The sequence below is a fragment of the Sphaeramia orbicularis genome, chromosome 8 (assembly GCF_902148855.1).
Source record: "Sphaeramia orbicularis chromosome 8, fSphaOr1.1, whole genome shotgun sequence".
Classification (NCBI taxonomy): domain Eukaryota; kingdom Metazoa; phylum Chordata; class Actinopteri; order Kurtiformes; family Apogonidae; genus Sphaeramia; species Sphaeramia orbicularis.
In genome coordinates this window covers 44,808,890-44,880,978 of record NC_043964.1, presented here as the reverse complement: position 1 = coordinate 44,880,978, position 72,089 = coordinate 44,808,890, and the positions used below count along the sequence as shown (strand labels likewise).

Here is a 72,089-nt window from a genome sequence, read left to right as displayed (position 1 = left end):
GCGGATGCGTACCCAGATGGAGAATACCAGCGGGAACCATGGCGGTAGAGGATCTGTTCAAAGAGCGACTGTGTAAGTTTGTGAAAAACTACTGACATATTTATGTGAACTACGCAGGGCTGGGCCTGTTTCCATCCTAATACTATGGAGGTAAGAAGCGGTTATTATTACTGACTTTCCTCTTCTCAAAAAACTTTACTCTTCTTCGTGGTATTTGTCCAGTATGGTTAATTCAGAGTGGCGCCCCCTGGTGGATTCATTGAGAGACGCTCATTCCAACACAATAAATGTCAGGAGCAGCACCTTGTTCCAGTCAGACTAATGACAACGACAATAAAGCACATTTACAAAAGGAACTAAGAACTGTAATGGGATTATTAAGTACTCGTATCAGTACTCAGTATCGGCAAGTACTCAAATGTAAGTACTCATCCTCATACTCGGTCTGGAAAAAAAGTGAGATCGGTGCATCCCTAGTTCTTATGTCAAGTTTTTTTTATAGGGTAAGCGGATTTCTACGACCAGAGGGAGAGGCAAAAGCAGGGGTAGAGGTAGGGGTTGAGGGAGAAGCTAGACTCCAGCTCCCCAGGAGACCCACGGCAGAGGAGGACAGAATCTCTGACTACGGAGACTTCAACGCAAAAGAGTGGATGTTTGTAGAATAACGTTTTACTATTTCTTTGTATTTTTTCCACATGCATATAGGCTATGCAAGTAGGCTTAAGGACTACATCACTCACTGTTTTGTGTGACTAATTTATGTTGTTTATATTCTAGCAACATGGGTCACTTGGTCAGGGAAACAGGGTGATTCCCAGCTGCTGTGTGACCCACATCAGAAACAAATTTCCTGACCTCCATGGACAGTACACAGGTTATAAACCTGGAGTATAAAGTTTGTAGATTTTTGTATATAGTGTCTTATATTTATATTCAATTGTAGATATATTGTAAAATTTTAAAAAAAAAGTTTTCACATGTGTGTCTATGTGTGTGGGGGACTGGAGGGGGTGTGGGGCTTGAGGGTGGAAGCTGGAGGGTATAGGAGGGTGGGCCTCCAGGTCCCCAGGTGCTTGGCCAGGGCATCAGGGTGCATACTGGCCCACCGTGGGTGGCTGTCTTTGGTGGCCTGGTTTCTCTGTGTGCTGGGTGGGGCCCCTGCCCAGGGGGCTTAGTGGCTCCTGGGTTCGTGGGCCTCTTGGACCTGCACCTTGCTTGCCCCTGAGTGGCCGGTGCCTGGCAGGGGTTTGTGGGCTGACGTCCCTGGCCCCCTGGGTACTCGGCTGCTGCCTCCAGCAGTGGTCCTTCCTCAGCCGTCTTTGGTGTGGGCGCACCATCACCTCTTGGGGGGGTGGGCTGGATCCCCTTCTCTGTGTTGTCTGCCGGTTGGCCAGGCCTTGGGATTCTCTTTGTAGGCCCCTGGTCCTTGGAGGGGTTGCAGTTGCATGGATGTGTTCATCACTGGGTACACATCAGTCTCTTTGCCTTGTTCTCTTTGTTTTGCACTGGTGCTGTCACTCTGTTACGGGGGATTGGTGTGGGCAGCTGATGTGGTATGGATCTGTTGCTGGTGTTGTTTGTGCTGTTGTTGTTTGTGGTATTCTATTCATGTTTTCTTCTCCTGTATTTCTCATTTGGCGGGTCCTATTTATCTAATTTTATTTTATTGAAATTTACTTTTTCTTCCTCTTCTTCTTCTTTTCCCTCTGCCCAGTTTGCTCAGTTCTTGTTCTGGTCATTGTTGCCATTGTGGTTATCACCATGATTGTTATTATTGGTATTGTTGGCCTTGTCCTGTGGGGGTCTTCGCCAGTTTCTTCTCCCTTTTTCTACCCCCTCTGCTCTCTCCTTCTCTCCTCCCACTTTTAGAACACATCTCACTGGAAAACGTAAACCGAACCACCATCACGCAACACCCAGCAATAGAGCCCCTCCCTGTTTGGTCCCCTCTCCTCATACACACACACACACACACACCAATGTATAATGATGAATATGTAATTAATATCTGTTTTTGTCTTGTCTTACTTGTTGTCATGTCCTTCACATGTTTTGTTATGTTTTCAACAGCAACCACTTAGCTGGCTTGTCCCACTGTCTTGTCTTATGTCTGTTTTGTTCCACTGTCTTGTCTTGTCCTGTCCCTATATGAGCCCTCCCTTTATGTATATGTATACAAGCAAGGAATTGATGAACATGTGAATATAAAGTTTGAGACTGTTACTTAAACACAAGCTGTAATTAAAAATAAAATTGTCCTCCAAAGAGGGGTGGTGGTGGTGGATTAAAAAAAAAGAAAAAGAAAAAAAAAGTTTTCACATGTTTATATATTTTGAGTTATTTATCCATTAAGACTGTTGTGTGGTATTGTTTATTCATTTGCCATACAGTTTAATAATGTATAAAATTTTCAAAAAGGCAGAATGAGCCACAATGTTAATGCCAAAATCGGTAAAAGGTCACAGTAAGTAAATATTTATTTTTACAAGTGTAAATATGTACAAAAACAAAAATTAACACAAGGCAGCCAAATGGTTGATTACTCCAAATCAGCAGTCTGGAGGGCACTTCCTGTAAAAGACAAAGCGCCGGATCTACTAAGGTCCCAATTTGCATGTACTAATTTGAGTGCACAATCTAGAATTTTGCATGTGGGGTTGAACCGCGGTTTGCGGGTGATATACATAAGATTGCTTGCGCAAATGTCAACAGGTGCAAAGTCTTGGAGACCGCCCTATTTAAATGAGGATTTTGCGTGCGCTACTGGAGACAATACGCTGAAAAAACTGCTCTGGGATATGCCAGCATTAATGGGAACAGTGCGCTGAATGATCCAGACGCACCGAAATGTAATGTTGAAGGAGTTTTGTCATAGAAGATATTGCATGACTCATTCATTCATTTATTATTCATTTTAGAGGTGGGGGGGCTGTGGGAGTTGTTGGATTGAATGACTGTCACACTGTAGCCTAATGTCGGTGCATATTTTTAATCACAATCATCAGATCAAGTGGAAAAGAGTCCCGTAAAGTGTGTGTGTGTGTGGGGGGGGACATACATCTCAATAATTTTTTCTTCTGTCATACTAAAAATATTCACACGAGGGTGAAAAATAAAAATGCATTCTCTGCATCTCTTTTCATCGTTTCAACCGCAGCCATGTGTGCACAAGTACGCATACAAACCATTTGCACCTCCCTTTGAGACGTGTTAAGTATAGACATCGTTGCTATGAGCAAAATTGCTTTCAGGTTTGATAAATCACTTTGCATGTGCTATATTAATATATTTACATTTTCTCCTCCCAGCACATGCACAGTTGTGTGTAAACACCCCATATTGCATGTTCACTGTGGCAAACGTACTAACTGGATGCAGACGTGTTATTTTGCACCTTTGAAAGACGCAACCCTTGGTGCACACTGTTAGTAAACCAGTTTGTAAATTTTTTTGCATGTGCAATGAGTTTGCACACGTTTTTTTACACGCAAACTTTAGTAGATCCAGCCCAAAGAGTAGAAATATACACATATGTAAGTGTCATGCCCTGCATGAAAATTGTCTTGGGTCTCACAGTTTAAACCATACAGTGGATGCACTTCAGTCGGTCTACAAACAGTCAATACAAATATTTAAAATGTTCAACTTTCGGGCAGCGTATGGCCTACAGAAGGTAATTGCTGAGACAAATAGGAAACCGAGGTCTCATAAATAACTCTGTTTCATTGCAAATATTATTACAACTCGCACTCCCACGGGAACATTTTCAGACACAAGTGACTAAGATGAAATCTTCATTCAGGCAGCCTGTATATTATAAGAAATGTGAACAAGTTGAAGAAACCACATGCAAAAATAGGGAAGAACATGAAAACGCTAGTCTATCTGCAGCACCAAGCGCTTTACATTATTGATCCATTATTCATTTGCTCTCGCGTTCACACTCAGGTGGTGGTAAGTAGAGCCTGACCGATATGGGATATTTGGGACCAATGCCGATACCAATATTAGGGTCTAAAAACAAAATGATATCCAATATATCGGCCGATATCCGATATTGGCTGATAATTGATATATTATGGCCAATATATGAAATAAAAACATTGATCTACACAGGATATAATAACCTTATATTAGATAATTGTGGACAGGTGGATTAACAGTTGCATAAATCTTTGTTTATCTCTCAAAGATAATTGACACATCTTTCAATCACTGTATAATAGTCTTATATTAGACTAGTATGTGACCCGTGGGAACCGTGGGTTCTACATGTAGTAGTTTTTATGCTGGGGAGAACAGACTTTTGAAAAAGATGTGAGTCTATATTTTATAAGTAGTGACATAAAAATTGTTTGGTAAATCATTCTTTAAAATGTAGGCGACACCTACCTTTAATTAGTCCAACTACAAAGTAAGCTATGCAATCACAAAAATAATTAGAGCAGAAAATATTACTTACCACACAATTATGTTTTCCCTCACAAATTTTAATGTGTCTGCCTCATAGCACTTCAACTTCCCATGTGGACAAAGGACTAAACTGAGCATGTGTAGAGTGAATTAGGTGAGTCTTAAGTTGTTCCTGATTGGAGCAATTGCCAAACAGCCCCTCCGACCACCACCAAACATTCATACACCAGTGTGAGTGACACTGGAGGCAAGGTGGATGAGATGTCTTGTCCAAGGACACAGCAGTACATGACTAGGACTGAGAGGGATTCGAACCACCAATCCTTTGGTTATTGAACAACCCTCTCAACCTCCTGAGCCATGGCCGCCCAAATTGCACCTTCAAACCAAAATGGCTGACTTCCTGTTGGTCATACTTTTAAGAGAGGCGAAGTCCAGCCTCATGAGACTGTATTATAGGGGAAAATGTATTACAGGTTAGATGCTGTCATTTATAATATGATGTTTGTCAGTGAATAGCTGTTAAATGCCTGCATGTCAGTCCTGCAATGAACTGGAGACACATCCAGGGTGTAGCCTGGATAGGCTCCAGGACCCCCACCACCCTCTCAGCAACTAAGTGGAAAAATCAGTCGGTGACAAAAATAAGTCAGAAAATAGATGCATTAATACTGTTAATTAAAGCAACACAATGGAACTAATGCTTGCAGGGTCCCACTAAAGTCAAGAAACGATATTGTCTGTAACAACTGTCATGAAATCTGTATCTTGGTAATACTCACGCATTTGTTGATAAGCCATTGATGCCAGCAAACTTCCTGAGGCAAGACAATTAACGTGTGTTCAACCATGTCTTCAGGCCAGGTAAAGTAGCCTTACAGCATTTTTTTTTTTTTTTTTAAATTATTGTTTTACTTATAAAAATATCAGAAACAAAAACCATTTAGCACATTAGCTACCGGCTTGATAAAACTGCGGAGGGCTACTGCTTGAATAACTTGATGTATGGGCATAAATGGAAGGCTATGATTTCAATAACACATAGTAAACTTAAATGCAGAAGATTTTACTGAAGAATTTATACTTACTAGTCCAACAGTAACACCACCAGGTCTCCATCAGTGGGGCATCCCTCATCTTCGTGCAGCTCACAGCAGTGAGTGAAAGCTGGGCCAATATTCACCCTAGTCCGACCTCTTATTTTATCAGTCACACTTTCTTTTCTCTGTCTCTTCGGACAACACCCTTACCCTCTTTACTTTTCTTGCTGCTTCAGCCATGACCGTTGCCATGGCCTATTTGTAGTTTTCCTTCACTTTAACTTCATTTACATGCAGATTTTCCCCCCAAAACGCACATCTAAACGTGGAATTAAAGGGTCATTCCAGAATTGGAGGACATTTGACGTCCCACCCATCAAATTTTAAATAATCCATGTACAAAATACTAAAACATGGAGTTTCTGTGTAAATTTACTCGTCCTGAGACCAAATCTAAAAAAACTGGGAGAAAAGAATGTTTGTAAATAGTTTTAAAAATACCAAATAAGTCTGGAGTACCCCCTAAAATGCCATTTTTCACTTGTCCCAACCCTCTGATGACCAAATTGAATCTCAAATAAAACAGTTAAAATGAAATTTAAATCTCTTTTTTTTTGGTATGACTAGTTTCATTGGTGTCTCTTGTAATTGCGGGAACATTTTTTTTAATAAACATAATATTTTAAATAATAATTATTATGCATGGAACCTGTGTCCCACAACATGCACTCAACCCTGTTACCCATAAACTTTTAGCATGGTTGAAGAAGAAGAAAGCAGTGAATCACATTATATGCTGGAATTGACATCATCAAACAGTCTTCCAAAAGAATGGGTAGAGCAAAGGTATGTCCTCTCTTCTATTTTTCATATTTTCATAAGATTGTGAGCCTTGATTGAATGTCTCACTCTACCTCACTCAACCCTGTTACCCATATTAATAGGATAAGACAAATTCTTTTAGATTTTTTCTTTACTTATTTACATAAGTAAGTGTGTCCTCTTTGTCAGCAGTAACAGCTAGCTAAGTAGCTAGCTTCTATGCCTGAGAAAAAGCTAACATTAGTCTGGATTTACAACCCTGTTACTCGCAACCCTGTTACTGTTATTAGAGTAACAGGGTTGCACTACATTAATGGGGTTGCATCTCCTCCAGTTTACTCAGACTTTACAAACTATTATTTATGGTTCCAGTCAATAATTTACATTATCTGAGATAGAATTTAGTTAATCTACATATTGTAAACACATTCCTGAATTTTCCAGACTGTATTGTTTCCTTTTATTTCCTAATGGTAGTCCAAATGGATTATGGTTGCAGCAGCTACCTTGATGGGATTATTAACTTGACATAAATCAAACTATATATAAACAATGAGTTACAATTCATAATAGGGGACACTAAATTAAGTTAGATAATTTTTTTTCTTACAGTGTGGCCCACCATTGAGTGCTGCTGAAAAGCAGAGATGCCATCGTGCCAAGCGTGATGCTGATGTACAGAGGAGACAACAGTGTTTACTAAAAGAAAGACAGAAATGAAGGAAAGATGGAGAAACAGGAAAGAAGTTGCTTTAAAAAGACCGCAGTGAGAGAGGACAGCGTGCCCAACGAAAAAAGTGGAGAGAGGCTCATAAGAGGAGTAAAGCCAGGAGAACGTTACCTGAAGGTTAATAATGGGGGGGGCTTAATATCAAATACCATATTAGCCCTGATTTTCTGATGCAACAAGATGTTCTAAGCACTCCTGTGTAATTTTTCTGAAATTTTCATCCAAACCCCCCCTACCCTGAAAATTATTTTTTAACTCTGAAAATTACAACTTTCCCAGCTTCTTCACTCTTTTGTCCGGTGCAGTGTATAAATCTGTTCATGATGGGCCATTTAATGATCTTATAAGTGCCATATTGTATTGTAAGAGTGCTTTGTACAGTGAAAAGTCTAATGTCAAGGTCATGTTGTAGGTTAAAGATCACCAAAACGCCTAGTTTTTTTCAAAAATTCATACCATTCTGACATTTTATCAAATCTGTCCTCAGTTCTGTTCCCTCTGGTTTCCTGGTGGGATCCCCCAAGGCCTTTGGCCCTTTAAAGACACATTAGAGACTAAATATTAAAACATGTACTTTACATTTGAATTTGCCGCCATTAGTGTGACGGGAAACACTAGCACACATTTAGGTCCAACACTTCATTCATTCATTCATTTTCTGAACCCACTTTATCCTCACTAGGGTCACAGGGGTCGCTTGGAGCCTATCCCAGCTACTTATGGGCGAAGGCGGGGTACACCCTGGACATTTCGCCAGTTCATCACAGACTGAACATATAGAGACAACCACTGTCACATTCACACCTATGGGTGATTTAGATTAACCAGTTAACCTATCAGAGCATGTGTTTGGATGGTGGGAGGAGTCAGAGTACCCGGAGAGAACATGCAAACTTCACACAGAAAGGTCCCACCCCCATCGACTGGTGTTAGAATGGAACCCAGGACCTTCTGTCTGTGAGGCACCAGGTCTATCCACTGCACCACCATGTCGCCCACAACAGGACATATACATGTAAATGTCAAAGTCATGTGAAACTACCGTTTGTTCTTTTTGACATGTCTGTATGGAGAATGCATGTGTGAATAGTTGTGTTTAATGTGTCTTATTGAATGTCAGTTGTGTGTGGTCAGTAGATGTGATCTGAGGAGAGAACCTGAGCCCAACATTTGGAAGAACCCATATTAACAGCTTCATTCCATCAAATATGCATTTGGACCATTTGGGTGACCTTTGACCTATAATTTGACCCTTGACACTACACCTTTTTTAGTGCAAAGCACTCTGAAGACATGACATGTCTCACAAAAAACATTTAAGGCCCAGCATGAGCAGATTGTTACATTGTACTTCATCAAAAGTGAAGAAGGTTTGAAAGTTTCCAAAAACCCCATGTTTTCAGGGCTGAAAAAGTAATTTTTGGGGTAGGGGGTAGTTTTTGGATGAAAATTAAAAAAAAAAAAAAAAAATACACAGGAGTGCTTAGAACATCTTGTTGCATCAGAAAAGCAGGGCTAAAGTTGAATCTGAAAATTTTTTTTGAAATAAGCCCCCCCATTATTATTATTATTGTTTTTTTGTTTTTTTTTGGGGGGGGGGGGTGTTATTTGAGAAACAGTGCTGACAGAAAGTATTAAAAGTTATTTAAATAATACTTTGGTGTCTTGAGCATTTGTCACTTTTATATAATAATCCATAATCAGAAATAATGTAGCTGTTACTTCATGCAACCCTGTTACCCTAATTTCAACCCTGTTACCATATCTTTTTAATTGAAAATAATCATAAATTACTTTCTCAGCTCAAAAGTGTTCAACCCATTGCCCTTTAAAGAGTTTATGTAATTATATGCAACATGTGTTAGAGTAAATATTGTAAAATAAATACTGAAATTGTTGAAGTGAAACATGCCAATATTGAAAAGTTGGCCGAGACAGATTTTGAAAGTTGCTAAAATTAATTTAAATCAAGTCATATGTGAAACCAAATGGTTATTCAGAGAGAATGTTACTTTCTTTACTTAATGGAAAAGGAATTACATTTAAGAAATTAATTAATGCACTTTTTTCAGGTTCCATAGTGTTGGTAACAGGGTTGCACCAAGTATTACAAACACCACATAAATCATGTAATAAAAATTGTACCATTGATGTGTAAGCTGAGCCAATCAAGCCTTTGATAGTTTATTACCTATTATTGATGAATATATAATGGAAAATTAGAAAAGTGAAGGTTTATTTTTCAAGAATTTTGAAGCCCAAATGTCCTCCAATTCTGGAATGACCCTAAAAGCGAGAACACAACGGCACTTTCGTGTTTTCAGTTCTGATCGTTACTGTCTAAACGTAACTTAAGTCAATATAACAGGGATACCCATGTCTTCTCCATAAGGAGGGGTAAATCGGTCACTTGACAGCACAGTAGGTAAAGCATCAGACTCCAATGCGGAAGGCCCAGGACCAATTCCCGGATAATGTGGTCATTTTCAAGAGAATCAAATACATATTTTAAGATTTTTTTCCTACTTATTACTCCTATGTTAAGACTTTAATTCTTGTAGCCCACTCAGTCAGAGACTAAAATTCCTAATTTAAAGTAATTCTGTCTAAAATGAGTGTGATTTTATTTTTTGTACTAAGCACTGTTTGCTGAAATTCTTGAATTTTTGTCTAGTTTTAAGGCACATTATGTTGTTGTTTTTTTTTGTGTGTTTTTTTTGTAGTTGGTAGACGTTTTTGCTTATTTTAAGAATTCTAGCCAAGAATTTTTTTCTTACCCCACTGGCAGATTTTTTTTTGCTCAATATGGTCCATTTGACCAGATTTAGGAATATTAGGCTTATTTCTGTCAGGGCATTTTTTGCAGTGGCATAGTGCCAGTGCAGGCGATACAGATGCTCTGGAGCAATGACAAAAGTGTAATTGAACCTATTGTGAGTTGTTTGACCTTGAAAATATAGTTTAAAGCAGGGGCGTGGCCAGGGGTGGGGCTGGGGAGGGACAAGCTCTGTCCCCCTGTGAAATGCCCTGTCCAGCCTGCCAGAGTTGAATGGACACTTGTTTGACAGTCATGGAGGTTTCCCCCCGAATGACAATCACAGACCCCCCCTCCCCCCTTTTATTTGGTCCCGATGTAATGATGTCCTGTTGTTCTAGTACATCTGAACCTGACGCATTTGTACATGTAAAGTACCGTATTATTTCAGCTGGACACACAAAATGATGCAAATGTAGACGTCACACTACTTGTATTTCCCAGTGTCCCTGATATACAAGTGTTTCTCAGAGATTTTTTCCCCTGAAATGTGAGATTCAGACACCTGCCCCACCTACTTTGTGATGTTAAACAGAAAAATGTGCGTAAAAGTGACACCTTTCATAAGTGAGTAAGTATAGACTCATTTAACCAAATAATTTAGGAAGGATACTTGCATATTATGTAATTACTGAAAGAATGAGGTTGTGAGTACAAGCAGCTGAAATGAGTTTCCTTCATATGGCGGCCAGGCTCGACCTTAGAGATAGGGTGAGGAGCTCGGACATTCGGGAGGGACTCGGAGTAGAGCTGCTGCTCCTCTACATCAAGAGGAGCCAGTTGAGGTGGTTCGGGCATCTAGTGAGGATACCTTCTGGATGCCTCCCTGGGGAGGTGTTCTGGACATGTCTGTCCAGGAGGAGACCTCAGGGTTGACCCAAGACACGCTGAAGGGATTATATCTCTCGGCTGGCCTGGGAACGCCTCAGGATTCCCCTGGAAGAGCTGGTGGAAGTGGCTGGGGAGAGGGCTGTCTGGGCTTCTTTGCTGAGGCTGCTTCCCCCGCGACCCAGATAAGCGGATGAAGACAGTACAGTACTTGCATATTATAGCAAGAAACAATGCATAAATCCAACAAATTTTATTTAGACTTAACCTCTATTTTAATGATTGAAACAAGTCTTATGTCTTTAAAGCTGTTTTAGGAGACATAAGTTGAAAGTGTGTGCTTAAAGGCTTTATGTGAAGTCCACTGGGTCAGCCTAGGCTTAAAATGTATTTGTTTAGATGTTCAAGAATATACAAGAACACACATAGTGCTGGAATCATATGACTGAGTGCGATCCCTACCTCAGATAGGACAGTTTGCAAGCAAGATCAGGGGAAATGCAGATTTCTATCTCTTTTATGGTGTGCTTCAGTACTGACGGTTGTGGATCATCGTAAGACCATTTGCATATATTTACATCAATAAAAGTAAATGTAAATATGGGAAATATGCACCATTAATTGAGATCAAAGATATTACAATTGGTGTTTTCACTTTGCAGATCATAATATACTTGTGTAACATACTTTATTTGGTGCAATTTCTCTGCTGTATACTGCATGATGGAATCAGTAAAACTGGTTTTCATGTTTTATTGTATTGTTTTTTTTTTTGCTTTAGTAGTTGCTTTAGTAGTTAAACTGTTCTCGTGTTTATGTTTCAGGCAATAATGTCACCGTTTGCTTTTCCAAGAAAATGACAACAGCATTTGCTCTTCAATGAAGGATTCCTGTTCTTTCAAATGGTTTTTTCTGTGTCATCTTCATAGCTGATGTACAGTCTTCTTTTCCCTGGAGACAAATCAGTCAAAAAAAAAAAAAGGAAACGTATGTATGAGGTCTTTATCAGATGTAGGGGATTCCTACAAACACTTTAAAGTCACAATATGACGTTCTAGTAGTCCTTAAAAAATCTGACTCTAGAGTTGTTAGTGTTTCCGTTTCATCTAACATGTCAGTGTAGGTTTCAATTTTCCAGCCAAAACTATTATGTGACTTCTTTCAGCCTCTGGGTGAATTTAGGTGTGGTTACTCCAAATAATTTTCTGTTTTCATAGTGAATGCATCATATAACAGCCTAGGCTGTAAATATAAATGTGACACCTCCATCCACCAACACCTGCTATTAACATGTCATCTCTTGATATATTGTGAAGCTTCAACTTAAGGGTATTTCAGGGGTTTGAACAGATATTACTTATTAATTTAAGTATCTGTATTAATCATATTATACAATAGGCATCTTAGGAATCATGGACAAAAAAATAAAGCAATGAAAGGGCAACCAAATATCTGTTGGACATTCTCAGATCTACTTCTTCAGGGTGAATTCTGTGAAATATACCACCATAGAGAAAGAAATGTTGCCAGTGAATCCTTGCTAGCAAGCATCAGAAAGAAATATAAGACAATATACAGAATTCAAGCCACTGGTTTTTGGTTTCAAGAATTCAAAGACTGCAGAGGAAGGCTGACACATAAACCATCTCAGCCATCATGAGGAATGTAGACAGACAGTCTTTTATCTCCAGGTCAAGAGACAAATGCCATTTAAACACACTAGCATTCGTGAGGCTCAATGACAATGTCAACAACTTGCACTTGATAGTGTAATATATAAGATTCACCTGTACTGTACTTGTGTTAGGTGTTGTTTGAGGAAAAGTCTTTAACCAATCCAGACAAACCGCAATACAATATGAGGTTCAGCTAGCATTTCATGTAAACACACAGTAGAAGTGTCTTTTAAAGGCTTTTTACTTTTATACTGTGTCTCAGAGCCTGTACTTTTTCAGTTTTCTGCAGTAAAATGCTGACTTTTGTACTGTGATATTCTATGTGGGGATATTTTGCCATTATGACAGTTTGAGATAGGAGACTACTCTGATTTTGATTGTTTTTATTTATTTTTTTTATTTATTTATTTATTTTTTGTGCAGTATTACATTATCATTATTTTCTCTGTTGTGGTTCCTGTCAATTAAACTGATACTGGTGATTTGTTTCCTTCACATTTTTACAATATTTAAAGGTTCCGTGTGTAAGACTCAGATGGATTTAAAGGATCTAATTGCAGAAATGGAATGTAATATAAATTATATTTTCATTGGTGTGTAATCACACAGCAATGAGAATTGTTATATATTTGTTACCTTACAGTGAGGCATTTACATCTACATATATGGAGTAGAGCTGAGTTGTCATACATACAGCTCACGGGCCAAAACCAGCCCGCCAAAGGGTCCAATCTGGCCCAAAGGATGAATTTGTGAAATGCAAAAATTACACTTGACATATTAACAGACAAGGGTGTCATTTTAGTTTATGTCCCACATACAGACCAATTCAATCTCGAGTGGATCAGGTGTGCAGGAAATATGTGCACAGTATTGAACACACACACAAAATCACAACTAAACACCTTCAGAATGTCCCAGATGCTGTTACAGTCTTTTATCCTTTTCTTTGTTCAAATGATCCCATATAGACTTTTTTCTGAAATGCATTTTTGTTTTTAATACTGTTTACATATTTACTGTATATTCCAGTTGTACATATATTTCTTCAAAGACATGAGAAATGTATATGTGTGGTCATGCATTTCAGAAAAAAAATATGAATATTGTAAGATAAAAGACCATGAAAGCCTCTTGGACATTCTGAAGATCAGTAATCTAACAAGATTATTTAAGAAAATATCCAGACAGTCTGTGCACATATTTCCTGCATATTTCTTGTTAGAAATAAAGACACACCCACTGCAACCCTGCAAAAACAACAAAGCTAAAGCCTGCCTTAGACTTTTGTACAGTACCGTGGTCACTTGTGGCTGAAAAAAAAAAAGCTGCAATAGTGTTGGCCAGTTAAATTAACTTTAAAATAAGGGTTTACAAAAATAACAAGCCATTAACTAAAATTTTGAGGGGATGATACATTACTGTTTTTAGCTTTTTTGGGCTGTGCTGCTTAGCAAGTTCAAGCTGGTCTACTCATCTCTGTCATCAAAGAAATCAGAGAACACAGCAAAAACAAACAGGTCTATCTTATATAACATTAATTTAAAAGATTTATAAATTCCAAAAGTTCTTGACATGTAGACATACTTCACTGAGGTGTTACCAAGAGGCTGATACACATTTTTTCAGTTTTCCAGGGCCACAGTGGCACATTTCAAGTGCATACCAGACAGCCTCAAGGACTCCACTGCTCTTGCATATGACTCAATTACTATGGCAGCTCAGGTGATCTCCATGGAGACCGATTAAAAAGGCTGAAAAACCATATTGCCCACTCAAGACCTCTGACGCAAACTACTGAGAAAACAACACCTTTTGTGATGTGACTGATGTTCTTTGGTTACGTTTAACTCAAACCAAGTGAAGCCCTCAGTACAGGTCTGTGAGAAAGACAAGAATCTGAAAATGTGAGAAACATAACTTATCATCTGACGGTGACCTATTAAGACAATTTAGGATGAGAAACATATTCAGTGCTCAACTCCTCACTCAATGAAAAACGCTGAAGTTGTGGAATGTGAAGAATGACTGCAGACACTGTAGAGCCTTTACACTTGCAATGTGGACAAACACAAACACATGTATGACAGCTGGTGACTCCCATACTTTAGACTGTAAAGACTGTTTTAAGATGATATATACAACCGGGGGACTGAATCTTACAGTTGTTGTCACATTGCATCCTGTTCAAGACAACAGAAGACTGAAACTTTATCTTTAAATAGTAGATATCTGAACAACATTAAGAACATTGCAAGGGAAGTGGGAAGCTACAAAGTACAAATACTTCATTATGTTCTTTGAGTGTTCTACGGGGGCTGAGAAGAGCGAAACACATTTGTATTTCAAAAAACACATTAACAAATTCAAAAACAAAATGACATCTGGAAAGCCCATTTACAGTTTGAAAACAAATTTATATTTCATAAAACACATTCACAAATGTGAAAACAAATGTACATTTTAGGAAACAAATGTACAAAATATTAAACACTTGTACAAGTGCCGAGACAAATATATAAGTGGCAAAACACAAGTACAAATCCCAAAACAAATTGACAAACGATAGCTCTTAATGGAAAGGGAATGTCCTAAACACTGGAAGTGAGGACAAAAACTGTTGTAATTGGTCCAATCAAGTAACCAATCAAAAGAGAAGAGAGGTGGGAGAAATAAGCATTTAAGTGGCTAACGATTCTTGCTAGGATTATCATTGTGGATTGAAGGCTCTGTGTTCTTCATCACAGGAAGGTAAATTTATTTTCCAGTGAAATAATAGTGTGGAAAAAAATAGCATGGAAGTGCTCAGTTAACAGGAAGAGCAATAGAAGATTTTCGTGTGTGAATCCATTTCACTTACTCAGTAGCATGCCTACTAATGCTGATACAGTTAGCTTAAGCACAGCTCTGAATGATCATTATCATTAGCAAGCTAGCACCAATCTGAGGTAGATTCATCATTTCATAAGTTCCTAAATTTGTCTGAGAGCATTTAATTGTCAAATAAATTTGATAGCCCATGTTTTACCCACAGAATCACTACATTTCTGCCTTTTTGTAGTAATAGTGTACATAGTTGCCTTTTCAGGTAAAAAAAATCATTGTAAAGGTTGAAAATTGCAGATTCTTGTCTGCATTTATACATTCATTTCATTTTATGTTAACTTTTCATAAAAAAAAAAACAAAACACAAAGACTAGAAAGGTTTAGATTTTACCCATGATGTATTTCATTGCACTCAGCATACTATTTTAATATATTCAATACATTTTAATATACATTTGCAGGGAGACGCTGGGACAACTCTTGGCTGCTATGGAGCCCGATTAGACAACCTGTGACCTGGCCACTGATGGCTTAACTCTGCAGATCTTGAAGGGACCTTTACCCTTATCAATGCTTGCATTGCCAAGAAAATTGAACTGCAAAGGCCAGAAATAGTTTTCTGAAAAATAAACACAATGTGATTTTTTTTTTTATTGTTATTTTGGTTTCATGTTAAAACAAATCATGTGCTCTGGATTGGACACCTGACTCGTTCTCAGTAGATCTGTTTAAAAAAAATAAAGAATAACAATAATAATAATAATTAAAAAAAAACAAACTCTGAGTTAATTGGCTTTGAATTTACTTAAAATTTTAGGATACATTCTGCATCTCTGCAGATATCTTCAACCATTGTCCATTTCACTCAATACATCCACCAAATAAAATAAACAGAAGAACCAAACTAAAACCACCTCTTTGCAATTACCAATTTCTGAGTAAAGGTGTAAAAATCACATTTCTGCAAAGTCTCCTCCAAAACATCACACTACTACAAGACAGAGAACATATATACATATATTAAAATTAGGTTTATGCAACATTCCCTTGTTTTTTTCTTCTTTTTTTTTTTTTTTACAGTGTATTATTGGCTACATTGTCTATCTTTTTTTTTTTTTTTTATGAATATTACCCTAAATATGTAGGTTTTCCAATGACAAAAAGGACAACAGCAGGTAGTGAGAATACCTTAAATAACAGGCTTATGAATGCTCTACAGCGGGGGTGTCAAACTCATTTTAGTTCACGGGCCACATTCACCCCAGTATGATCTCAAGTGGGCCGGACCAGTAAAATAACACCAGTGAAAAAAGTAAAATTATATTATGATAATGTTTAAATCTACATCATTTCCTTAAAAATCTGAATAATGTGAACAACTTGAAATGTCTTAAGAAAACAAGTGCAGATTTAACAATATTCTGCATCAGTTTATCACTTTATCATTTACACATGTGCAATACAACTTACATTACAATTACAAATAAATAAGTATATACTTTATGAAGTTACCCTTGGCAAAGCAAATTTGTTCAGCACCAAAAGGAACCAAACTACCATTCTGCTGTTAGGACGCTGGACAAGACAAGTAGAAAAAAAAAAAAAAAAAGTAGTGTGAGATACTCCCTGGTAAAATGTTCAAATAAAAGAGGATACACAAGCAAAGGTGTCAGAAAAATGGGCAATGATGACTGGGAGTACAGTTGGTGTCGGCTGCTGCCTTATCGGTACAGACAGCTGCCTGTCAGCCAGCTGAGCCCATAAAAAAAAAAAAAGAAAGAAATGTAACGTTGGAGGAGTTTTTTCATAGAAGGTATTGCATGACTCATTCATTCATTTATTTTTCATTTTAAAGGTGTGTGTGTGTGTGTGTGTGGGGGGGGGGGGTAGTTGGATTGAATGACTGTCATGTGCACATAATTTTGTCACACTGCAGCCAAATGTCAGTGCATATTTTTACTCACAATCATCAGGATTGGAAAGGGGGGGGGGGGGGGGGGGGGGGGGGCATATGTCTCAATTATTTTTTCTTCCATCACTCAAAAAATGTTCACACAAACGTAAAAATGCATTCTCTGCATCTGGTTTCATCATTTTGATGACCACATCCAAACCGTTTGCACCTCCTTTTGAGATGTGTTAAATATAGACGCAGTTTCTATGAGCAAAATTGCTTTCGGGTTTGATAAATCACTTTGCGTGTGCTAAATTAATATATTTATATTTTTTCCTCCCACTACACGCACAACTGCGTTTAAACGCCCTAAATTGCATATTCATTGTGGCAAATGTACGAACTGGATGCAGACGTGCTATTTTGCACCTTTGAAAGACGCAACCCTTATTGTGCACTGTTAGTAAATCAGTTTGTAAAATTTTTTTTGTGTGCAGTGAGTTTGCAGATGCTTTAATACACACAAACCTTTGATAGATCCAGCCCATAGTGTTAGCTACTTGCTATTTCTCAATAATGCAAATAATACTTTATGTTAACATTATTGAACAAACAGACACCAGTCTGGCTTTTCTACACTGACCAGTGTGGGCTAATGTTAATTTAGCAGGATGTGTTGTGTAACATTTTATCAAATGTTTATTTAGTCCCTTAAAAGTGCTTTGTGTCATATGTGTCGTACTTCCGTTATGCTTAGTGGTGCAGTACAATGTGTTACAATCGTCAACTCAAATGCAGATGTGACTATTAAATAAACTGGAACTATGACAACCCTTTTGTATTTACAGTTAATGAAGGGCCAGCAGTCAAAAGGTGAACAAGTTTTTTGCAGCTGCTAACAAGTATGACTGCATTAACTTCTTCTTCTTGTTTTTTTTTTATTTTTTTATTTTACAGATCAAAATTGACCAGTTTCTGTCAGCCTTGAGGGAAAGGGGCATCCTGAGGAGAACTTAACACAAATGACAGCAGAGAAGGTAAAGTACACAAACTGGGTATATACACACACACACACACACACACACATATATATATATATATATATATATATATATACATATATATATATATATATATATATACACACACACTACGATGCTGTTCGGGTGGGTGAGACTGCCTGTGTGACATCACCCTCAGTGGTGCGCAGTTTCTGCTCCTCAATTTTAACTGCTTGTATACACACCTCACACTTCACAGCACTGATGAGTGGGGAGGCGAGGGTGGGGGGATCTTCCCACTTCCCTGTTTCCTAGATGTCGTCCGGGACAGGGGGGACAGGGGGGCCCGGGGGGCCCGGGGGGCGGGTGGGGGGTTGGTCCATTGGCTTGGAACTCAGCTGGCTGCATTGCTGTGGGGATGCTGCCCTCTGATGAATGATGTGTGTGCATGGGGATTGTGGTCGGAGGGGGCCCTGGGCTGGCTGTCCTCTTGCCTGCCACAGGACGTGTTGGGACCGGGAAAGATGTGAAGATGTGTGTGCGTGGGCATTGGGGGTGTGGCGGTTGCTGGTTGGGTGGTGGGCCACGGTGGGATTCCTGGTGGCTGGTGTTGCTGCTCTGGGCTATGGTTGGCGCTGGGGCTGCGCTCGGCTGCCGCGCCTTGGGGGAACTCGCAGCGGTGCTGCTTGCTGCCTTGGGGGCTAATGGCACTCCAGATACGTGTGTCTGGTGCATGCAGGTGTATGTGTAGGGGGGTGTGGGGGGCTGTGGATGGGTGTGGATGCATGTGTGGGTGTGTGTGTACATGTAGGTGTGCGTGTGTGGGCATGCATGTGGGTAGATGGGTGTATGGGCATGGGTGGAGGTGTTTGTGTGTGTGGATGAACATGTGGGATGGGTGGTGTGTGTGTCTGGGTGTCAGTGGGTGTGTGTGCATATGCTTGTGTGGGTGAGTGGGGGTGGGGTTTGGGCTTGGTGGGATGGGGGGGCGGGCCTCTGGGCCCCCGGGGCGCTCGGCCAAGACATTGGAATGTGCACTGGTCTGCAGCGGATGGCTGTCTAGGCCGGCCTGGCCTCCCGGTGTGCTGGGTGGGACCCCTGCCCAGTGGGACGGGTGGCGCCTGGGGCTTGGGGATCACCGCCTTGCTTGCCCCTGGGTGGCCGGCCCCTGGCAGGGGTGTGGCAGCTGGCATCCCTGGCCCCCTGGGGCCTGTGCTTGGCTGCTGTGGTGCCTCTGGCTGGAGCCTGCCTTGACCATCTTCGGGGGGCGGGGGGGGGCTGGATCCTCCCTCTCTGTGGTGTCTTCTGGTTGGCTGGGCTGTGGCGCCCTCCTTGTTGGCCCCTCGTCCTTGAAGGGGGTGCGGTTGCGGTTGCATGGCTGTGTTCTTCACCTCAGTCTCTTTGCCTTGCTGTCTTTCTTTACTCTGATGCAGTCACTCTGTCACAGCCGATTAATGTGAGCAACTGATGTTGTGTGGATTTATTACTGGTATTATTTGGGCGGACATTGTGTATGATATTCTGTTCATGCTTTCGTTTCTTATATTCGTCATTTAATAGGTCTTATGTATTTTATTTTATTGTAATTTTGTTTGTTTTGGGTTTTTTTTCTTTCTTTTCTGCCCAGTTTTACTAGTAGAATATCAGGGGGAGGTTCATATACTGTCACGGTTTGTGCCTGTGTGGCCGCCGGCCCCTCCCTCTCAACATCATCACCTCATTACCCATGATCTGACATCACCTGCTGTGCACTGCACGGCTGCGGCGCATCACTTTTTGCCTATTTAAGGCTTGGTGTGTCATCTCTACCCGCTCCATAACCCAGACATTCTTCCATCTACAGACTCTGACAATAATCCAGGTTTTTATGTTATCCCTTGTTTTAGTTTTAATTTGTGTTAAATAAACCGTTCTTTCCCTTCAGTACCGTGCACTTGAGTCCTCTCATTTCCACTCCTTGTGACATATACTTTATGAAGTTTCCCTTGGCAAAGCAAATTTGTTCAGCACAAAAAGGCAGCCAGACTACCATTCTGCTGTTATAATCCTGAACAAGACAAGTTAAGGAAAAAAAAAAAAAATGATGACAATCAGGAACCATTAGCTGCTCAACGCTTACTTCTCCCACCTTTCCTCTTTTTCGATTGGTTGCTTAGTTAGTTTCTGCCCTCACTTTTGGTGTATAGGACATTCCCTTTCCATTAAGAGCTCTCTTTTAATTTTGTTTTGGGATTTGTATTTGTGTCTTGCCACTTATATATTTGTCTCTGCACTTGTGCAAGTGTTTAGTATTTTACAAAATTGTTTCCCAAAACGTAAATTTGTTTTCTCATTTGCAAGCATGTTTTATGAAATATAAATTTGTTTTCAAAATATAAATTGGTTTTCTAAATGCAATTTTGTTTTCAAATTTGTTCATGTGTTTTTTGAAATGAAAATGTGTTTCGTACTTCTCGGCCACCGTAGTTTACTGACTTTTTGCTTTTAATTGCTCTATTTTGAGACAAACATCTGTTTTTTTTTTTTTAATGTATTTATCTATTTTACTGCCAATGCATTTAAGGGCAATTATCTATTGCTGTTATTTTGTATCTTACATTTTCTCAACAATGACACACAGAAAGGACAGTGGCTAACAAAACATGACAAGATGAAAATGCAACAAGATGTGACAATATGAAAACAATGTAACACAATAAAATCAGGATATAATGTAACAAAACAGAAACAATGTAACACAATGTAACAAGATGAAAACAACACAAAAGACATGAAAACAATATGAGATGTAACAAAATGAAAACAATGTAACACAATGTAACAATAATGTAACATTCCATAACAAGACAGAAACAATTTAATTTGAAGTAACTACATGGAAACAACGTACCAAGAAAAAAAACAAACAATATAACGTGACATAAGAAGATGAAAATGATGTAACATAATGTAACGATGAAAACATAGCAAAACAAAAACAATATAACAAGACATAATGTGGAAAAATATGAGATGCACCAATGTGACAACAATGTAACATGATAAAAACAGCAAGTAATGTAACAAAATGAAAACCATGTAACACAATGATGTAACAAGATGAAAAGAGTGTAACATGATGTAACAGGATGAAAACGGTATAAGATGAAAACAATCTAACAAGATACAACACATGGAAACAATATGAGATAAAAGACACAAAATGAAAACAGTGCAACATAATGACATGTCATAAGAAGATGAAAATGATGCATAATGTAAAAACACAATGTAAACATATGAAAATGTAACAGGATGGAAACAAGGTGTAACATTTGGAAACAATATGAAATGTAACCAAATAAAGACAATATAACACAATGAAAACAGCAAATAATGTAACAGTGAAAACAATGTAACAAGACAGAAACAACTTCATTTGACTTAACTGTATGGAAACATTTAACAAGATGAAAACAACATAATGCGGAGAGAGGCCACCTTCACCTTCACTACAGTAAAGAAGTAAAATCAGAGTCTTGTTTTTCTACAGGTATCTGCACTTCTGGAATAATAATGTGTGTTTTTGCCACCTCTGCATTACAGACACACCCAGCCATGCCATCCATGCTTCACTTACTGTGTCATATTCACCTCTAGTGCGTGTGTGAATTGTGCAATGACCTCAGTGCAACAGCAGAAAGTGCACAAAGTCATTGGTAGAACATTTAATCCTGTGCACAATCTGTCTGCATGGCAAGACTCTCATTGGGCAATTTAGTCTCCAATACCCTGGACTTATGCAAGACAGACACAAAGATAGAATCAGGGAATCGTCACAACTGAAATGCTGCATATTAGGGAGACTGATATGACGCTTAGTAAGATGTGTGAGGGATAATCATAATCAAAGAAAGAATGACCTTTTCTGCAGACGTCAGATGACACTCAGTGACCTTCATGTTTCTCTTCAGAAACCAAACTAAGCTGAAAACACTACATCTGAACAAGCACTCCGTCCTATGGTCAAATGTAGTACTGCAGCTTCAGCTGTCACGTCACATGTCTGATTGGAAAGTTAGGAGCCTACAATAAACCTTTTTCAAATTGAGCAAAAAAATCTAAATGTTCTTGCCGTACATTACAGCCTATGTGTGAGGACTGAGTGTGGTGTCTGCACGGACTAGAATAGAATAGAATAGCTTTATTGTCATTGTAACAAGTAGAACAGAATTAAAAGTACCATCCAATCCATGCTTCATAAAAAATACAATTACAAATAAAAGCAGCTAAAACAGGTACAAAAAAAATTGCAGAAACAACTAAATTTTCAAATAGTTTGGTATATACAAGGAAATGAAAGCAAAACCTACATACAGAGAACATCAACAGGACAGGAAACATGGTAAAGGGATTGCAAATAAAAAAGTAAATAAAATCTAATTTCAGTTTATTTATTTTATTTCATTCATAAATCTTCACAATCTTATATTTGCTGACCCTCTTTAACTAAATAATTGTTTTTTTAATTAGTAATTTCAACAAGATTTGTGAAATCTATCTCTTAATACAATATTTGCCATCGCTTACTGCTGCAATTAATCATTCACATTTCACATCATTCAAGACATCATTTCATTCAAGACTGCCTCCAGAAGGCCTCATTAATTTCCTGTTGCATAATGTCTTTATATTATGGATTTAATGGATTTTTAAACACTTTTCAAACTTAATTTTTCTGTGTCTTTGTTGAGATCCATAATTTGACTCATTTTACTGAGATACACACAAAAAATGTACACGGTAAGAAATAATCTACTTCCTGGCAATATATAAAAAAATGTTTTCAGAAAGATGAGGGGTATAATTAAAGTTGAGAACTTAATTTTAAAAAACCTCAACATTTGAACCAAAATGAGACACATGTGCAAAACTATGTGGAATTTGTGGAATGGTTTGGTAAAGGAGTTAAATATCAATCACTTAAAAAATGCACAGAACACATTTGCTTAAGAGGTAAATGGAAAAGGGTGGAGGTTAACTCTTCTGTTCCTGGTGAATATTGGGGCAGCACATTAAAGTGGGATAGAATAAGGTATTGATGTCTTAGCTAATATTTAGTGGAATACATGTATATATTATATGTTATATATGTTATATGTATTATATGTTATATTTGATTTATATAAACTAATGTAATATACTGTACAAATTACAAGGAAGGTTGTATGTTGCAGTTATAGAGGTTTCTACTTAGCATATACTGTATGTGGTGGATTCTGATGTATAATTACACATATATGGTAATTATTATAATTATTGTATTGAATGATATAAACACATATTGTATCAATATAAATTAATAGTTTGTCTTTTGTAATGAGTTGAATAACGGGTAAAAATTAATAAACTTTTGCTTCAGCCTACTCTATTTCAAACCCATTACTGAAATTAGAAAATTATTTTATTTATTTTTATAGTTCTACATGTTTGAAATATATATTTCATTCACTGATACATCTTTCCATTACTTTTGTTCTGAAACTTAGTTTTAAAAGACCTTTTAGGTTGTTGTGGCGAACTTTTCAAATCAGTATAGATAAACAACAGTATAGATAAACAACAAAATCCAAAATCTGTTGTCCTTCTCCCTGCTAGCTTGGGGCCACTTCACCTGATGGTGTTCTGATGTTCTATGTGCATCTGGTGCTTTCGTCACCTGGAGGCTCCAGGCACTGTGGGGTGACTCCGAGCCAGGCTCCTCCTGCGTCTCATCAGGCGTAACTCCTGCGCACTGTGACTCTGACACCTTCTGCACACACTTCATCTTGGCCTGGTGGATCCGCAGGCCATGTCGGTTCTTGCATATTTTGCCACATACGCATTCCATAGTCATTGTCGTGTTTCCATTGCCATGTGTCGTCATCCTTGGGACCCCCCCCCCCCCCCCCCCCCCCCCCCCCAGGAATCCCTGGGGGTATTACTCCTGTAATAATAATAGTAATAATAATAACAAACATACAGAAAATATGTCAATATGTACAGAAATGCACAATGTATGCCAGCAGATAACTCAAAAACAATGACAGATGAAGTGATGATAATGCTTATTAATTTATTACATTGGTACCTGTCCAGTAGGTGTGACATATTAGGCAGCAAGTGTTGGAAGCAGGAAAATAGGTAACACAAGTATCTGAGTGACTTTGACAAGATCCATATTGTGATAGCCAAATGACTGGGTCTGAGCATCTCCACAGCCTTGTTCCTGGTCTTGGTTACCCTACCAAAAGTGTTCCAAGGAAGGACAACTAGATCACAAATCAATCAAGCATCTGCAGCATGGTGGACAAACAAGTCCCCAAAGTCCACAGAGTCCCCATCTGCTGGACCTACTATTAAACCCATTAAGACCCAGTCCTACTTTTGTGGCAGTTCCCAAATGAATTTTTCTTTCTATTTAACCTTTCTTAAGTTAATTATCACCATTCATTATAATATTATCATCTGTATTTTTAATTTTTTCAGTGAAGAGTGTGTGTTTTCTTATATTTCATTCACTGATCATGTAGATGTTCACAAAAGTTCAGATTAAAGTTGATGGTTATATCAGAAACAGAGAAAACTCAATAACTGAACAGAAACCAAGTGTCTCCAGTCACTGTCATTTATCCAACTCCATGGGTTTTACTGCTGAATCAATGTTGTGGAAATTAATGTGTTTCCGTGTTCACTATGGAGCCTCTGAACATCCAAATGGATCATGTCTGATGACCATAAAAAGATGACAAACTGCATTTAACACCAATTGTTTATAGAATTAGTGAATCAACAGGTATCGAGTCACAAATGATCAAGATTGGCTCGTCCAGTGTGTTTTACTGTTTCTTAATCTACCGTCCCCCTGGCCCTGCTGGTGCCTTCTTAAGCGATTTCAGTGATTTCCTTACATCAATAATAAAACTGGAGAAGGTTTTAATTCTTGGGGATTTCAATCTGCACATCGATAACAATTCATCCAGCCCAGCAATGGAACTTTTATCCATGACTGACACTTTTAACCTCAAACAACATGTATCTGGCCCCACCCACAAGAAAGGACATACCCTGGACCTGGTTTTCTCATTGGGCTTACACGTCACAAATGTGTGTGTTGAGGATGTCCACTTGAGTGATCATTGTGGTGTGTTTTTTGACTTATGTGTGCCTCTTGAGCCCAAGCCTGCACCTAGAAGGGCCAAGAGGAGGATCATTACAGAGTCCACAGCCCAGGATTTCCGTGCCCTGTTTAACCCTAGTCTTCTTAATGAGTGTCCCGATGTTGATGAGTTTATCCAGTGCTTTGCCACACACTGCAGCTCTATTCTTGACCAGGTGGCTCCCGTGAAAACTAATGTCACTCGTAAGTGGTCTTGTCCCTGGATAAATGAAAACATCTTAAACCTAAGGAGAACTTGTCGCAAAACTGAGCGTCTTTGGAAATCAACCCAGTTGGAAGTACACAGGTTACATCTTAAAGATCTCATAACCTCATTAAATAAAATGATTAAGGAGGCAAGATCCAGCTACTTCCACAAACTTATAGCCACAAACAAGAAAAACCCCAAAGTAATCTTTGACACAATCCAGTCCATTGTGTCCCCTGCTGTCCCTGCTGCCCCTGTGCTCTGTAAAGCTGACAGCAATGACTTCCTAAACTTCTTCACAGACAAGATCAGGGATATTAAACACAATATCCCACCACCCTCTGGCTGTCTGACCCTATCTGATCCCCCTCTGCAAACCTGGTCCTCTTTCGACCCTGTGACACTGGAGGACATCTCAGCACTTTTATCCAAAACGAAACCCTCCTCCAACTCTGCAGACATCCTCCCCCATAAGCTCCTTGTCGGTGTCTTTGACACTATTGGACCATGGGTCACAAAGTTTTTTAACCTGTCGCTCACAACTGGTTTGTTTCCCAGCTCCTTCAAACAGGCCATCATAGAACCTAAACTAAAGAAAACCACACTGGACCCCACAGACTTCAAAAGCTACAGGCCCATTTCAAAGCTCCCCCTATTGGCCAAAATCCTTGAGAAAGCAGTGTCTAAACAACTTACAGCTTTTCTGGAGACACACCAGATCTATGACACTTTTCAGTCTGGGTTTAGACAACGCCACTCAACAGAAACCGCACTATTAAAAGTGTCTAGTGACATCCTGATGGCGGCTGACTCCGGGAAATCCACGGTCTTGGTCCTGCTAGATCTCTCCTCGGCCTTTGACACAGTGGACCATACCATAATGATTGAGAGACTGAGGGACCTGGTAGGGATGTCAGGTCATGTGCTAGACTGGTTCTCCTCTTACCTGACCGGCAGAAGCTTCACTGTGTCAATAAACAACTTCCAATCTGACTCAGCGGATCTACTGTGTGGTGTGCCCCAAGGCTCTGTCCTGGGACCAGTCCTATTCTTACTCTATGTCCTCCCACTTGGCCACATTATCCGACAGTACAGTGATGTCTCCTATCATCTATTCGCGGATGACATCCAGATATACTGCTCCTTTAACTCCTCTGAGCCCCACAAACTGAGTTCCTTAATCAACTGCTTGTCAGAGCTGAAGCAGTGGCTAAATGATAACAGCCTCCAGCTGAACTCCAGCAAAACTGAGACCCTCATCATTGCCCCGGATAGTGCAATCCCAGGGATCAAACATCACCTTGGAGACCTGAGTTCCTCGGTAAAGACAAAACTGAGGAACCTGGGTGTCATCTTTGACCAGGACATGTCTTTAGAATTCTACTCCAAACACCTAGTCAAAAACTGTTTCTTCCACCTACGCAACATCTCCAAACTCAGATCTATGGTGTCCACAAATGAGCTCGAGATGATCGTTCACGCTTTCGTATCTTCTCGCTTAGACTACTGCAACAGCCTGTTTACATGCTTAAACAAGAAGGAGCTGGCCCGTCTACAGTTTGTCCAGAACTCTGCTGCCAGGCTCCTGACCCGCACAAACAGGAGAACCCACATCACTCCCATCCTTAAATCTCTCCACTGGCTCCCTGTTCTACATCGTCTTCATTTCAAAATTCTTGTGCTAACTTTCCGGGCCCTACATGGCCAGGCCCCTGCATACATTGCTTCCCTGATCCAGCCCTACAGCTCGACTCGTAGCTTGAGGTCTTCAGGACAGCACCTGCTGATGGTTCCACGGACCTGTTTTAGCACACGCGGTGACAGGTCTTTTAAAGCTGTGGCACCACGTCTATGGAATGACCTGCCTCTACACCTACGGTCCATGGACTCTGTAGAGAGCTTTAAGAAACACCTCAAAACCCTCCTGTTCAAAAAGGCTTTTTAGTCTCCCACCTGACCCAGGGCCACCACAAACTGATTACACTCTATGTATTCATCATAATGTACTCCATGTGTCATCCCCCCCCCCCCAGTCTCTCTATATCTCTATCGCTCTCTCTTTTCTCCTCCTTTACTCTCTCTCTCTCTCTTTAACCCCAACTGGTCAAGGCAGACAGCCATCCTTCAGGAGTCTGGGTCTGCTCGAGGTTTCTGCCCGTTAAAGGGAAGTTTTTCCTCGCCACTGTCACCAATCACAAGTGTTTGCTCCTGAAGGATTCTGTTGGGTCTCTGTAAACTTAATTTGATTCTGATTTGAATTGATAAAGCACTTTGTGACTCTGTCTGTGAAAAGTGCTCTATAAATAAAATTTACTTTACTTACTTTACTTTACTTTATTTAACATTATAGACCAGTAGATGACTTTGTGGGTCTTCATGGGATAACGCCTCAGTGCCAGATACAGAGGTCTGGTGATGTCCAGGCCTCAGGTCAGTGCTGCTGACAAAAGTGGGACTGACACAATATGAGGAGAATGGTGATAACATTATGTTCCCATGGATGTTTGACTGGGTTGAGGTCATCCTTTTTAGACCACTTTTGGTAGAGCCTAACCAGGACCAGGAACAAGACCTTCAGTTTTGGAGATGCTCTGACCTAGTGATTTGACCATTACAAGTTCTCCCTTGTCAAAGTCGCTCAGATCCTTGCACATGCTCATTTTGCTGTTTACAGCACAACAGCTTCAAGGACCAAATGTTCACCTCTTTGCCAATACATCTTCTTGGTAGTTCTAGGTTCAACTGGACTGGTTTTGCTCTTTTGAAGACATTTCATCTCCCATCCAAGAGACTTCTTCAGTTCTACTAACTGGTGTGGAAAATTGTATTTATAAACATGTGGGTGGTTGGGGGGGGTATGTGTAGGTCTTAATCCATATGCTAATGAACTTAAGTGTTAGGGTTGTAGATAGGGGGGTGGTCCTGGGGGTCAGGGTCATTGGTAGGTATTGTGTGTGAGTTCCAGGGTCATTGACAAAGGGGTGGGTTGCTGTCCAAATCCTTCGGGGAGGGGGGGGGTACTTTCAGGTGAGTCCAGGTGTGGAGGGTTGTTGGTTGAAAACTGTTTGGGAATGTTGTTTAAACAGGTGTTATAGGTTTTTGATAAGTGCTGTCTCAGACCACCACCTCTGCTCAAGGAAAGGATTTTCCACTTTCACAAGAATGGCTTCTTTGACTCTTCTCTCAAACCTTTTGTCTTCTCTAATCAATATCTTCATTCAATCAGTCAAATTTAATTTACATAGCACCAAATCATAGTGAAAGTTATCTCATGAAGTTTTATATACAGAGCTATTCGAAACCAGACTCTTAAACCAGTTTACAGAAACCCAACAGAATACTCCAGGAGCCAACATTTGGTGACAGTGCTGAGGAAAAACTCCCTTTCAACAGGCAGGAACCTCAAGCAGACCCCGACTCTTGGACGATGGTCATTTTCCTTGACCAGCTGGAGATAACGAGAGAGGGTTAAAGGAAGAGAGAGAAAGCGAGAGAGAGAGAGAGAGAGAGAGAGAGAGAGAGAGAGAGAGAGAGAGAGAGAGAGAGAGACAGAGATTGGAGGATGCGGGAGAAGGGAAGAAATAGGGGAAGACACATGGATGCACAGCAAATTGAACTACAACTGTTAAAAACTAGAACAGCTGGTGCTAGTATTATAATTATCAATAGCTTGAACAAATGTCCATAACTGTTAATACTACTGCTCCCAATATAAGTATTGATGGTGGATATACTACTACTGCAACTGTTAATACAAATAATAGAAACATCTAACATCTACGTAACTATATAATAAACACCATCACAACGGATACGGATAAATGATGATGGAGGCAGGAGAGAAGAAGGACCACAGCAGCAGATACAGAGTAGATCCAGGGAAAACCCATGAGGACGTAAAGCACAGAGACTCTGGGAAAGAAGTCAAGTTAGTAACATTTATTTGCTGGGGCGTGAATAGAGGAAAAGAGGAGGAGAAGGTCAGAAAGGAGGAGGAGCAGAGAGGAGCTCAGTGTATCATGATGAGTCTCCCAGCAGTCTAAGCCTATAGCAGCTTGAGCTGCCCTAATTATAAGCTTCATCAAAAAGGAAAGTTTTAAGCCTACTCTTAAACATAGAGAGGGTGTCTGCCTCCTGGACCAAGGCAGGGTGGTTCCATAATAGAGGAGCTTGATGGCTGAAGGCTCTATGTCATGTCGGCTTTTGGACTTTGTCTGGATTTGTCTGTCTTTTCTGTTTTGTTTGTCATTTCCTGTTTTATTTTGTTAAGTTTCCCTCATGTGTCTTGTCTGTTGTCTTTACTTCCTCTCCCTGATCGTGTTCACCTTTTCCCTGATTACCTGACTCCTCCCTGATTATCCCCACCTGTGTCCAATTGTCTTCCCGCCCTCCTGTGTATTTAAACCCTCAGTCTTCCCCTGTTTAGTTGCCAGTTTGTGCTCTACAACTTGTTGTGTTCACTTACCAGTGTTTTATGTTTACGCATGTTTATGTTTACGCATTTGGCAGACGCTTTTTTCCAAAGCGACTTACAGGGGAAAACCAATTAAATCACTCAATCAATCAAATTTTATTTATATAGCGCCAGATCACAAAAAAGTTATCTCTTGACATTTTATATATAGAGTTGGTCAAAACCAGACTCTAAGTCAATTTACAGAAACCCAACAGAATCCTCCAGGAGCAAACACTTGTGACTGGTGACAGTGGCAAGGAAAAACTTCCCTTTAACAGGCAGAAACCTCGAGCAGACCCAGACTCCTGGAGGATGGCCGTCTGCCTTGACCAGTTGGGGTTAAAGAGAGAGAGTAGAGAAGGGGAAAAAGAGAGAGCGATAGAGATAGAGACTGGGGGAGAGGGGGAGAAGGGGGGAGTAGGGGGAGACACATGGAGGCGGTTGAGTATAAGTGAGTGGTGATGATGAGGGCAGGGAAGAGGCCGGACCACCGCAGCAGGTCCAGAGATAATCGTGAAAGAATCTGTGGTTATCCTGGGAAAAACCTTATTAGAATATTTAAAATGGAATGTTTGAAAGTGCTAGGATAGGAGGTGCTCTCGGAAGAGCTGGGTCTTCAGGAGCTTCTTGAAGATAGGCAGGGATGACTCTGTTCTTGTAGCACTTGGTAGAGCGTTCCACCAACGTGGAACGACCCATGAAAAGAGCCTGGATTGTCTTGTACAAGGTCTGGGGACCACCAGACTACGTTCCCCAGATGAGCGGAGTGGTCGTGGGGCGACATAAGCTTTTATTAGTGCACCTAAGTAGACAGGAGCAGACCCACTGAGAATTCTGTAGGCTAGGATTAAGGATTTGAATTTGATGCGGGCAGCTATGGGTAGCCAGTGTAACTCAATGAGTAAGGGGGTGACATGTGCCCTTTTAGGCTGATTGAAGACCAGACGCGCTGCTGCATTCTGGACCATTTGTAGTGGTTTGACAGCACAAGCTGGGAGGCCCGTTAGAAGAGCATTGCAGTAGTCAAGACGGGAGATAACCATAGTCTGCACCAGGAGCTGGGTGGCCTGTTCGGTTAGGTATGGCCTGATCTTTCTTAGGTTGAACAGAGTGAAACGGCATGATCGGGTGACAGAGGCAACGTGATCCGTGAAGGTCAACTGATTATCAATCATGACTCCCAAGTTACGTACTACACTGGTAGGAGCCAGAGGTATGGAGTCAATAGTGATGGAGATGTCCTGCTGTATGGTTGGCTTAGCTGGGAAGACCAGCAGTTCAGTTTTGGACAGGTTCAGCTGAAGGTGATGGGCTTTCATCCATGCAGATATGTCAGAGAGACAATCTGAGATCCGCACTGAGACTGTGGAGTCATCAGGTGGGAATGACAGATAGAGCTGGGTATCATCAGCATAGCAATGATATGAGAAGCCGTGTGAGTGGATGATCTGACCGAGTGAGGTGGTGTATATGGCAAAAAGGAGGGGGCCCAACACAGAGCCTTGGGGGACCCCCGTGGTGAGGCGGTGAACTGCTGATGTGTGCCCTAGCCAGGACACACTGAAGGACCGACCAGTAAGGTAAGATTGAAACCAGGAGTGTGCGTGGCCTGTGATGCCCATGTTCCAGAGTATGGATCACAGGATATCATGATTGACAGTGTCAAATGCTGCTGATAAGTCCAGTAGAATGAGTACTGAAGACTTGGCTGCTGCTCTAGCCTCTTTCAAGGCTTCTGTCACAGACAACAGAGCCGTTTCAGTGGAGTGGCCGATTTTGAAGCCAGATTGGTTGATGTCAAGGAGGTTATTTTGGGAGAGGAATTCTGTGACCTGTTTGAAGACCGCCCTTTCGATGGTCTTAGAAAGGTATGGGAGGAGTGAGACTGGTCGATAATTCTCCACTTGAGTGGGGGTGAGGGAAGGTTTTTTGAGAAGTGGTGTTACCTGCGCTTGTTTAAATACTGTAGGAAATATTCCTGATGTCAGTGAAGCATTAATCACATGTGTGATTGGTGCTGTGATAGTTGGAGCAACAGACTGTAAGAGGTTGGCTGGAATAGGGTCCAACAGGCATGTTGTAGGACGGCTAGAGGAAAGGAGTTTAGACACCTCATTCTCTGTGAGGGGAGTAAATGAGGGGAATGACGCAGTTGGGCTTTTATCAGTTGAGTTAGTAGTAGCCATAGTCAGGGGAGAAGAAGCAGTGTGTGATGATGATGTTGAAGAAGGAGGCGTGCAGTCTATGGGTGGATCAGTGAACTGACTGCTGATAGTAGACACTTTATTTATGAAAAATGAAGCAAAATTGTCTGCTGTCAGATTAGTAGTGGGCGGTGGAGGTGGAGGGTTGAGTAGTGTTTTAAAGGTTGAGAATAGTTTCTTGGTGTCGGTGGCAGAATGAATTTTGTTATTATAGTAAGCCTTCTTCGCAGCAGTGACACTGGATGAGAAGGATACCAATAGTGACTGGAATGTGATCAGGTCAGAAGAGCTTTTTGTTTTGTGCCATTTTCTCTCTGCGGCTCTGAGGTTGGTACGCAGCGACCGGAGGTTATCATTGAGCCATGGGTGGGACTGGGAGGATCGAGCGGGTCTAGTAGATAGAGGGCACAGATTATCCAGACAGGAGCTAAGTGTAGAGCACAGAGACTCAGTGGCATCATTAACCTCTAAGGAGGAAAAAGTGCTGGGGGGAGGGAGAGCGGAGGCTACGACAGTGGAGAAGTGGGTGGGGGACAAATTGCGGAGGTTGCGGCGGAAAGAGACCATGGGGGAGGGAGAAGAGTGTTTTTCAGGGAGAGACACACTGAACTGAATGAAATAGTGGTCAGACAGGTGTAAAGGTGTGACTGTGAGGGCATCTGTGATGCAGTTTCGGGTGAAAATGAGATCGAGCTCTTTACCAGCTTTGTGGGTTGGAGGACTGCAAACCCGCTGTAGCTCAAAAGAGAGTATTAGTGACATGAAATCTGAGAAGCTGGGATTGTCTAAGTGGATGTTCATGTCACCGAGGACTAGCATGGGGCAGTCATGCTCTGGGATGGAGGAAAGCAGAGTGTCATGCTCATCAAGAAAATCACCCAGTTGCCCTGGTGGACGATAAATGACAATTATGTAAAGTTTGACTGGTGCTGTCACTAGGATGGCATGGTATTCAAAGGAGTTGTATTTGACTGAAGGTAGGAGTTGATTGTATTTCCATTTGTTGGAAATTAACAGACCCACACCACCTCCTCGTCCAGATGGATGAGAGGTATGAGAGAATGTGTGGCTGATAGAAAGTGCGGCTGGGGTTGCATTGTTTTCAGGTGTAATCCAGGTTTCAGTGAGAGCCAGGATGTCCAGTGTGTGATGGTTGGCATAGGCAGCAATAAAATCTGCTTTGTTCACTGCAGATTGGCAATTCCATAACCCTACAGAGAAGGACGCACCAATGACTGTGGTGTATATTAATGGGCGGAGATTGGTGATATTACGATGCCTTTTAGCAGTGTGAAACCCCATACGTGAACCGAAAATAACAGGAATGGGATGGTGACCAGTAGAGAGATTGTTCCTCAGAGGTGAGCTGGTGTGAGTGAGGGGTGTAACTGTCATTAGTGAGGGGCTGGGAGAGGAGGAGAGAACAGCTGGGGTGGTATTCAGTCTGACTACAGACTGTACAGGAGACTCTGAACGTGGTGATGTTTGATGTGACCAGCAGGGGGAGCAGGTGACTGCAGCAGAAGACGGGGAGCGTAGTCACATAGGTGTGGGTGTGGTTTTAGTCTGGACAGCGTGTTGAATGTTTTGAGCCAGGACGCTGCTGCCTAGTGTAGAGGGGTGGACGCCATCGGACTTGTAAAAGGAGGAGCGGTTCCAGAACAGATTAAAGTTATCAATAAAACTGAAGCCGTTCAGAGCAGAGGCGGACTGGAGCCAGTTGTTCAGGCTGAGGAGTCGGCTGAAACGGCCCACACCACGGGCAAAGGAGGGGAGGGGCCCGGAAATGAAAACAGCCTTCCCGGATCCTTTCAGTTTATCAAAGAGGTTTTTAAAATGAACCTTCGTCACTTCGGACTGTTGAAGAGAAGTGTCATTGAAGCCCACGTGAACTATGATCCGGGTAACGGTGGACAGCAGTGAGAGCAGCAGCTGAGGGAGTTCATGGAGGATGGAGGTGACGGTGGAACCAGGAAAGCACCTGGTTATGGCGTTAAAGAAACGGACGTGACGGATGATGGAGTCCCCGAGGATAGCGGTGGTCGGAGGGAAAAGTGGTCGAGGAGACGGTGTTGAAGGTGAAGGGTTCCTGGTCTCTCTAGGTGGACATTCCACGGGTGGACTGTCAGTGTGACGGCGGACGGCCTCTCGGAGAAGGCGGCGCCGGGCAGAGGAGCGGACCGAGGAGCGGGGACCCTTGTTCGACGGCTTTACAGGAGGACCGGCTTTAGGACCGTCGCCGGTAATCAGCTCGGTGGTAGCCACGGAGTCAGCAGGAGCCGGTTCCGGGACAGAGCCAGGTGGGATGGGGGGCACACCAGCCGTGGCGGGGGGAGGAGCCGGAGCGTCCTCCACGGACAGGACGCCGAAGCGGTTTGATGTGTTGATGGTCGGAGGTGGTGAGTCTTTGCTCGTGTTCTTTTTGCGGCCACGAATCACCACTTCAGACCAGGGTGTAGAACACGGGGGGCGAAAACAGGCAGAGGAAGGATCCCATAACACCGTATCATCACAGGAGGCTTTGGGCTTCTCTGCGCTTTTCAGGAACAGACTGGACAGTGTGGGAAGGCGGCTGGAGAAACCACAGAGCTGGGCATTTTTCTCCTCGAGTTCTGCGGAGAGGCGCAGTATTTCCTCTTTGAGATCCGCGATAGTTTGGTAAGCCTTTACCAGGGTTTTGTTGGCTTCGACAAGAGGACTATCTCCGGCTGATGAGGATGACGCCATGGTGGAAACAGCGAGATACCGGGGCAGAGCGCGGGAAGCGGTGGGTGACAGCCAGAGGTAAGGATCCACTGACAATACTGACCTGCCCTGATGGAGGTTTGGATTGATGGCGTCAAGTTAAAAAGGCACGGTTAAGAGGTTAGGTTCAAGTGAGTAAGCGTTGAAAGGCTGTTGAAAGGTTTTGGATCCTGTTTGTTTGTCTGCCGTGTTTGACCTGTTTTCGTCCTTTGACCACTGATTCAGCCTGTTCCTATCCTGCTTGCTCGTCATCGACCTGGTTCGTTACCGACTCTGTCTCTGCCTACTCCCTTTATTACCTCAGCCTCCACCGATTACCTGTGCTTCGACCTTCGCCTGGATTACTACCGTGAGTCTGCCTGTCCCCCATGTACCGTTGCTTGTTTGACTGCTTTTCCGTGTATGACCTGGCTTGTTTTTTGACCACCCTCTGTTTGTCCCTAGTGGGGATTCCGTTGGGGTTTTCCCGGCTCGGCCAAGCCGGTCGTCTGCCGTATTCACCCGCAGCCCAGATGTTTTCCCCCGGATCCGGTGGCTTCACAGAAGTTATATTATCTCTGTGTTGTATATCTGTCCCTGTTAAAGTGTTTAATAAAAACACTAAACCTTACTGGTTTTTTGTGGTCTTGCTTTTGGGTTCAGCCTTTGTACTAAGCCTTTCACACTCTACACTGTAAGACTGTAAGTTTTTACTTAAAACATTTGAGGAAACTGGTTGCCTTTAAAAATTTAAGTAACGAGTAATGAAAACTTGAGTGTATTAAACTTGAATGCTTGATTTGAATGGAATTGCTATTTTAAGTACAACACACTAAATACCAAGTTAATTTAACTTAAAATTTGTTGCAATGTCAATATACTTTGCATAAGCATTAGACTTAATATCATCAGTTCATTGAACTCATAACAAGTCGATTTAAATTTGAATATTTTGCAATATAAGTTGCTTTGTATAAGTACACAATGTATACATTGTAGCATGGTTGGAAGTTGTGCATGTAGTCAGATCAACGTAATTGTAATTTCTTGTGATAATAAATGAAGATGAACAGGAAAGCCATTGTTCAGCCTATTGCTCTCACTTATGGTGCAGCTCTACAAAAATATAAAAAACAAACACAAAAAGGTCAATAAACATTGCCATACACACATTAAGTCAAAATTAACACTAACACTACAACCCTGCTGAACCCCTTCACATAAAAATAACACATTTTCAACAACATGCCCAATACCCACAATGCAATGCGGAGATAAAAAGGTGTGGTCATGACTAAAACTTAGTGATTTAAATCCATTGAACTTAAACTTTTTTGTACTTTCGACTATGTCTACAAATCAGTAGAATATACTCAACATTTTACAGTAATGTAATAAAACTTAAATCATTTAAATACATTGTAATTAAAGCATTTTAGTAAATACAAAGTCCAGGCTTACAGTGTAGCTCCCCTTCTACTTTTATAGATTGTAGGAACCACCAGTAAGCCTGCATGTTGAGAGCATAGTGCTCCAGGTGGATTATATGGAATTGAAAGCTCTTTCAGGTCAGTATTTATTTTTATTCATTTATTTATTTTTACATCACAAACAGCAGGAGAAAAAAAAAAAAAAAAAAAAAAAAACAATTTACATGCAAGTAACACCACTGTACAGGAGAGGATAGAAGCCAAAAAAGGCTTATACCTCGCTGGAAATAAACAATACACATAGAAAAAACAAATTAACAAATTTTGCTCTCACAATTTTCTAAAATACTCGAAAAAATTATTTGTGCAAAAATTAGATTTTTTATTGAGAAAAATAATTTGTTAAATGACAGTCAGTATAGCTTTCAAGGTAATCATTCTACAGCTCTAGCATTAATGGACATAATAGAAGAAATCACAAATGCAAGAGATAACAAAAAAATATACTATAGGAGTACTTATTGATTTAAAGAAAGCATTTGATACGTTAGATCACAACATTTTAATTTCAAAATTATTTTCATATGGTAAAAGAGGAGTTGTTTTAGATTGGTTGACAAGTTATTTACACAACAGACAACAATATGTACAGTTTGCTGGGAAAGTGTCTAATTGTTTAAAAATTGAATGTGGAGTTCCACAAGGCTGTGTTCGAGGGCCAAAATTATTTATTTTATATAATTATGACATATGTGATATATCAAAGATAATGCAGTTTATTTTGTTTGCGGATGATACAAGCTTTCTTTGTTCAAGAGATGATTTAAAAACGTAAGTACAGAAAATAGGGAATGAGATCGTTCAACTCAAAAATTGGTTTGATATAAACAAATTATCTGTGAATTGGAATAAAACTAAGTTTATGGTGTTCACAAATAGAAAAAAGGAAGAACATGTTTCATTGTCTATTAATGCTGTTACAGTTGAGAAGGTGTCAGAAATTCGTTTTTTGGGTGTAATAGTGGACGATAAATTAACATGGAAGCCACATATTGCTTATGTAAAAAAAAAAAGGTGTCCAAAAAATACTTCTGTATTAGGTAAAGCAAAATATGTGTTGGATTATAAAGCAATGCAAATTTTATATTTTTCACTTATTCTGCCATATTTGAGTTATTGTATTGAAGTATGGGGCAACACATATATGAGTAACACAAAGCCATTGTTTTTATTACAAAAAAGAGCAATAAGAATCATGTATAATGTTAATTTCAGGGAAAATACAAATGAGTTGTTTATTAAATCAGGATTGTTTAAGTTTAAAGAGATAGCTGAATTAAGGACATTGCTGATTGTGTTTAGAGTGAGAAATGGACTTTTGCCTGCAAATTTGCAGAGATTATTTGTTTTAGTATCACAGGATGAAGAACATGAAGGAGATTTAATTTTAAACAGCAAAGGGTAAGGACTAATGTAAAGCAAATGTATATTTCTGTTGTGGGTGTCAGAATGTGGAATTCTTTGGCAATGGAAGAGACGAGCTGTACATAAATTTTTCAGTTTTAGAGGTTGTATAAGGAAAGAATAGAGAAGCTTTATAAAAGCATGTAATGAAGTAATTTAACTTATGGATTTTGGATTTGTCATATTTGCATTGACTATCATGTAAACTGTTTACTGAAACAGCTGTAACAGCAACCTATCTGATGTAAGCAGATGTTTCAAGAAAGGGGCAGGTATTATAAGTTTTCATCATCCTGCTCCGTTCCAATCAGTTAGATTGGAATGAATAAATAAATGAAATTAATTAAAAATATGACCTAACTGAAATAATAATCTAAAGTAAAAACAATAGAAATACAAATCAATTGATATAAAGCCTTACATTTTTTTTGTAAATTAGAGTCCTTTTCAGGTGCTTTTTAAATAATGATAAAGAAGATGTAGATTTAAGTTTAGGAAGTAGATTATTCCAAAGATGTGGCTCACGATATTTTAGAGAATACTGACTGACAGTTCGGCTGTATGGAAGTATGGAAGATAAAATTTGCTTGAGTATTGTGCAGGATAATTGTGAATAACAGAAGGCAACATAAAAAAGTTCTGGAAAACTTTAGGAAGGACGTGAGTTAAGTGAACATATTTGTACATGAAGACACAGGTCTGGTAAACATTCACATCAAACACTGAGAGAAGTTTGAATTTTTGAGAAGAGGAGCAGATGAGTCAAGTCTTTTAGAAAAGCTGATCATTCTTAAAAATTTCTTTTGAATTAGGAAAATCTTATTGAGATAAGTGGGACAGGTTACCACCCAAACAGTATTGCAATAAATAATGTAAGGATAAATGAAGCAATAATAAAAAATCAAGAAACAGGAATGATTAATCAACGAACAAACTCTGTTCAAAATGCCAAATGACTTCATGGGTTTTTTTTACGGACAAGATCAATACGGTATTTCCAACTCAATTTTTCATCTACAGGTACATCTCAAAAAATTTGAATATCATGAAAAAGTTCAATATTTTTTGTCACTTATTTCAGAAAATGAAACCCATATATTATATAAACTCATTAGACAAAGAGTGAAGTATTTCAAGCCTTATTTCTTGAAATTTGATGATTGTGGCTCACAGATAATGAAAACCCAAAATCCAGTGTCTCAGAAAATGTAAATATTGCATAAAATCAATTTTTAAAAAAAAGGATATTTTAAACAGAAATGTCAGGCTTCTGAAAAGTATGTTAATTTGTATGCACTCAATACTTGGTTGGGCCTCTTTTTGCATGAATTACTGCATCAGTGTGGCGTGGCATGGAGGCCATCAGCCTGTGGCACTGCTCAGGTGGAATGGAAGCTCAGGCTGCTTTGATAGTAGCCTCCAGGTCATCTGCATTGTTGGATCTGGTGTCTCTCATCTTCCTATTGACAATACTCCATAGATTCTCTATGGGGTTCAGGTCAGGCCATTTTGCTGGCCAATCAAGCACAGTAACACCAAGGTCATTGAACCAGCTTTTGGTACCTTTGGCAGTGTGGGCAGGTGCCAAGTCCTGCTGGAAAATGAAATCAGCATCTCCATACAGCTTGTCAGCAGAAGGAAGCATGAGGTGCGCTAAAATGTCCTGGTAGATGGCTGCATTGACTGTGGACTTCAGAAAACACAGTGGACCGACACCAGCAGATGCCATGGCAGCCCAAATCATCACTGACTGTGGAAACTTCACACTGAACCTCAAGCAACGTGGATTCTGTGCCTCTCCACTCTTCCTCCAGACTCTGGGACCTTGATTTCCAAATGACATGCAAAATTTACTTTCATCTGAAAAGAGGACTTTGGACTTTTTTCTAAAGCCATATTGATGGTTATATAAAATATTGCTTCCATCCAAATGTTTTATTATTCTTGTATAACACTAGCTTCTCTGTTACTTTAGAAAAAAAAAAGTAAAACAGATATAGGGCAGTAGTTTGTGAATGTACTGGAATCACCCGATTTGAACAGTGGTATTACTTTAGCTACTTTGAGGTCTCTTGGTACAACACCTCATTTGAAAGATAAAGATATGTGTCAAGGGCTCAGTAATAGAGGCAACTATTTCTTTACTGAAGCCTGCTCTTATTTCATCATGTCCTGCAGAGGAATCTCTCATTCCAAGTATGATGTCATGTTCTTCTTTTGGGTACAAGTAGGTGCAGCAATCTTGACATTGTTGTCCTCGAAAGAGTATCCTTTTTCTTCCAAGTGAAGATGAACTGCACAATCTTTGCCTGAGGTTCCTGATATGTCCCACCCCCTGAAACATAGCATTTTAGCAATATGATCCACATTTTCACCATGTTACCCGTCAATGGTCATAAGGTTATAGCTGATCGATGTATGCATAAGACAATTATTAAATATTATAAAAAGCTTTTTCCCCTCCTTTCTTTTCCCAATTTCTGGTCTTTGTGGACATGATTAACAGATGTGACCATTATCTTGATTAATTACTGGTATCATCTCTGTGGAAGTAAGGTTTGGCATGAGCATTTTACATGTTTTATTTCATGATTAAATGCTTCTATAAATGGACCTTGAGGGATGATTGTTTCATTGTGAACTTCAATTTTTTATTACAGTCATCTCATTACTCAACATTACTGCATTCCTCAAAGACAGTTGCATCAGTCTGTATGGTGATTGACAGCTGAATACTTACAGATTAAGACAAAAGCTTAAAAAGAATTTAAGGTTAAAATAATTTGATAAATGAATGACAGTCTAAAACAGCCATGTAAAAAACTTTGTTTTATTTCAAAAATGTAATCGCTTTAACTCCACAAACATAAGCACCAAAAAACAAACAAACAAAAAAACAACCAAAAGCATCAGTGACTTCAATTTAGCCTTTTTCCTTTTTCTGTCTCCATCCGTAATGTGGTTTATAATAGTTACTCGACAACTTATTTACATAAATGAAGATAAGGCCTTGACTACATACAAAAAACTGTTTAATGGCTTTGGTAACAAAAGCAAATATTATTGTTATTTAAGCTATGACAATAAGCACAATATTAGATAAGATTACACGTTATAAAAATTTTGATGAACCGCAAATATTGTTTTAACAACTTTATAACTAACCTTCATGTAACAATAATAACTAGAAGCACTCGGAGAGCGCAGACCTCCGCCAAGGCTGATCAGTGCCCCCCCCCCGTGGGCCCCCCCCACCCCCGATCACCACCAAAATGTAATCATTTCTTCCTTATCCCATTTCCAACAAACCCTGAAAATTTCATCCAAATCTGTCCGTAACTTTTTGAGTTATGTTGCACACTAACGATCAGTGGCCCCCCCCGTGGGCCCCCCCACCCCCGATCACCACCAAAATTTAATCATTTCTTCCTCATCCCATTTCCAACAAACCCTGAAAATTTCATCCAAATCTGTCCATAACATTTTGAGTTATGTTGCACACTAACGGACAGACAAACAAACAAACAGACAGACAAACAAACAAACAAACCCTGGCAAAAACATAACCTCCTTGGCGGAGGTAATAAAATTATGACACTTCTTTATAAAAATATACAACCGGCTAAACACCAGTTTGCATGTTAACTGTGTTCAAATTATAAATTAACAATATGCAAAAGCTTCCTCTTCTGTCCAAGTTGTATACTTGTGACCATACAAAATAGGTTTGGTGTTTCTACATTTCACACTGACACACTGTAGTGTTGACATGCTGGTGGGACAGTGAAAGGTCTTTGGTAACAACACAAGGAATGACACTTCTGATTGTCACCTGTAGGCTCCCGGTGACCCATGGCATTAAGTTCTTGCTTGTAGCCCACAGTGTTGCCTAAATTAAGTTAATAGTATTCTACTCTGCCGGCTGGTTCTTGTTCTTCTTGTTCAGAATTTTGCGGAGGCTCTCAGGCATCAGGTATGGCCTCTCTGCACTGCCATCGTTTCTCTCAAGGTCCTCCACTGCAGATAGAAAGACAGAAAATACATGAAACCAGGCTATTTTTTGCAGTTTGTGTACAGCTGTGAAATCTGCAGCCTTCACAGCAGAGTTAGCATTTACAGCTAGCACCACACAAGTTGGCCGAACGGGCATCTTAAAATTTTGCAGGAAAAAAATTCCTATAGAAATATTAATATAATATTAAAAACATTTTAAAAAAAACACCAGTCCTTGTCCTGTTTTTTGTCATTGAAACATGTCTTAAATACTGTTTATTAAAGCACTTACACTGGCACATACAATTTCCAAAGGGTCTGAATCTCATAATGTTTTACTGAGACCTAACAAACAACAAAGCAAATAACCTTAAGAAATTACTCATCCACACATAAAAATCTGTTATAGTTTAGCGTGAACACAACTTAAAGTGCATTGATATTAATGAAGAAGCATTCATGATCATGTGGTTCTGACTGTACAAACTATAACAACTGGTTTCCCTCAAAAGTTTAAAGTGCAAACGGACCAATATTAACACTGTAAATTAGGCACATGAACGGCTTCAAGTTTCTATTGGCCAGTGGCAGTGAGAAGAACTATTAAAAAGGCAAAAACAGAGTTACCTCTGTGTCATGTCTGTTTACCACAGTGTACTCATTCAGATTATTTCCAGACATTCAACTGGGCAGGTTTTAACATAATCAAAACCACTATCAAACAATTACAGACACTAGAACTACATCTTACTGCCTTCACCATGCAAACAATGACCCACATTGTTGCTAGAAACATGGTCAATGTTCACTTAGCAAAACAAATCTACTGTATAACATCAATTTGCAATGTTTTCTTGTGTTGAATCAGATACAAGGTAGAAGAAAAACTATGCTCCAGTTTGCTGTGAATAAAGACAGTCTGTAACCCTCAGGGAATTGTGTATGTGTTTAAGTCCTCTTAAAATTTGGAATTTCTGCCACATTAAGGCGTGGTGTTGTGTAGCTGAGACTACAATCAGTCTCAGTGTGAGTGGATTTAAGTGCAGAGGAGACGTTCTTGATGAGCAATAAAGTATCAGCTCATTACAGCCATAATTTATGATATCTTAAACTCCTATGGATTTTTGTCATGTCCATCGTGGTATAAACAGTCTGAACAATGTGTGATCATAGTTAGTCTGCGCCCTCCTCCTGCTGCTGCCGTTTCGACCGAATGTCTTCATCATCATCATCATCCTGTGGCTGAGCAGAAGATGAAGGCTGATCCTCCGCCTGGTTCTTCCACAGAATCTCATGGAGACTTGAGGACATAAAATAAGGCCTTGCAGCTGAGCCGTCATTGCGCTCCAGGTCTTCACCTTGTGGGTGTATGTGTATTTTTGTGTATGGATGAATCAGAAAATAAATATGGGAAATCAAGGTATACGAATGGTGTTACAGGGTCAGTAAGAAGTGATTGTGGGAAGTGAGGAAGAAAAGGAAGAGAGAGACAAAAAAAGAGAAAGAAAGTCAAATAGCAAGCAAGCAAAGGCACCCACAGGCATTTCAGCTTCACCCTCCAGGTTAATTTGCTGTACGCCACAGACTGTTATTATGAAATAGAGAACAGAGAAACTGTGGCACATTATATTCATGCAGATTAGAATTAGTGACAGCCAAACACCAGAAGCAAAGTGAGGATTCATGTTGGTGGAAAGCCTTAATGTAGTTGATCAGAAGACTTTGAATCGATTAATTTGTCTCTGCTCAAAATGTATCATTTTCTAATGTGGAAGTCCATAAAGGGGTGAACACTATAGACAAAAGACATATCTAAATATATTTAACCTGAATACTAAAGAACATTAGTATGTTTTAAGTTGGTAAATATTCAGTTGTACGTTGAGACATGGAAAGTGTGACAAGAAATTCCACTGTGCAGAATTATTTTATGTCAAACTCCTGCAGATTAAAGTAGACTGACTAAACACTTGTGCTGCCAGAATTTAACCAATCACCATGTACAGCGTTCAAGGCATTTTTTTTTCAAGTCATAGCCACTGATGAAAATGAAGCAGCAGTGTTAGGAGAGTACAGTTACACAGATATCACAATATGGCCAAAAATATGACTTAAATCATTAGCCTCGTAGCATAATTGCCTGTTCGCCCTTACAACGTTAATTCTACTTCTCCTACATATAGAGATTCAGATTCAGATTTATTAATTGTCATTCAATAAAAACATCCCAGATGCTGTTACAGAACAGAATAGCAAAATGCACAGCACAAAATAAAAACACTGAAAAAAAATCCTAAAAACACCAACTAAAAACAACCCATATATATGATAAAATATTAAAAACTGCACTAAAATAAAATAAATAAATAAATAAGTTAGTAAAGGTAAAAAAAAAAAAAAATATTGCACGATGGTCACTATTGCACGATTCTGTATTGCACTGCACCCCCTCAACTTTTGTTAAGCAGTCTTATGGCTGTTGGATAAAAACTATTTAAAAATCTGGTAGTTTTGTACCTCAGGCTCCGGAAGCGTTTCCCTGAGGGCAGGGGGGAAAACAGTTTGTTGAAGGGGTGGGAGGTGTCTCTAACAATACCCCCAATACCCCCTATAGAGCAACTGTTACTTCCTATATCTTTACACATCATAATACATATTTCACAGCCCTAAGTCCACAGATATAAGACCTTCTTGTTTAGACAGGCTTTTAGTTAGGTGTGGATTTTATGATGATTTCCTTGTGTTTTTATGCCTGTGTATCTAGCTGTATGTTTTTATGCCTGTGTCTGTAGCTGTGTGTTTTTTTGCCTATGTATTTTACTTCTGATTGTATTGTAACGCACTTAGTGAATTCTTTGTGTAATAAGTGCTATACAAATGAACTTTATTATTATTATTATTATTATTATTATTATTATGAGATACAAACTGATGTCACAATCTCTGAGGAGGGGCAACTTACAGAAACAGAGGAACAGAGTGTCCACACACATGGCGTACACACTGAAGAATCCATGGGCGATGAGGTACGAACCAATCACCACAGTCTAATGAGGACAACAACCATTCATACACAAGTCACAGAATAGATCATGAAATGGCACAAATCCATATATATTCTATGTCTACTGTTTTCAGAAGGAAAAAAGGCCTCACCAGGATGGGTACCCAGTAGTAGTGGAGACTGGGAGCCGTGTTCTCAAAGGCCCTCACTCTCCCAGAGAAGAAGAAGAAGGCAAAGACCCCTGTGGAGTAAAGTCGAATATTAATTAACCCTTGTCATTTTCTAAAATATAAGGTGAATAAAGTGAATAAAGTGTGTGAGTGAATAAACAGACTTACCCACAAGCCCAACAATTAGCAGTTTGCCCAAAAACAAGAGGAAATCTGTCACTTTGTCCAAGACGGCCACCCTGAGGGATTTAAAGACTCACGTTAAGACTTGATCCTAATCAGTAACAATTCTGCCAAACATCACAGATACACAAGATTCACAATCACCTGATCATGTTCCTCAGAAGGAGGAAGAAGGCATCTCTGGCAGAGGTGCAGAAGTTTTTGCCATAAATCGCCACCTTCAGGTCAAAGGCAGACATTACTCAAATACTCACACTAAATTTGTTGTATTTAATATAATAACAGGGTTGAGTTTGGAGTCAAAGACAAGGCACATACCATAATATAAGCGTTTCTGTTGAGGAACTTGATGAATTTCTCCAAACACCAGAAACAACACTTCAGACAGCACAACAAGAACTTGGCAAATTTATTTTGGGCTCCTGTAAATGATACCATGATTGAGAGAGAGGTGAGTATCTGACACCATAGACAAGTCAAACCTTTGCTCTTTGAATTTGTTGAGGTTAATTTGTCCTACTAAAAAGGAAAGTTACAAATTTAGAATGTTACATTTTACTTGCACATTACAGTTTATTATTGTACCTTACTGTTAAATTATCCAGATTAGGATCAATAAAGACTGTCTGTCTGTCTCTGAAAATCGGCTTGAGCTAAGAATTTTTTTACTCTGAAGACTTTACATTTACTCTCAAACACAAAAGCAAGTGAGGACTATTTTTGGAGTGGTTTTAGAGGGAAAATAAGGTCATTTCAATCACTAGCTGCTCACCATGAAAACACTGTCAATAAAGCACCTGTTTACTGTAAATAATCCTTTCTGTAGCTGAAATACTTGCAGAAGATTGACTTTTTGCAGTCAAATATTTCTTTTCAGTTTTTTGTCTCTTGCTCATCACCAATCTTTGGTTGCGTTTGGGTTATTTTGTCTTAAGTGCCCTCTTAAACCCAGCTGCCCCCAGTTCTGTCTCTGTTGCCATAGTAATGCTATGAGATTCTTGTAGCAATATACACATGCTATACTTTCTTGTAACCAGGAGAACATCAACAAAAGCAATTACTGGAAAACAGAACACAATTCAAACAAGCACTTAAATGGGCAAATATCTAAAACAAGCCCACAAGCCAAAACCATCGTATATTATTGATAATTTCATAAAACAAAAGACCATATTATCATGGTAGTTTGCACTGCTAAGCTGCCACTAAGCACATCCAACAGTACAAGTATTATTTCTCTACAGCCAAAACTCACTGAGTGACCTGAAGACAATAATACTAAAGGCTGCATTATGATGCGATAATTACAAATTTTGTCTTGCCTTTGCTGTTTTCTGATGACTGGTTTTACATAAATGAAGCCTCTGCTATCAGCTAATCAATTGTTTTGTGTTACATTGAAATTATTTCACCTAGAAACAAACAGCCCAGGGTTTAACAGGTTACCTACGCATGTCACCATGGTCAGTAGTCACCATAATAATTACCCATACACACACATCATGATGATGAAATGATGCAGCCATACTTTCATCCTTGGAAATCTACATTATTTTGTACTTCACAATAGTCTCATACCTTTAAGCTTGTGGTCCAGATACTCCAGCAGAACTCTGATGATCTGAATGATTGACAGGATGAGGGAGCCGAACGCCAGAGTTCCTGTATGATACCTAAAACACACAGATACACAGGATTTGAAAATAGCAGCTTCAAAGTGCAACAAATGTGAGATTATGTCACACTGTTTTCACACATGCATACCTGAGAGATCTCCCAAGGGCAGAGAACACTGGGAAGGCGGGCATGTCATCTGGTTTGACAAATGCCCAGTAGTAAGAGGCAAAGGCCCCAGCCAAGGTCATCTGCCCCAGAGCCGTGACAAAGTTGGCGCACCAGAAGAAGAGGAACACATTGTAGAACTGCAGTCCGATCAGGTATTTGTGATAAACGGTCTCTCCACCATAGAAAGCAAAAAGGCACTCGGAGTCTGGACACTGAGCTTTCATTGGACTGATAGAATAGTTCTGGATCAGAACCAGAGAGATCCAGTTAATGCAAGGAACACATCTGAGCAGAGGCTGTGGCAATGTTTACATGGACAATATTTATTCAGCCTATTTGAAATTCTTCAAATTAAAGGATCTGACTGAACTGTTTAAATGGACTCTGAATAAAGTGATCATCATGCCTGAAGCATTTAATCAGAAGAGAAGGCTATTTTAACATGTCCCTCTGCTGTTAAATATCTTATCTTCCAGAAATATCTGAGAAGTAGTTTCTTATTTCAACTTTTCTGGATTTGTTTATTTTCTTTATCATTTATTTGAACAGTATATCCTTTGACACTCCATAAATATTTCAAAATCTTAAAGAAAAAAAAAAGCTTTTTCATCTACTGACCCAACTTTGTTTAGTTACTGCTATGTTTCTGTCCTTCCTGGAAATTCACCTCTATTATTTCTCTGCACTAAACAGACTCCATGTAAAGGTAGCTTACCTTAGCCTAAAGGTTACAACAGGAATGAAAATAGGACCTTACCGCTGGTTCACAAGTGGCTCTTGAGTGTTCACATAGTGTCTCATTGAAAACTTTGTAGACTGGTTCATTTGAGGTAGACAAGAAACTGATTTGTACTGTCAAGGACATTTGGCAGATGCTTTTGGGAATTACAAGGTCTCCAAGACATCAGGGATTCAGGGTTTTACTCTTGGCCACTCTGCCAAGTTGCTCATTATACAATCAAGCTGTCACTTGTCACATTCTGAGGAGATACAATCTATTTAGTGTAGAGAGCTTCACTCACTTTTGTTTTCTCAAACCAGTCTTCAAATACAAACAGTTTTGACAGAGCATTTTTCCAGATAAATCTGAAGACACTATAGTGACAGAATAAGTAGGAGCATGGTGAATGGAAAACGGTGAAGTGAAATAAAATCAATAAAATTAAAAAAAAAACAACAACCAAAAAAAAACAATTAAACCTTTACAACAAAAATGAAAAGGCTAGCTAAAAGCAAAAACTGAGCTGTAACCATTTTTAGTTAACTGTAAAAATATTGCACTTTTCTGTAATGTACTGTGTTTTTATGAAAGAAAATACATACATTTTGATCATGTTTGTAGCTTGTAGGCGCACAAGCCTAACTGGGGACGAAGGATGATAATTATTAAACAATCACATCAGATTTCATGCATGTCTTGAACATAAACTACATTAAATGCATCATCCCTAATAATTCAATACATACATGACACAAATTTTTCTGCTTATATTGTCATAATGGTCACACATCAGTCCAATGGTGACATAAGGGTTTTAATGGCGTACTCTTTGACTATTGAAAGGATACACAGCAGTAACTGCCCAGTAGGCGATCACAATGACCAGGAGGAAGAAAGTGAAGAGTGGGTAGACAAGTGAACACATCACATGGCCAATGGCTCTGCCAAATCAACAATGGCATCATTTAGTTCAAAACATTCAAGCCCAAAAAACTATTTTGACAAATTCACCTACACCTAGTTTGACAGATCATCCACTACAATGATTATTGATTTATACTGAAAGTCAGGACAGTTTAACACCAGAAGTGTATTGATTTGTTTTTGTATTTTCCTTCAACTGATCCTCTCATGGCTGACCTGCTGGCTTCTTTGATAAGTGCGATGGCAATGAGGATCCTCTTCCTGAGGAATATAAGTAGTAGGATGATGATCACCTCCACAATGGCCAAGATAATCACTAAAGAAGAAGGATAGCAGAGTAAGTAACACTGTAAAGCTTCTCATTTTTAGCAACATGCCTGCGTTTGTTGTGCACTGACTGAAGGCCAGCCACGTCTGTCTGATCTGAAGGTAGACTGTGAAGTCTGTCTGGAAGCCCAGTTCTTGTAGAGTTACATTAGCGCCTGGCTCTCCTTTCAGGGCTGCATACTCCATGTAGCAGTGGAAGATACCTAATGAATAACAACAAAACAGGAAAACATGAGATATTTAGAAAGAAAATGCAAGAACAAATAGTTTGTTCAAGTAATAGCACTTTTAAATGGGCAGCAGTGTAGCTTCTACTGTGGGCAAATGCTCAAGTGCAGAACACAATATTGACAAATTTTCAGGTGCTGTGACCCCTACCATATCCTATGACCAGTATCACCAATGCAATCATGATCCAGACCATGATCCCAGCCAGGAAGCGCAGGAGGACGATGAAGAGCAGGCTGGTGAGCATAGCAATAACCAAGCCTCTACAGAGGGTTCAGGGTGTGACAAGAAAAGGGAAGCACAGAGACTGAGCTGTGATGTTTACATTTCTCCCTGATAAACTGCACTAAGGTGAATGAGCAGCAAGAAGTATGTTTGCAAAACACAAATGCGTGACTTACATCAGGATCCAGTACCAGGACTGTGTATAATCCTCAAAAATTTTCATGACTACCTGCCGAGCTTCAATGACAACAGTGGCATTCCTGTGGAAAGATTCACGTTTATTTACACAGTGGAAATTCTGGTTCAGGTAATATTGGTCAAATCCGTGACAGGCTGGGACAGGTCAGAGAAACTATTTTCAATATGTGTGAACCTTCACATTAGGGATCAGTAATATAGCAAAATAACAGGTAGCAAAACATGATCATGGTATTTTTTGCATGTCACTACAAATGATTTAATAATCCTCAATCTCCCTATATCTTACAAACTGGACCATTCAACTTTAAAACATTAAGATGGCCCACATTTTTACGCTCCACGTAAATGACAGATATATATCTATATATCTAGACAAGGGGATCACTAACTTTTTCAGTTTGAGACCAAAAGAGAAATTTGGGGTCTTTCTGGGATGAACAAAAATAAAATCATGAATTTCAACAATGTCAAAATGTTTTTACACTACATGCATTTTTTAGTGGTTTGTCCACCATGAAAATAGCATGTAAAAAAATTCACTGCTGTTTAATTAGCATTAAGGACATGCTCTTGAGTTGCAGAAGGGATGTCAAAATATAATGATAACAATAATAACTAGGAAAGCACTCAGAGAGCGCAGACCTCAGCCAATGTAGATCAGTCCCCCTCCCCAATCACCACCAAAATTTAATCATTTGTTCCTTGTGCCAGTATCAACATTTCCTGAAAATTTCATCATAATCCATCCATAACTTTTTGAGTTATCTTGTTATCTTGCTAACAGACCAACAGACAGACAAAAATCCCCCCCCCCCCCCCCCCCACACACACACACACAGATCACCACCAAAATTTAATCATTTGTTCCTTGTGCCAGTATCAACATTTCCTGAAAATGATGGAGGTATGACAGAGGTAATGATACATTTTATTTATAAAGCACATTCAATCAAAATGCTTGACAACACAGAAACAATAAAAGAGTAAGAGCACAGTAAAAACAGAGTCAATTAAATACATAGATATTGCCATATTAACCATGGCAAGCAAGGTTATGTTAACAAGCATTTTTAACACCAAATGTTAGCTACTCAGTGACATACTAGTCACCAAGTAACAGATGCAAAAATACATTTTCACTGGCTCTTGAAAGTCTCGTATTTGCCAAGGAATATTCCTTTTGGTTTACTTCGACAACGAGAACTGATGTAGGATGTAGGATGTAGCATGCTCTTCTATTTTAATCAGGAATTCCGATATATTATCATTATTATGCATTTTAGTCTGTCAAATGGTGACCGAACACAACAGGTCTGTGATTAAGGTGTTGGAAAGGTAGATGTAAACAATCAACAATAAGCAAACTTTTCCATTTTAAACAAATTTGGTGTGCAGTCAACTAAATATTTCTTAGTTTACAGAATACGCCTGAATGCTCCATGAAATCCTTGTTGGTGGTAGATCAAAACTACACCACTATGTTGCTGGTCTGCGTCAAACTCTGACACGACTTAATAAAATTCCACCCTTGAAATGTTTTGGCGCATGACAAGGTTGTGTACTTTGGCATGAAATCCAAACATGTCTGACTGATTGGCTGGTGTCAAGCTGATAAGCACTGTGTGGTAGGATTAGATACATCCACAGCTTCTCATTATTATCCACATACATTAAGTCACAATCCTATTTCCAGATTGTTTTATTGCCAAGCCATACATCACATTATTCTGAGTGACCACAGTTCCAACACTCACTTGACACCGTCCACAAGATCCTTAGCTTCTCTGATGTTTCCAATTCCGTCTTCAAAGTGAGTGATGTTTCCCACAGTTACCACCCCTCCTTTCTGGCCCAAAGCTGGAAAGCATCTACGGGTGACTGGAAGAAAGCAAGAGAAAAAAAAAAAGTTAGAAAGCTTTATGTCACAAATACCATCAGTGACTGTGTGCAAAGAGCATTCTATATTAAGGACGACTCACAGGGTAAGCTGGGGGTCAGCATGGCAGGACAGAGACCTTCCTTTAGGATTTGCGGTACGCCCTGAAACACAGTACAGCTCAAATAGATCAAAATGTGCTTGAGAAGACTTTGATGATCTAATCTGGTGAAATAGGTACCAAACAAGGCCAAATGCCAGTCCTAAACTTACCATTGAATTGGTTACCCCTTCCTTGCAGTATTTCCTGTAATAGTCAAAGTCATTTCTGTTGACATAGGCTTTGACTAATGTCATGAATTTTTCTGGGCACTTCTCCACACACATCTAAAAATGAGGAAACATTTATCATCAGACTGCAACATGTATAAGTAGAGGAGAACAATGTAATGGGGAAAACAAAATGAATGCCAAGATATGACTATTTTAGAGTATGCTGATTTTTAATCAGCATCAGGAAGACTATAAAAGACGACCGGACATCACACCTGTGTGGTAGGACACTGAAACTCCAGCAGCACCATGGGACTGGCACATTTCATGATGTTGAAGTAGAACAAATATGGCTTGTTCCTATTAAAAGGCAGAAAACCATGCACAGGGAAATACACAAGTGGTTAGAGGAAGGAAATTTAGTGGAGAAGAATAGTTTTTGGCTCAGAATAGTTTCGGAGTGAAATGATCCCAAAGTATCAAAGTAGCTTCCAAAGACACCAGAAGATGATGGTGTTTCCACCCACTGTGTAAAACTGCACCACAATGGCTAATCGGCTAGTGTACCAACTAGTGCATTTATGCAGCTCAAATTACTTGGCTTTTAACAAAACAACTGATGTAGTCAGTGTTTTTAGAGAATGAGCTTGGTGAGTTTCATCCCTCACTCTTCCCAGCTGCACACAAGATACTGATGGCCAAAATGTCAAACTTCAAGATTCAAATATTCTTTATTTTCAGTTCACTAGATGCACAGAACATAAGGAGAATTGGTATGCTGTTTCTCTCTCACCTGGTTAAATGCCATGCATTAAAAAAAAAAAAAAGTGGTAAAAATACGATAAGAATAAATAAGCGGGTTAAAGAATCAACTGTAGCAAAATATAAAGTGTACATGTCAGTCTATTTACAGTAGCAGCAGTGGTGCAACAAAGTAATGTTAAGAGGTGAGGAGGTGCATAATGGAACCAAACGGCAACAGATTTGTCAACAGCAGCAGACAGGGCAACTTTACACTTCTGAAAGGCTGCCCACAAACCAGTGGGTGACCTCCTCAAGACTTTGTTCACTTTTGATACATAGTGTTAGTAGGTCCATCTTTATATATAATCAATGATGGAGGCCATGATGAGGTGCTTCATTTGGCCCTGTACTCCTACAGTGTACAGGACCAAATAAAAGGAGACAATGCCATCTCAAAACTCACTGCAGCAGCAACATCAGCAAAAAGTCATGCAACATCTAACCTTTAACAAAAACAAATGATCAACATGACCAACAATAATAGTGATGTCATTGTAGTTTTACCAGAGCAGACAGACGTTATCATCATGTACCATCCCATAATTACAGTACGTATCCTAGTTAGATGCAGTCATATAGCACTGTGGGTATCTTTGAAGTCCTTAGGTTCCTCGACCTTATCATATTTTTCCATTGAAGTGAAAGAAACACATGAGAGAGATTTATTTTTACTATCTGACCCCAAACAAATATGAATGCAAATAAGGAGCAGAGTAACGGGAACAGTATGGTGTACTGTGTAAACTCACTCAAGTGGGGTGCCAGCTTGCCCGCAGAACTGCCCTCGACTGTCTGTGGGATAGATCACCTTCCTGGGGTCACCCTGGGACCAGGCTGCAAGACCCCCCAAAAAAGGAAAGTTCACAAAAGAATATTTGAATTTCATATATGTGGGATTTGTAATTCTACAGATAAACCAAAGGACAGTGCTTACCGAGTATTCCCACTGCAAAATACCCCAGTATGGCAACAATGAACAGGATGCAGCACGCAATGTCTGTGCAGCCCCTAGAATGGACAGAGATTAGAAGGTTGAGGGAAACTTCTTGTAGTATCTACACGAATGCACCAGTTTAACTTTTTTAGTTCTGAGACTGAACTGATCCAATACCACTGCTTAAGAAATAAACATCATTCAATTCAGTTCAATTCAACACACTGTATTTGTCCCTGAGGGGCAGACAAATATGACAAATTTGATTTTAAACACTGTTTTTCTAACTTGAAAAAAATGTAACAAACAAATAACGTTACTGCTGAATTACTATAAAAATGATGACTTACACACCAGATCCTTCGTAAATACTCTTCTTGAATGGATCAACAACTGTATTGAAGCCAATGTAATGGACATTTTGTCCAGCTGTTTGAGTCATTATTGGACCGATATACGATACCAGTATTGGATTAGTGCATCCCTAACCTACATCTCAGAGGTAAACAAACACGTCTGTCTCACCTGTTCTGGATTGGGCCTTTGAAACTTGGGTCATACTTCCTTGGTTCGCCTAAGAGACACAAAGGGGAAAAACGTCACTCTGTGAACTCTTGTGACAGCAGAAAACACAGCATAGACACTGCTCTAATGCAATCTTTGATTCAATGCCACAGTGACAAGATTGTGCCATCATCAGTTGAGCAGTTCATTAAAATACTAATTTCTAAGGGATTTAATGTGCATAGTGGTACAATCACAGTGGCAGATTTGTTTTACTATAGGGAGGGTGATTTGAGTTCACAACCAAAAACAGCCCCTTTTTCCTCCCATTCTTCTTCCGTCAAACGACTTTTTCCCTAAAGGCAGACACGCCTGACAACACAACAAATTCCTCCCTGGTGACTGTGCAAAGGCAGAGCCATGAAGAATGAGGCACTATCGAAGCAGACACAACCACTAGAGGGGGCTTACATGACATCACTTAGAGTTTCTGCTATTATTCTACTAATAATTCCAGGTTGATTTATGGCAAGACCCAAAAAGGCACACTTATCAGCATAGAAGAAATAAAGAAGTTTTTTCTTCTTTATTCTGTAATAAGCAGAAACATAGTTACAAGGCAGTACAATCATGAATTCTGTTTAATAAATCATGTCAGCTGATATTTTGACTATTCCGGTAAATAGTTGTTAGTACTATCAATCGTTGCAGGTTGATGCATATAGTTACGTTTGCTGCAGGGTATCTGAGGTCACTATGCCAGGAACATCAGGTGCAAATGTTTTTTAAGCAAATTCCTCTTGCACATTCATATCCAACCTAAATTCCTCTGCAAACATTGTGTCTTTAAAAGTAATTCTGAGCATTTTTCTACTTAAATTCCTAATCAGCTTCAGTTTGGCAGGTGGCATCCTGACACCTTTAAGTCTGGACAAAGGACTATGATATTCTCTGTGGCGTCTTTGCATATCAATTATGTATGTGGTCTGAAGGGATAATGCTACAGCAAGCATTTACTAGACAAGCTCTTAGAGAAGTACCAGCTTCCTGTTAGAAAGAGAACAGGCATTGTATTTCATATATATGGTGTGATGTCAGTGTTGTTCCTCTCTGTGGTGCTATTCTTGGCTAAAAAGAAATGTGGTGGATACGAGTTTTTATAGAAATACCCACGGATTTGCATGACCTAAAAACAGAGGCCTCGTGAACAAATAAATTCACAACCAGTGAAGCTCCTCAGTGGTACTTTCAGAATAAAAGCAGCCTCTCCTTTCTAATCTGCACTATCCTGTAATAATCTACAGCTAAGCAACATTTGTACAAGAGGAAAAACAACTGATAAAAACAGAACTCCCTGCCTCCACACACCTGTACAATCAGCAGTAGCAGGTTCAACACAAACACACCCATTTTCTCTCAGTGTCGATACCAAAACTCCAGTTTCACTCAGAACAAACTACACTCCGTGAGGCAGATTCACTTGTCAGAGACTCACTTAACAAGCACATTTCTCAGATAATTACAGAACAAAAAGAGCAGTTACCATGCTTTCCAAAATATTCTCCCTCTTCAGGCATGTTGAAATTCCTTTGTGGGCCAAATGTTGAAATGTAAAGTAGAACCCCCTTTTTTTTACTCTGGCCGACCTGCTTTTTTCAGCTGTTTTATCTGGTTCACTTCTCTTCCCCTTCTTTCTGCTGGTGGAAATGGCTGAGAGCGGGAGAAGCACAGGTACTGTGAAGGGAGAAACCAGTTCAACCTGTCCCTGAATAGCAGTGAGCCTGGGCAACTATAGGCTCCACCTCACATTTGTCCTGTTTATCCTGAAACAACTGCCTCTTTCCAATCTGAGCTCAACCTGTGCATCCCCTCCCGTCTCCTCCCACTTTGAAAGGAAATCTGATTTTCTTTTTTTTTCTCTTTCAGTCCTTTTTACTGTTCTTCTGTCCACAGATAGCCAAGGGAAGAGCCGTGGACATGTGGAATGGGTGCAGCTTAAATTTGCTTCGACGTTATCAGAAACGTGTTTAGGGAAAACAAGCAGGAATTCTGGCTACATTGTTGCTTCCTGTTGAGTATCTATAGAGGAGGAGGAGGAGGAGGAGGAGGATTACATACAGGTGTGCAGGGTATCATTTGTCTGAGAACTGTAGGTTACCACCAAGATGGCAAAATATTGAAATGTTTCTAAAAGTATTATTTTGCTCTAAAGTATTGTTAGCAGGAATCAACCTCTCTGTGGGCGAGAAAACAATAAGGATATTTATTGTGATAGAATTTTATATTGCACTGATTAATATTATCTTTATTTTTCTTCAGTATAATATTTCAATGTTGTTTTTTCTTTTTCCTTAATTTCACCTATGCATACTTTGAAATTGTCACATCTTTTCTCATATTTATTTGCATTAATTTGTTTTTGTTGCTTGTTTTGTTGCTTTTTGATCCTTTTTTGTCATGTTGCATCATTTCCATTGTTTTGCCTTGCAGCATCTTGTTTATTCTGTTGCATCTTTTCTTTTATTACAGACTTGTTGAGTCTGATCTTTGCTGTATCTTTCACAATGCTTTTTGTCTTATTTACATCTTTAATGTCTTTTTATCTTGTTGTGTTACAAACAAATAATTTAAAGCTACAAATAACCCTCTGGCCCTTTCCCTTACACTTTCACTCAGCTATTAAACTGGAAAGCAACGATGATTTGACAGTTATCATGATAATTACTGTTACTGATTGACAGGACCCTTTGTCATGTTAACAGTTTTGGCCATGTCATTGAGCCATACGCCACACAAACACACTCTTGAATTCATTAAACTTAGTGCACAGGAAAAAACAAAACAAAAAAACCCAAATCTGTTTCCCAGATGCTGACACACAACAGTCTGTTGAATGATCTAAAATTTCCAGTTTCCATCCATTCTGTTCTTGTTTCATGGCTAGCCCTGGCTTTTCTGTAATTTCCAAAACAGAAGAACGTTTTTTTTCTTAAGAAAGAGGCGCTTTAGTTTTTGGAGGAATTCAGCATGACTGGATGATGACACTCTATATGACACACACATTACAACAGCCTCTGTCTATTGTCCTTTCACTGCTAAACAGTGGTAAGTGAGGTAGTGGTTTACACGTCATGTGTGATTCATTCTAATCTATATGATCTGTGTGTTTGACATGCGGGACAGCTCTCTGAGTGGCAGAAGGTGAAGAAAATCTCACTGTTGTGTTTTTTAAATAGGAAAAAAACTTAAAAACCTTTATTTGTAACATGGGAAGCACTGCGGATGCAGTGAGCAACTGTTTTAATCTGTTAAAAACTCTCCAAGGGATCTAATCTAATTCCCCTGAACCACCATTGTGCAACTAGACAACCCATCATCATTAGAAATAGAAATGACATTTGCTACATAAGGATTAATTTAATTGGGAAATGCCATACTGTTTACAATTACTTTTTAGATGGGGAACAGCTTACAAAGAACTAGCTGCATTCTGTATCCGCTTCAACACTGGTAGGCATGTCATATGCATTTATGTCTTTCCATTGTATATACATTAATTGTTTTACTTATCATCTCACACACCTTTTCCAAACTCAGAATCAGGCCCCAAAATGGGTAACAGACTACATAATATTGGGTCGCCAATTGGCAGAGAAAAATGCATAACAATACTATGTGAAATCAGTTTCTAATTTTAATAGAAGCGTGCTGTGATTAAAGGTTAAGGTTACTTTATAATTCCCAGAGAAATGCAATCTATGCATTTTACCCATGCTAATTCACACAGCGCTTAGGATTAACATGTAGCACATACGGGGCAGTGAGCTGTCATTGAAGTCATTCCAGATCTTCATTACCTCCGCCAGGAGGTATTGTGATCACTTTGCTTTGTGTGTGTGCGTGTTTGTTTGTTTGTTAGCAAGATAACTCAAAAAGTTATGGACGGATTTTCATGAAGTTTTCAGAAAATGTTGATACTGGCACAAGGAAGAAATGATTAAATTTTGGTGGTGATTGGGGGGGGCAGACCTGTCTTGGCGGAGGTGTGTGCTCTCTGAGTGCCTTTCTTGTTAGAACTGTGATTCTGGAACAGGAGAATTTCCCTATGTGTGCCTGTTTTTGGGTGGGTATGATGTGCATGTGCTTGTATAGTTATGTAAAAGTTTGTGTTGAAGGGGTTAATATTTTGCTAAACCCACTTTGGTCTTTGGTACCTTTACTTGTGTATTTGGGGACCATAACAGTTCAAAAAGTTTGAATTTGAACCCTTCAGGTGCTGCAAAGCTATCTTTACATTCATCCTGGCAAAAATCGAGTGGATTTCTACAACCCGTTTTAATTCCTGCTTAAGTTGTTACGTTTTATAACTAGTTACATCACAACATCTGCACATATAAGGTCAAGACTTCTGACGAACATTTCTCCGAGTACACCATAACTGTTTATCAGCAGCAGTGGTTGTAGTGAAAATATGTCCAAACTTCGAGCCGATTACCTAAAATGTTCAGTTGTTAGTTGTATTAACGAACACAATTGGCTGAACGGAACAGAAAGCATGGTCAACAACCTGGAGGGGGTGGGGCGTGAAGTGGCTCATTTGGATTTAAAGGGCCAGCGCTCAAAACCACCTGTGTCATGTCATTATTCAAAAATAGGATTGAAGATGGGGCAGTAGAGTTTAATTAATGAAGAATTCAGACCCAAGCATAGCATTTACAGTTTATGTAGACCACAGGGAAATGTTTTAAAATGCATAATTCCATTTAAAAAAGCTAAATATCACTCCTTTAAAGTCTGTGCTGACACTCAGAAAACAACAGAAGTAGCCTATTGCAGAACTCATGAGTGAGCAGATGGAAACACAGACATGAGTAATTGAAGGATGCAGCATTCAAGACAGTCATTAGCTTAGCAAGTATAGCAAGGAACGTACACATTGAACCTTTGACTGAAACTATTATACAGACTTTTGTGAAACACAGTTACCCGACTTTTCCAAAACTTTCAAATTCATTGACATTTCTATGTTTTTCGTGACCATATAGAGGGAATTAAATGCATCACGCTGCAGAATCTTACTTAATTATTGTAATAACTGTGACTCACAGCAGACATCATGAAACCAAAGCATGTCCCTTATTAATTTGCCTGCAGGGTTTCTTCCTAAGGTAGAATATTTATTTTGGACCTGTCTCTTATCCTGACCTAGTACTGACATTCCTGTGTTTCTATGCTTTATTCTTTTGCTACCACTTTCCAAAATAAAATCTGTGGAGTCACATAAAAGTGGTTTTTCAGAATTACTCATTTTCAGGGCCATCAGTGCACAAATTCACAGGGAAAGTTAAAATAAGGAAATGAAAAATTGCTAAGAAACTGAGGACAATATCTAAGATGGCTGTGATATCATGGCCAGACAGTTGAGTAGGGAGAATTTTATACCATGTGAGGTTACAGCTGCTGCCCTTGCTGCCTGTCTCCCACATGTCTTTCATTACGGTAAGAGGGAGTGGAGTATTTAGGTCCAACTTCTGATCTATTTATAGTGCTACAAAGGAAACAGCGCCACTGTCACACACAAATCTGTGGTATAAAACAGAGTGGGATTACCCTCAAGATCCACAAGATAATGTTTTACAAGCCTGGGTGTCGTGTTAAAATAAACTTTCTCACAAGTTCAGTTTAAAATGTGCAACATCTCGAGATCCTGCTGACTTCACAGCATCATACGGCTTCTGCTTCCACTTCTGATGAAATACATTTACAGTCATCTATGTAAATACACCCTGAGTTGCTGTTTCAGTAAGCCAGACATGAAAAGTGAAACTAACAACACCCATTTAAATAAAACAGGATAACTTTTTCTATTGCAAGTAGTGTATTAATAAACCTCTGCTCTCAAGCACAGTATCAGTCTTTCAAGGAACACTGGTGTAAAATATAAGTGTTAAAGCTGCCACTGAATAAAAGGAACAGCCCTCACAATAACGGAGGCAGGGTCAGCCAAAATAAACAGGGATGCAACTCACTATTTAAAGAACTGACTAACAGAGCAGATAAAGACAATGGTTCTCTGGGGTGGTCCTGCTTCAACATCCAAAATCTGTATCTCTACTTCCCACACTCATTTTCCCTGACCGTAATAACCCATCAGCCAGTCTCACCCTGCTGTTTTTGTGTTTCAGACTTGTGGGCGAGTTGGCAGAACCACACTGACAGTTAGTAGAGTCACATGATCCCTTCTGACTTGTTCGGGTATGATCAAGCAGATTTAAGTGGAAACGGGTAGCTGCGGAGATGTTTCTGGAGGAAAAATAGGATGGAAAGTGAACAGAAAACAAACACAATACATTTCAAAAGCTAAGACTGTGTAAAACTTCAGAAAGAAAGCCACTTAGGTTTAGGATCAGATTTCAAATTACTCTCCTAAATATGGCCTTTAATTACACCTCATCTGCACTGGGGCATGGCTGCATAGCTGCCTCAAATCCTGTCATTGAGGGTTCTGGATTTATCTCAGCCTGAAATTACTCCAATATGTTACTCTGAAAAGGCATGTTAAGATTATGCAGTTAGAAATAAACTTAGACTGAAAGTGTTGAACAGAAATGCATGGAAACAGAAAGGAGGTAGAGATTAAAAACAGAAAAACACACTGCTCTTATGATACCCTAGACAGAAATCAATGTGCATGTGATTTAATATCATAAAAAGCAGTACTTCACTAAAAACTTTCTTGAGGCTGTTTTCTGAAACCACAGATTCAATTTGGAACCAATTAACTAGTGACGTCTCCAATAAAACCAAACACAATTACCTATTTCCTCATTTCGCTCATGTTTGTTGTCTTGCTTTGTGTCGATATGGACCAAGTCAAATTAATAGTTGTGTCAATCAAGTAGCTATCAGAGTGGAAAAGGGTTTGGGAGGAAAACACTAAATGCTACATTACAGAGGCCAGTACACAGAGAAGTGATGGGAATCAGCCACCAAAGTGCATCATGATGTTAGTCATCCCTGCATTACAACATCCACCAATGACTGAATACGTTTCAGGAAAGAGAATGGTGAGCATTTATTTCTCTTTAGAAAACTTAAAGCAATGATTAATATGCACAAAGTAAAAGGAAAGACAAGGCCTTTCCAGAGTAAACATGTTCCCCACTGTGGTAATTGCAGTTCTGTTTTGTGTTGCTTAACACAAAGCTGTTTATCTGAACATACAGCTGGGTGTGCAGTATGAAAACACATTTATGAGGGGCATTTGCGCCTCCGAAGGCATTATCTAAACCACACAGGGTGGCAATATACGGAACTATGATGCTGCTTTTATGCATTGCACTTCACATGTGGAAACAGAGAAAAACAAAGGTGGAGGCATTCAGTTACAAATAAGACCCCTTCACATGCTGGAGGTATTTTCTAGTAAGCTATCCTCTATACATTGCTGGGCGTCTGCTAAGCTCCAGTTGCCAATGTGAGGAATGTAGCAGCAACTGGACAAGCACGACATTAACTGGGACATTGTACACCGTTACAATAAACGAGGCAGCTACTTTGTAGCGAATACGTACTTTCTGCCAGCTAAAAATATATGTACTGTAAACACAAGTGCTCTTTGTGTACACTGTACCTCTACGCGCAGAAGTGAAACCAAAGTAAAATTAATATTTAGCTGCGTAGATTTGCATATGTATACAGAGAAAGTAGTCCACTGGTTCATAACAATTTACGGCAAGAAAAAAATAAAACAAGACACATATAGCTACATATTCTTAAACTACAGTTATTATATTTGTGCTCTTACAATAACCTGCATATTGTTGTCTTGCGTCAAAACGAACCTGAGTTGCCTGCTATAAAGTCGCAGAGTGGTAGCTATCCTGGGATAAGTGAAGTGAAGCATGCCACACTTCAGGGCTTTAAATAATTACCATATTTCGGTTTCTCCTCCAATTCCATGACTGCAGAGTGTCTCTTCTGGGCTAAATCTGCTCATAGGCGACGACTGCTATACATTTCCAGCATTAAAAGTGGCTATGGCGATGGGCTCATTTCAATTTAGACACTTCGGAGAACTCCGCTACCAAATCTCGACAGTCCTGCTAACATTTAAAGAGAGCGATCCCTTGGAGGAGACTGATGGCCAATTAGAGCACGCAGTGGTTTGATTGACGAGGGGCTCAGCGAATCATAAAGTAAAGGCGGGAGTTTACGTTTTTTTTTTGGAGACCGTGTTCTTGTTAGTACCGTTAACTACTGTTCTATGACCGTCTAAAATAAATATGATATAATGTAAAATACATCAGTAAAAAGCAGTAATCATCAGCATCATTAACATCATCATCATCATCATCATCATCATCACGTATTCTGGGTTTTTTGTGACAAAACAAAACAGATTACATGATGATGATACATGATGATACATGATGATATACGATGATTTAAAAAAAAAAAAAAAAAAAAAAAAAAAAAAGATTTAAGATTGCCAACACTGAATTCGGTCCTAGCAAGGACAGGCTGGATCACTCATGGGAATAAATCCAGAAGTATTTTAATATTCAGAAATGGCTATAAGTAGTCTTTTCAGCCAATAGTGCTGCAAAGCACTGAACAATATTTTTTATTGGTCTAATGAAATATAAGACAACATTAATTATAAACGCAACCTAGTCATTCATAATTCAGCCTACAGGACCAACATTGCCTGCTCTGACTCACTGAGCGTCACGACAGCTGCTCTGCCAGCAAAGGGAGAAGGAAGAGGGTATAAAGATCCTTTACCCAAGGAAGGAGCATATTGAGGAAAGAAATCCTTTACATTTTAAAAACGTTTTTAATTCAAGAATAGAATGTTAACCTACATGTGCTATGTGTCCATTGCACATGGACACATAGCACAGGTAATTGATGTCTTAGATTTCATGAGCTCAAGCAGAAGGTTTGTTTTCAGGTGGCCGGATTGGGCTTCTGCAGGGCATAGGCACTAAAGGCACTGACGATTTAGCTCAAAAGTACTTTGTGGAAGTTTGTGGTCAAACAAGACTGAGATGAAGTACAAGTCAGCCTTTACCATATACCCTGTTTATTATTATTATCATTACCCCCCCCCCCCCCCCCTTTCAAATAACATGGACATTGCCATTGTTTTGTCTCCAGAGTGACAGACGAACGTCCGACCCTCAAAGTTTTTCTGTTTCTTCAACTTTGGTGTTTGGTAGTGAAAACCCCACTGTTGTAATATTCAATTAAGATACAAACACATTTGAATCCTACTAATATATATATATATATATATATATATATATATATATATATATATATATATTTGATTAAATGTTGTCTCCTTTTTCCTTTAGTTCAATGTGAGCTACGGCCCATATAAGGTGCTTATAGATTACACTTACAAAGTTGGTTAAAACACTTCAGAATTACTTTATTGTGAGGCGTTCATTTCAGCTATAAAAAATTATGAAGCTGTTGTGTTTTTACAGGTTTGATTGGACATCTAAAAGGTCTTCTGTATAACAATTGAAGGAAACAACAAGATTGTTTAATAAGTCTCAGGAATCTGCAGGTCATAGACTATTAGCATGAGAATAATCGAAATGTTAATTATGTCTACAGACTGGAATAGGAAGCCGACCTGTTGGAAATTGGCAGCTACTTTGATTCTTCCTTGAAACCTGGGTGATTTTCTGGGAAATAGACTCGTCTATTTCACTCCCCTCCTAATGAGCCAATCAGATCTCTCGATAGGCGCTGAGGTGTCCCCTGAAGCCAGCCATCTTTGCTGATGATGAATAGATTTGCACAACGCTCAGTTAGGACTTGAATATCTTTGTCTCAAAATAGATTGTGTATTTTCTTACAGGAGACTAAAATTTTCTCTCTGCACAGTGGCACTTTACTTTTGAAAGACGTTTGTCACACATTTCGGTGGAGAAGCCACACTCAACATGACGGTACATAACGTCCAGTTAGGTGAACGTTACGTGATGACGTAGTCGTGTTTTGACGTTGAGTGTGACACACTGCCCCGTCAACTTGAGAGAGGCAAGGAAGGGAAATTCAGGACCAGGGCTTGTTTTCACCAGCTAGTAAGTTGTTCTTTCTTCGCTGTCAGAATGGCTAGAATTGTTATTTGCACCACACAGCGCACATACAGTGCGTAATTCTAATCAACACTGCGAAATTACCTGTTGTTTAGCCATATGGAAGCTATTCCGAGCTACTGCTATTAGCTAACACTGTTATTTAAGAGCACCTAGCTTAGCTTTGCTGGCCTAGCTTGGCATCATACCAAACTGTTAAGCTTGGACAAAAGTTTGTTGACTTTACACTGTCACAGACTGCTTCATTAGACATTATTGCACCACATATATGGCCAGATATTGTCTAGACAGCGACTGTCAGCATAAAGCCGACTTCAATGTCTTACCGGTACTGCAGCTAACTTATATTTACATATATTTTTCCTGCACTGCTGCTGCTGTGTGCTCTTATAATAAAAGTACTCTTTATGTACGAGTCACCGTTTTACACACTGGTTCAGAGTTATTGGACCAGCTTCACATAGCATCCACAAACTCCACTTTAAGGCACATGAACTGTAAAATGAGTGAGATACTTCCACTACATACTACAGGTACATATAAAAAAATTAGAATATCATGAAAAAGTTCAATATTTTTTGTCACTCATTTCAGAAAGTGAAACCCATATATTATATAGAATCATTAGACAGAGTGAAATATTTCAAGCCTTATTTCTTGAAATTTTGATGTTTATGGCTTACAGATAATGAAAACTCAAAATTCCGTGTCTCAGAAAATTAGAGTATTGCATAAAATCAATAAAAAAGGGATATTTTAAACAGAAATGTCAGGCTTCTGAAAAGTATGTTCATTTCTATGAACTCAAGACTTAAGTTGGGCCTCCTTTTACATGAAGTACCGCATTAATGTGTCATGTCAACATGGTTACTAACCCACTGTTGTGTTGTGTTCTGGTCTGTGTGTTTTTTGTCTTTGTGTGCTGTATGCAAAGCTGCTGAATACTTGAATTTCCCTCGGGATCAATAAAGTATCTATCTATCTATCTATCTATCTATCTATCTATCTATCTATCTATCTATCTATCTATCTATCTATCTATCTATCTATCTATCTATCTATCTATGTCATGGAGGCGATCAGCCTGTGGCTCTGCTCAGGTGGAATGGAAACCCAGGTTGCTTTGACAGTGGCCTTCAGGTCATCTGCATTGTTGGATCTGGTGTCTCTCATCTTCCTATTGACAATACTCCATAGATTCTTGACTGTGGACTTCAGAAAACACAGTGGACCAACACCAGCAGATGCCATGGCAGACCAAATCATCACTGACAGTGAAAAGTCCAAAGTTCTCTTTTCAGATGAAAGTAAATTTTGCATGTCATTTGGAAATCAAGGTCCCAGAGTCTGGAGGAAGAGTGGAGAGGCACAGCATCCATGTTGCTTGAAGTCCAATGTGAAGTTTCCACAGTCAGTGATGATTTGGGCTTGCCATGGCATCTGCTGGTGTCGGTCCACTGTGTTTTCTGAAGTACACAGTCAACGCAGCCATCTACCAGGACATTTTAGAGCGCTTCATGCTTCCTTCTTCTGACAAGCTGTATGGAGATGCTGATTTCATTTACCAGCAGGACTTGGCACCTGCCCACACTGCCAAAGGTACCAGAAGCTGGTTCAATGACCATGGTGTTACTGTGCTTGATTGGACAGAAAACTCACCTGACTTGAACCCCATAGAGAATCTATGGTGTATTGTCAAGAGGAAGATGAGAGACTCCAGATCCAACAATGCAGATGGCCTGAAGGCTGCTATCAAAGCAACCTGAGCTTCCATTCCACCTGAGCAGTGCCACAGGCTGATGGCCTCCATGATGCAGTAATTTATGCAAAAGGAGGCCCAACCAAGTATTGAGTACATAGAAATGAACACACTTTTCAGAAGCCTGACATTTCTGTTTAAAATATCAGTTTTTTATTGATTTTATACAATATTCTAATTTTCTGAGACATTGAATTTTGGGATTTCATTATCTGTAAGCCATAATCATCAAAATTTCAAGAAATTAGGCTTGAAATATTTCACTCTATGTCTAATGAGTCTATATAATACATGGATTTCACTTTCTGAAATGAGTGACAAAATAAATATACTGAACTTTTTCATGATATTCTAATTTTTGGAGATGTACCTATATACAGATAGTTTGTGTAAATGACCACTTTACTGAATGTGGATTTTTACATGTTTTGTAGTTTAATGTCCGTCATGGCTCTGAGAGGTGCTCTGTTTCGTCTCTTGGTAAATCCTCAGAGATGTGCCATCATATCAGCTTCCAGATCACAGGGCACTGCAGCACCTGCCAGACAGGGTGAGTATGACAATAGATTAGGGGTTTTACATAATTTATTTGAAAGAGACCATAATTTAAATTATACTTTCTTTAGTATTTTAGGTATTAAAAGAAAAACATTATGATCTATAATAACTTTTTTTGCTTATATTCACAGATTCTCAGAATACTGATCTGAAGTACAAATCACGTAAGTATTAATTCTTTCTCATTTTTAAAAGTTCTGAAATATCACTTTGAAATGACAAAATGTATCAGAAATATTTTTTAATAAGTGGTTTTAAGATTGTGCCTGTGCTTTTGTGTGACAGCTAAGGTTCAGTTCAACTGGCAGGATGCCCTGGACCTGGAGGGTCAGCTGACGGAGGATGAGATCATGATCAGAGACTCCTTCCGGACCTACTGCCAAGAGAAACTCATGCCTCGCATTCTGATGGCAAACAGAAATGAAGGTAAAGAATGAGAGACCTATTCTTTGAAAAGGTTGGTTATAGAAGTGTTCATGTTGCTGTTATGCATAGGGCACAATTTTTTTTATCTTCTTAGAGAAACTTATGTTTCAACTTTTGCCAATATTACCACTTAAACAACTGCTAATATGTTCTTAGTTCATACACTGCAGTGTAACTGCTATGAAACTTGTTTTGTTTTGTTTTCAGTTTTCCACAGAGAAATTGTATCAGAAATGGGAGAGATGGGCGTCCTAGGTCCAACCATTAAAGGTAAGTCTAAACAAGTTAAAGAGGCACCATGTGGCCTGCTCACTGTATGTATTTTATAGTGGCAGGTGCATTTTATGCAGTAACTGGACTAGGGATGTAAACAATTAATCGACTGTCGATTAATTGTCGATAAGATTTTACTTGATTAAATTATTCATTGTTGGTTAATTGCCTTTTTCCGCCTGTCCACACCTGTCTGAAGGCTGCTGGTTTGTCCGCGCTGCAACGCCGCGGCTGGGATAGCTGGTCATCGAACTGGATCATGGCGTTGATGAGTTAGAATGGTTTTAGGGCAGTGTTTTTCAACATTGGGGTCGGGACCCCATGTGGGGTTGCCTGGAATTCAAATGGGATTGCCTGAAATTTCTAATAATTGATAAAAAAAAAAAAATTACTGATAAAAAAATATTTGGTGAGTTGAGAGAGACAATCACAATACATAAAAGACATGACAAACTCTTAAGCTGAAACTGAAGCACTGGGTTACTGTTTATCTTTCAAATGTTCGTTGTGGCCGGTTTAGATGCTGCAGCTCTTTCATAATTCATAGTTTGAGTTATTGTTTGTTCTGTATTAATTGTCAGCCTGTAAATCCAAGCTGAACCGACTGTACATATGTGACCAAGGAAAATAAAATTCTCACTTCGTGCAGTAATCTACACCTGGCTTTTCTGCCTCTATCCATAATAATATACATTGTATAGTCTAAATGTCATCTAAAATTAATATTTATTTGCAACATAGTATAGCAAACTATTACATGATTAAAAACAAATTCATTTTAGAAAACAAAATGTCTACGCTTTGAATGTCTGGGGTTGCCAGAAATTTGTGATGTTAAAATGGGGTCACGAGCCAAAAAAAGGTTGGGAACCACTGCTTTAGGGACATGGTGGAGTGAAACACAAACCGGACTGTCTGTTTGTGGGAGCAGTACACCCCCGAATAAATACACGCACAAATGCAGGGTCGGTATCAGATCAGAGCGTTTTCCCTGGAGATTGGTCTAGTCCACAGCCAATGAGACAGAAGTTGAAAACATCCTCCTGATCCGGGCCACAGGTATGTCGAACATTATGTCCAGCAGTCACTCCAGTGGACACGGGAAAAAGAGTGTGGGGGGGAGAGACTTATTATACATATGTATATGTATATCCTGCCCCCTGAAATTAAAATTTGCGAAGCTTCAGGAGGTAGGGAAAAGATAAATGAGCAAAAAGTTTCACTTTGACTTCTGCGGGGGCACGGACTGCACCGCCCTGTACTCCCATAGTATTATAAGTAGGACGGAAAGGGATGCACGCACATGTGTGGTTACCATCCAACATGCACGCATCCCCTGGCCGAACTGCACGCATGCAGCTGAGTAACCCCCACACACACACACCGACAAAACGCATGTGCGTGCACCCCCCCATTACACACCGCCACATAAACAAATTAATTCTACAGGAAACACTGACTGTATCCAATGGTTCAATAAATCAATGTGACATGCATTTTTCATGAAGTATATGCACACTATTTGGCTTTTATTCTTATAGACCGTATTGAAAGAGAAATTCAGGTTCTCAGGAAAATTGCCGCTTACCAATTAATCGATAATCGATTGATAAGGTCAACCAACTAATGATTAATGTATTAATCGAGAATTTGCATCCCTAAACTGGACTTAACTGGACATTGGTCATCTGGTCACCGGACATGCGCGTTTACTTTAGACAAATCTCTAAGTATGTCTGTCAGATTACTATGTGTGTGAGTTGTTTTTTATTAAAATACCAGGTTGTAAAAAAAATGTTGATGTATTTGAGTTTTGTAATATTACAATCTTGTGAAATCAGCTCTCACACCATTGATTTTTAATTATTTTTTTTTACCAGTGGTTGGATTTCAGTGTTGTAATGCATTTTCAGCCTTTTCAACCTTCAAGTCTAGTGTAACAACTTAAAGAATAGACAGGAAGTGGCATAAACATAACTTCTACTCAAATGTCTATCACGTTGCGTTCTTTATATTTTGACAATTTAATAATTATTTTTCTTGTAACTACATTTAGAAAATTGCGATATATCAGCTTGCTTACAGTATGACAAAATATTGAATTGTAACCTCTGTATAACGATATATATGGAGCTCTAATTTTGCCTTTTTCTGCTTTTGACATTAAGGTTATGGCTGTGCAGGGACAAGTTATGTGGCTTACGGTCTGATAGCCAGAGAAGTAGAGAGAGTGGACAGCGGCTATCGCTCAGTCATGAGTGTGCAGTCATCACTGGTTATGCACCCCATTAATGCCTATGGTACTGCGGAGCAGAAGGAGAAGTATCTTCCAAGGCTGGGTGAGAAAACGAGAAAAACAAGGAACAGTACAATTTTAAAAAGGTTAACTCATTTTATTATCCCTGTAAGAAAATTTGGTCTGCATTTTACCCATCCTAATACACACACAGTATCTAGCATTAGCACTGGCTATTAGAATCAGCACCTTTGACCTTTGAAAACACTGAGTTAGTTTTCCTCCATTGTACTTACTCACTTGGTCCCTCTGTCACTTCCAGCTCGGGGAGAGATCCTGGGTTGTTTTGGTTTGACAGAGCCTAACCATGGCAGTGACCCCAGCGGAATGGAGACCAGAGCCAAGTACAACCCATCCAGTCGTACATACAGTGTCACTGGCTCAAAGACCTGGTGGGTAGTGAAGAAGTTTTTGAGAAATTTGCAGAATTATTCTTAAGAAAAGTAGGTATTTTATACAGTCTCTGAAAAAAGTCTTGTCACTTATCCAACTTGTAGGAACAAAAAATAATAACTTGACTTGTAGTTGACCAATTGGAATCAGAAATGGCTTATATGAAAGCAAAGACCTCTAGAGTATGCGTCTATCAAAATAAAGTTTTGTAACATTCATGGAGTTTTATAACTTGATTATGACAAAGGTCAGATTTTGCTAGGACAAATGTCTTGTTGCATACAAAAATAATGTAGACATTATCGTGTACTTTATTTAGAATGCACAAACATGGTACAATAACATCAGAACATAAAGTCATGGTGCCTTGGAAAAAATAATATCGTGTGTGTGTGTGTTTTTTTTAAAACAATTTCTTTGCAAAAAATAATAAATGATCGATATAACTACTACATAACTGCTACTAAAACAAAAATACTCAGCTCTCAGAACTTGAATAGTACAAAGGGTAAAAGTTCAAATTAATTTTTAAACAACATAGTAATATTTTAAGCTACAAAACCTGAGAAATCAGCATTTGGTAGAACGACACTGTCTCCACCAGTCTTTAATGGTGCTGTTTGCTACTTTATGCCACTTCCCAAGCAGAAAATACACATGGCTCAGCTTTATTGAAGGCTTGTGACCATCCATCTTCCCCTTGATCCGAGTCCAGAAGTTTTCAATTGGATTCAGGACTGGAATTTTACTTCTTCCAGAAGTTCTTCCAGAACTGTATTTGCACTCAAGTAAACAAACTCCGACTGCTCATAGTAAATCGTCCACATAGAACTCTCTGTGAACTGTGTAGTATTGATCAACCATTTAGTAATTTCCTTAAGCATTTCTTGATTTTGTGGTTTGTTTTGGGGGTTTTAGTCATCTAATGCAGTAGCTTTATTGTTTTTCAAGATGAAGTTTGTGGTTTAGTCACAGAACACTACATGCCATTAATAGTCCACATGGTGGAGCTGTTCACACCAAAGTGTTGGATGAGACCTACTGACGTGTTAATGTTTGACGTGTTAATGTTTCCTCACAGGTCACATGTAATAATTTAACTTTTTGTATTTTTGATCAATCTTATAAGATAATAAATTTTTAATTACATTAAAACCAAATATTAAATCCCAGTAAAAAATAAAGTTAAAGTAATTACAGAAATACTTTTCACATGATTTTTTCAGTTCAGAGTTAAGTTATTCACAGTAAGAAGAACATCTCGCTTTATATATTACTGTAAATACAGATTTGACTGCTTCACCTTTGTTAAACGGTTGTTAAACATTAAACTATTTGATACTTCACGAACACCTCCTTACCTCCATCATCAGGATTACCAACTCCCCAGTGGCAGACATCGCTGTCGTCTGGGCTAAATGTGATGACGGCAAGGTCCGGGGCTTCATTTTGGAGCGTGGCATGAAAGGCTTTTCCACACCAAAGATTGAAGGAAAGTTCTCTCTTAGAGCATCTGCCACTGGTATGATCCTCATGGATGAGGTGGAGGTCCCTGAGGAGAACCTGCTCCCAAATGTCTCAGGCCTTGGGGTAAGAGAATTGATCCATGAACATTCATAAAACCTTTTTGATCTGTTACATGTATAATATATTTGTGTTTTGTAAGGTTACTAACAGGTATTTGGCTTTTTGTTGAATCTCATCAGGGTCCTTTTGGCTGTTTGAACAACGCCCGGTACGGTATTGCATGGGGGTCTTTGGGTGCTGCAGAGTTCTGCTTCCATGCGGCTCGTCAGTATACACTTGACAGGTCAGACATCCTGCTCATCTTTGGATGTCACATGTCATTTCTGTGACTAGTATTAGATTCGACTCTACATTGTAGTTAAATTCATTGTTTGTTTTTAACAATTATTCAGTCATTTTAATGTTAAGGTGTGTTGTATGGGCATGAGTATTTGGTCATAATAGTCTTAATAAATTACTCTGAGGGACAGGCAAAAAAGTGTATTTCTTCTTTTTTCTCAGTATTATGGCTTTAACTGATTTTTTTTTTTCTGTCTGCAATGAACTAAAGACTTAACATTTACATTGTTACTCACTTCACATATGTATGCACCTGTAAGAAAATGGCCTACATTACTGTCATAATTACAGAGACAGTTGGTCGAAAAGTGAGTTAATGTGATATATTGCTTCATCCAAGTGAATGAATTTATTTCCTAATATGCATGTGGTTAACAGTGTGTACTTCTCTGAACCAGAATCCAGTTTGGCGTGCCCCTGGCAAGGAATCAGCTGGTACAGAAGAAAATGGCTGACATGCTGACAGAGATCACCATTGGCTTGCAGTCGTGTCTGCAGCTGGGAAGACTCATTGATGAGAAAAAGTAAAGACAACTTGAT

The 72,089-nt window shown here is 39.4% G+C and overlaps 2 protein-coding genes across 8 annotated transcripts in view; one reads left to right on the top strand and one right to left on the bottom strand.

Annotated features, from left to right (window-relative positions):
- Positions 1 to 41,312: 41,312 nt before the first annotated feature.
- On the bottom strand, positions 41,313 to 61,957 carry LOC115423430 (choline transporter-like protein 2). 4 transcript variants are annotated; one of them, XM_030140235.1, is made up of 22 exons: positions 61,795 to 61,957; positions 53,882 to 53,930; positions 53,357 to 53,430; positions 53,172 to 53,256; positions 51,894 to 51,978; positions 51,619 to 51,732; positions 51,449 to 51,509; positions 51,224 to 51,347; positions 49,445 to 49,528; positions 49,194 to 49,306; positions 48,887 to 49,018; positions 48,705 to 48,804; positions 48,413 to 48,505; positions 47,601 to 47,685; positions 46,823 to 47,085; positions 46,637 to 46,731; positions 45,377 to 45,480; positions 45,203 to 45,276; positions 45,044 to 45,114; positions 44,858 to 44,946; positions 44,664 to 44,748; positions 41,313 to 41,725 (listed from the first exon to the last, which is right to left on the bottom strand). In XM_030140235.1, exons 1-22 carry the CDS (start codon positions 61,820 to 61,822, stop codon positions 41,619 to 41,621), a joined length of 2,115 nt encoding a protein of 704 aa, XP_029996095.1. In that variant the 5' UTR covers positions 61,823 to 61,957; the 3' UTR covers positions 41,313 to 41,618. The 4 variants fall into 4 exon arrangements, with proteins under 4 accessions (XP_029996095.1, XP_029996094.1, XP_029996093.1 ...); XM_030140234.1 differs by lacking the exon at positions 61,795 to 61,957 and adding an exon at positions 55,404 to 55,607; XM_030140233.1 differs by lacking the exon at positions 41,313 to 41,725 and adding an exon at positions 41,772 to 43,059.
- Positions 61,958 to 63,837: 1,880 nt separating this feature from the next.
- gcdhb (glutaryl-CoA dehydrogenase b) overlaps positions 63,838 to 72,089 on the top strand; it is a 9,981-nt gene continuing 1,729 nt past the window's right edge. The window contains exons 1-10 of one of the 4 annotated variants that reach the window (XM_030140253.1): positions 63,838 to 63,963; positions 66,172 to 66,287; positions 66,427 to 66,459; positions 66,581 to 66,721; positions 66,929 to 66,991; positions 69,163 to 69,333; positions 69,553 to 69,682; positions 71,057 to 71,273; positions 71,390 to 71,493; positions 71,948 to 72,073. In XM_030140253.1, the coding sequence (XP_029996113.1) occupies positions 66,176 to 66,287; positions 66,427 to 66,459; positions 66,581 to 66,721; positions 66,929 to 66,991; positions 69,163 to 69,333; positions 69,553 to 69,682; positions 71,057 to 71,273; positions 71,390 to 71,493; positions 71,948 to 72,073 (1,097 nt within the window). In that variant the 5' untranslated portion in view covers positions 63,838 to 63,963; positions 66,172 to 66,175. Of the gene's footprint in view, positions 63,971 to 66,171; positions 66,288 to 66,426; positions 66,460 to 66,580; positions 66,722 to 66,928; positions 66,992 to 69,162; positions 69,334 to 69,552; positions 69,683 to 71,056; positions 71,274 to 71,389; positions 71,494 to 71,947; positions 72,074 to 72,089 lie in introns of all 4 variants that reach the window. The other 3 variants (XM_030140254.1, XM_030140256.1, XM_030140257.1) reach the window with 3 other exon arrangements.

What these genes read in the sequence shown, in the direction of transcription:
- LOC115423430 (XM_030140232.1), bottom strand. Translation starts at nt 55,437, where the DNA reads ATGCCTGAAGAGGGAGAATATTTTGGAAAGCATG. An exon ending in AAAGGCCCAATCCAGAACAG is followed by an intron (nt 53,431 to 53,881) that starts GTGAGACAGACG and finishes TGTCCATTCTAG; the next exon opens with GGGCTGCACAGACATTGCGT. An exon ending in TCTGGACCACAAGCTTAAAG is followed by an intron (nt 45,481 to 46,636) that starts GTATGAGACTAT and finishes TATCATTTACAG; the next exon opens with GAGCCCAAAATAAATTTGCC.